General features: G+C 56.8%; 1 protein-coding gene across 3 annotated transcripts; it reads right to left on the minus strand.

Moving 5' to 3' along the window:
- Nucleotides 1-10,995: 10,995 nt before the first annotated feature.
- On the minus strand, nt 10,996-53,761 carry IGSF9B (immunoglobulin superfamily member 9B). 3 transcript variants are annotated; one of them, XR_014067938.1, is made up of 21 exons: nt 53,454-53,761; nt 44,389-44,586; nt 42,799-42,945; nt 37,570-37,721; nt 36,066-36,154; nt 35,672-35,817; nt 33,444-33,586; nt 33,022-33,162; nt 32,823-32,939; nt 31,928-32,078; nt 31,114-31,225; nt 28,902-29,077; nt 27,713-27,939; nt 26,984-27,068; nt 24,699-24,860; nt 24,397-24,442; nt 22,193-23,842; nt 21,450-21,539; nt 20,753-20,798; nt 15,128-15,249; nt 10,996-11,704 (listed from the first exon to the last, which is right to left on the minus strand). XR_014067938.1 is itself a non-coding variant. In XM_081537966.1 (20 exons), the coding sequence occupies exons 1-20, from the start codon at nt 53,515-53,517 to the stop codon at nt 11,496-11,498; spliced, it is 4,308 nt and encodes a 1,435-aa protein (XP_081394092.1). In that variant the 5' UTR covers nt 53,518-53,741; the 3' UTR covers nt 11,446-11,495. The 3 variants fall into 3 exon arrangements, 1 of the variants encoding a protein (XP_081394092.1); XR_014067936.1 differs by lacking the exon at nt 21,450-21,539 and adding an exon at nt 37,221-37,338 and having other exon boundaries at nt 10,996-11,663; nt 36,066-36,207; nt 53,454-53,741; XM_081537966.1 differs by lacking the exons at nt 20,753-20,798; nt 21,450-21,539 and adding an exon at nt 37,221-37,338 and having other exon boundaries at nt 11,446-11,704; nt 36,066-36,207; nt 53,454-53,741.
- Nucleotides 53,762-69,794: the final 16,033 nt, after the last annotated feature.

Raw genomic sequence — 69,794 nt, forward strand, 5'->3', positions numbered from 1 at the left:
ACTTCCTCCTCCCTCCATCTGCCCCTCGCCCTGCCTAAGTTTCTTCCCCAAACTCCTACCATCTTATTCTATTAGGTCGGTACAAAAGTAATTGCAATTTCAGAGCGTGAATTTTACATCATCATAACTAGGCTCAAAAACATCTTCATTAATCAAAATAGGAACCATTACAATCAATATATTTTTGCTGACAAGAAATAAGTTTGTTTACTCCTGTAGCAGAAAAATCTGTGCTTTGGGACTCAACGAACTCTTAGAAAGCATTTTCTGCATCCTGCTGGTTGTGGAAAAAGTTGTCAACATGCTTGAAGAAGAGGTAGTCAGTTGGTGAGAGGTCAGTGAATATGGTGGATGAGGCAAAACCTCATAGCCCAACTCATTCAACTTTTGAAGCGTGTTGTATGACATGTGATCAGGCATTGTTGTAGAAAAGAATTGAGCCTTTTCTGTTGGCCAATGCCGGCTGCAGGCACCACAGTTATGGGTGCATCTCATCAATTTGCTGAGTATACTCATCAGATATAATAGTTTTGTCAGGATTCAGAAAGCTATAGTGGATCAGACTGGCAACAGATCACCAAACAGTGACTATGACCTTTTTGTGGTACAAGTTTAGCTTTGGGAAGTGCTTTGGAGCTTCTTTCATACTACTGGTTGTCATATAAAACCTACTTTTCGTTGCATGTCAAAATCCCATTGAGAAATGGTTGTTGCGTAGAATAAGAGAAGAAAACACTTCAAAATGACTATTATTTTTTATTTCAGTCAGCTCATAAGGCACCCACTAATTGAGCTTTTTCACCTTTCCAATTTGCTTCAAATGCCGAACGTCTATAGAATGGTCGACGTTGAGTTTTTCAGCAACTTCTCATGTAGTTGTAAGAGGATCAGCTAAGTTGATGGCTCTCAGTTGGTTATTGTCAACTTCAGACTGCCGGCCACTACGCTCCTCATCTTTAAGGCTCTTGTCTCCTTTGAAAATGTCTTGAACCACCAATATATTTCATTAGCAGTTCCTAGGCCAAACGGGTTGTTGATGTAGCGAGTTGTCTCCAGTGCTTTAAGACCCATTGTGAACTCGAATAAGAAAATCGTTCAAATTTGCTTTTTGCCTAACATCATTTCCATAGTATAAAACATGTATAAAATATAAACAGCAAGAAATAAGTCATTAGCAAAAAAAATAAAGTGAGAAGTGTGCATTAAAATGATGTATAACATAACCACATTTAAGAATGTATTCCAATATCAAACTGCAAATTTCAATAATGCAAAACCGCAATTACTTTTGCACCAACCTAATACATCTTATTTTACAGGGTGTGATTTCCTTAGCACTATCATTGCTTGCTGTCTGTCCCCTGGAAGGGCAGAGGCCTTGCCTGCTCGCTCATGATAGATCCTGAGTGAGTGGAACGGTGATGCATGTGACTGGCCCTCAGCACACGTCTGCTCAGTGAATAAAGAGAACTTCCTTCATCTCTAGCCTTAAATCCTTCCACAATGTTGTTGAGCCATAAGTAAAATCTGGGGTTGATCAGGGAGACCAAAAGCCAGAGGTGAGAGTAGATACCACCAGAAATGACCTCCTAGGTATAAATAAAAGTTAGAAAATGAACTTTTTTAGCAAATGTTTATTTCTATCAAAATACAAAACATTTCTGAAGCAGAGTAATGTTACATGAGAAGCAGTTAAACCCTAAACTTGAATTTTCACTTGCAACACTCCCAGCATTCCTTCACTGGCTATACATCTCGTCTCCCTGTGCGCCCTCTCTTCTCCCTTTGCTCATTTGCCCATGTCTGTGTTTGCTTGTTTTGCTGTTTATAACTCACGATGTGAACATGCAGTGTTACTGGCGATGCGTTGGTTAGTATTTGGCAAGCCTGGAAATGCCAGCGAGGGGAGCCCAGCATGGCGACCCGAGCCAAGGCTGGCCACACGTCCTCTCCTAATTGAGTCTGGGGTGTCACTCAGCTTTCAACTGGCAGGAGCCTAAGGCCAAAGGTCACTGTCTGTGGTAGGCAGGGCAGGCTTTATTGCTTAGGCCACAGAGCAGGCATGGTCAAGGGGCACCTCCGGCTGGGTCTTTTGTGTGGATCGGGAAGAAGGGGTCGGGCAGCCTGAAGGGTGGCAGCTAGAACAGGCCAAGGCCCAGGACGGGTGGTCAGAGGACCCTGCAGGAGGAACCCCTTCTACAAGAAAGCAGCCAGAGCTGAGGGGAAGGAAGTTCCCTCCCCGTCCTGGCAGTCTGTGATTTGGTGGCTGGAGGTGCCTGCCTCTTGGACAGGACCTTTATAAATGCTTAGACTTTGGAGATCTTGAGGAAAAAGCACCTGGTTGAGAGTGTAGCTATTTCCATAAACCTCCACTCCCTGACAGAGGGGTAGGGAAGGAGACAGGAAATGGGAAGATGAGGTACCCTCCCCTCTCATTACAACCAGCCCACTCCAGAGCCAGCCTGGGTCTCCCCTTCAGGCTCCCAGTTGGTGCATTCGCTTTGGCATTGTGCACCTGTGGCACACCCACACACAAATGTACACACACACACACCAGTCCCCCCCAACACACAAACATGCACATACACACACACACAAATGCCTGGTGTCTTCCCAGAGTCTACTCAGGAAGCAGATGGTGTTCCATCTTCACCATTACCCTCTGCTCCAAGGGGTTTCCTTGGCCCACAGGTTCCCAAGACCCAGCCCCAGGCTTGGCACATGCTGGCATTCCCAGGCTTTTGAGAAGAGGGTGACAAAACAGGGCACTCACCAGAGACAGGTGGTACAGAGTGTAGGATTATGTTCATATAAGGCTTTGGTACAGCACCGGTTAAATGTTCTTATCGTTTGACTTCTAAGTTGTCTCTTAGAAGAAAAAAAAAGCTTACTGAAAAAATAGTGTTTTTATTTACTTTTGAGTTACATACCTGAAGTTCAAAAAGTAAGCCTCTAGTTGCCATTCAGATTCACACTCAAAGGTGTTCTGTGTGCAGCTGTACAATTTGTTGATTTGTCTTTAATAGTTAACCAAAGTCAGCCAACCAGTACCATGAAGTCAGCTGCCCATGATTACTGACTTTACCCAGTGCATACATACAGAAGAGAGAGAGAACACAAAAGCCACCCCTACGTCTCCCACCCCAAACCCCTAGGGGAAAAATAGAGGACAAAATACAGCAAGATTTAAGGAACCAGTGGGACGAAGGAGGTTCAGTCCAGCTGGCCTCATCAAGAACAGCACCATAAAGCACCCTAACGCAGTTACGTGGTAGTATCGACATTCAAGAAATGGAAACGAGGTTTGAAGGGTCTTCACGAGAAGACCTGGCATGGATGGGGGAAAACCCCCAAAGAAAGTTGAAGAAGGAAAAAGTGTGCCATGAGAGCAGGCACTCCCACCAGCACACTGAGTCGTACTCAGATTCCTAGGAGAAATGAGGCGAGAGGCCCCTGGACATCCAGAGGCGCAGAGCTGTTGGGGTCTCGGGAGGTGGCTGTGGGACCCCTCCCGGCCCACCCTCTGTGTGTCTACAGACCACTGGGTGAAATAGGGAAAAGAAATCCACACACATTGCTTCCAGGTGTGCTATGGAAGAGTCATACCCAGGGTGATAAAGTGTCTCCTGGTGGGAGAGAAAAAGTCAGGGACGAGAGGAACCGGGCGTCACTGACATGAAGCTGCTATAGTCCCTTCAGGTCAGCGGCTGTGGAAAGAAGGAGCAGCTGGTGGGAGCGTACCCCCCGCCTCATGCCCCTTCCTCTGGCCCCACAGATGGCAGTTCGGAAATGAAGTCTGAACGAGGCGTTAAGACCTTTGGAGATTGATGTATACAACTTGGCAAGGGGGGCTTTAAACTGCTGTTCTTCCCTAAACCAGCCGTTCAGTCTAAAGTCCCAGCGACCAAGACCACTGCACAGAGTGTCCCCCCAGGCCCTGGGCACAGAAGAGACCCCCACAGGCCAACATTGGGGCCAGACCCTTAGGGACAGGCAATGTGCTGTGTGGGTTTTCCTACTCTCCCACCTACTGCCTTCACGTTGCCCAAAGTGGCTCAGCACGAACACATGCATCAGAGAGGATACAGGGCCAGAGGGCAGTGGGAACCCCACTTCCCCAAGCTACCGCTTGATGCCCAAGGGGGAAGGATACACCCACGCTGACTTTGGATGAGGAACACCCAGTGACTCTGTCCACTCCAAACCCTGGTTCCATGAAGCAGACAGAGGTAGCAGAACTAAAACAACTCCACAGACACCCTCAGCACCCACCAAAGGGGAAGAGCACCAGCGTTCAGTGTGCCTCCCACCACGCGGGGACCAAGGCGCAGGCACAGCCTATGGGGTGGCCTCAAAGACCTAGTCAGCACACTCGTCCCACCAACCTGTCCTGTTAACTGAAAGGTTCAAAGGCAGATGCTGTCCCTCTGCATATAATCAGATCTCCATTATCCATTGGCCTCATGTGCCTTTGTGAAAGGATGGCTCCACAGAGAAACTGGAGGTCTTGGCTGGGCTGCCTACCCTTTCCCACCTCCCCGAGGCTCAGGGTAGAGATAAACTTCACGACCCCTCCAAGCTCTAACGTTTCAAGGTAGGGCTATGTCACTTATCTTCCCTTTTCTTCCCGTTACTGACTCCAGTTAAGAGGTAGAGGGGTGGGATGGGAAGGCTGAGGGCAGTGACTCCTTGGTGCGAAGGACCACACCTTGGGTTTCATGTCGAAAGAAGCAGTTTCGGAGTAACCCCAGACCTATTGCGGTACTGTGATGCAGGATACCAGAAGCGGGACAGGGTCTGTGGAGAAAGAGAGGATCGCTCCGAGAGCCAAAAGAACAGTAATGAAAGCCCTCTTGTCGTGGAGGTTCGGGCAGGCTGGACAGGACAGAGACTGTGTTGCCCTTCTGCCTGGCCTCCCTGAAAAGTCTTACAAAGAACATCTGGCTGGATCCTCCCCTGGTCTCCTGAGAAGACTGCAGGAACAACTGGTCACCTGCCAAGCATGGACACGGCCACTGGACCCCATGCTGGAGCTCCCCCAATGCAGACTGGACAGAGACCACTGTCCTCCAGCATCCTTGGGAAATGGGAAGCATCTTGAGCAGGTATGCCAGGGGCTAAAGGATGGGCCTGAGTGAATGCCAGGGCCCCTTAAAGCTATACTGAGGCACGAGAAGGGTCAGGGGTCAGACTCGAGCTACACCCTCACCCCCTCTTCCCATGGTACTCCAAAAAAAAGCAAAAAAGCCCTGCCCATGGCTGAGGCATGCGAGCTCCTCTAATGACCGAGCTCCATAAGACAAAACCTCTTGGCCTATGTGACGCCCTGCTTGGGGAGGAGGGGTCAGTACTGGCTCTTCAGTTGACGAGCGGGATGCAAGCAGAGACTGCACCCACGGTGTCTCCTGGCGGCCGGCACCAGGTGGCCCTGCACCAGCTTCAAACACATGACCCTTGGCAAGTCAGAGAAAGAGCTAGCACCCAGGGACAACTGTTGAGCCACAAGGTGTGAGATTCTTGCAGCATATGTGAGGTCTTGAGTTCTCAGAGAGGTATTCTTCAGGGCACACATTTTCCTGCTCAAATGCTAGTGAGTACCTGTTCCCCCAGAAGCTCCAGTTCTGAGTCAAGACTCTACGATACTCTGCTCTGTTCTGGAAGTCCCTGGCCAGGTGCCAGAAGGAGGCTTTGTCAAAATTAAATTTTCATATGTACACATTTCCATCAGAAAGACCCAAGCAACTCTGAACAGAGAATGTCTCAAAAGACAGATGAGGCATGGAGGAAGGATGGGTGGGGAGATAGGGCACCAAGGCATGAGCTAGAACCCAGGCCACCCCAGGTGGTCGTGCTCCAAACATGTCTAAGCACGAGTACAAAAATAAAGCAAACTATGACTGCATATAGATATATAGATATATAGACAAGCTAGCTAGCTAGACTTCATATATATGCGTGTGCCGAAGGCACAACCCCGCTCCTCTCCCCTGCTCTCCCATCTCCCACTCCCCAGAGGCCCCAGCTCCCAACCACGACTATTGCATTCAGTCCCTGCACCCACCCACCCCCTTACATAAGCTCCCCTCTCTCCTTAAAATAGAACAAATCATATATATTTATATAATTTTATATACAATCTCCATAAAAAATACACTAAGGATGGTATATTACTAATTTCACCCTCCTACCAAATTAGGAGTTGCCTCGCAAAGAAAAGAGTCAACCAAAAAGAGGGCCTGCTAGGCCTGAGTCTACTCAGGCAAATTAGTGTGTCCCTACAAATCTCTCATACACACATAGAGCACACTCAAATGCCTACCACAAACATACCACACACACACACCACACCACACACACACCACCCTCACAAATACACACCACATCCCACACACATAGGCACCATACATACAGAACATACCACACACACACACACACACACACACACACACACACATATACACTCTTACTTCCTGAGCCCAGGAAAGGAACATGGACAAGACAGCCACCTGGGGCTGGAGGCCACAGAGCTGACTGCAGAAGGCCGGGTAAGACAGCCCCACCTCTCTGCCCCAGCCAGGACACTGTCTGCTCACGACAGACCCTTCAGGTTCTCAGCAGTAATAGAAATTTCCGATGAGAGTGATGGACAGTTTCCCTTCAAAGGACTGCAAGATGGCTATGAGCACATCTGTCCCCATGTCAGAAACAAGATCTCTTAGATGCTGTAAGCCAAGAGGGGGCAAAAAGTCTCTCAGCCCTCATCACCGACAAGAGGAGTCGGCATTGGCCCCTTCCCTCTACACGTGTGGAAATCCCACACACCATCAGAAGCACACTCACAGGGCTTCTAAGGCGGAAAATGGAAACCACCCCCCCACGAGCCCAACCCTTCTCCCCTCTCAGCTTCCCTTCCCTACCCAACCACCTCCCCATCGCAAACCATGCACGAGGTCAGGATCCCTGGAGCCATGAAGAAGTGGGGTGGGAAGGAAACGAGGTAACTGGAGTGTATCTGGGGCAGATGAGAGAGTGTGGCCTGGTCCTAAAATAAACCCAGAGAATCCAGTGCCAGGGAGAGACTGGTGGGACTGGTGGAGCACATTTCTTCAAGATTCAAGAGGCCCGGCAGCTGTTTGTATCACCATCAAGGGGGCTGGGACAGACAGACGGCAACGGGCCAGGGCCGGGGGCTGAGGACTTGGAGCACTTCTCCCTACGACCCAGCCCAGCTCTCCCCGCCAGCGATCCGGAGTGGACACTGTTTCCTCAGGCTGCTTCAGACCCACCAAGGAACACTGGCCGAGAGATGTCATTAATGGCTGCTGTCCACCGAGGACTCAGCAGTCCAGATCCACCGGCTCGTCTGGAAGGGACGGCGCCAGCAGGGATGTCTGCACATCCGCCTCACTCTTCCTCATCCCCGGGGTATGGGACTGTCTAGGGATCAGACTCAACCTATTGATTCTTCCAGCTTAGGATGGGTGATGAAAACACTTCTACCCTTCTCAGTAACCCAACATGCAAAATAGTACATTTGCTCATGGAAGCACTGATGAGAGCCCCAGAAGTAAAGCACTGGACCAAGGTAGACTCACTGCCGGTCAGTGGGGTGGTGGTGGACACCCCAACCAAACACCCAGTTGCGAAAGCAACTCTTCTCAGAGCAGCAGTACAGCCCCAGGGGGCTCCAACCTCCAGCCTCCCTTTATCTGGAGAAGACAGAAAGAGCTGATCAAGGATGCCCACTTCCTTGAGGGAGCCGCCAGGCACCTGCCTACCTCTGCCTCCCTGCTGCTCCCCAACAGTCCCTGCCCCCCAAAGCTCCAGCACATGCAAGCAAAGCAAGCCCCAGATTAGCCACTAGCTTTTCTTTCCCTGTGTTTCTCTATATGGTAATAAAATGTACTTTATGTACAGTTCTTCCCCAGTCCACCCCCAATTCCCTAAAAGGCTTTTTCTAACAAAACTGGAAGTAACAGCTCCAGCTATGCACACTTGGGCCCTGAATTCTAATCCTGGAGAGTGACAAGGTCGCCCTGTTGCTCTCTGAAGTCTGCTTCCTCCCTGAAGCTATTTTGTCAACCTTAAAAAAAAAAAAGACTAGTCAGGAAATTTCACATCTGATCCTACCAGGTTTCCTCTGTATGAAAAGGGCACAGGAAAACAGCTGAAATCAGTTTAACCCCAAATATTTTAAATACCAAATCAAAAAGAGACAGCATTGAAAAATATTAATGGTGACTCCAGTCCACCCTACTTGAGACGCCCCCATGCGCAGGATCATGGGTCGTGGGCCTCCTCAAACTGGGGGCAGACTCTGCCCGCCCATCGTCCCTCTTTCAGACCCATGTCTCTGGGGAAAGTTGAGAGAGACAGGCTGAGGGCTTGCAGACAGAGAGCACCACTGAGTGCTGGGCTGCGTCCGTACTCAACCCCACTGACGCCGCCAACAAATCAAGAAAAGGCCCCACCTTCTCCTTATTGCTTGCTTTCCCCCAAACAGCTACAGCCTCAAGCTCCCTCTGGCAGCACTTCAGCCTTTCCCTGGTCTCCGAGTCACCTAACCTGAAACAGTGCAGCCTCCAGGAACGATGCAGGAGGAAGGGTAGGCTACTTCTAGGCAAGGTTACCGGATGGGCTGAGGGGCAGTCTGGAGGACACCCGATCTCCCGTGGACCGGAACCTAAAAGTCGGAGGAAGCTTCAGAGTTATCATTGCACTTGGTCACAGGCAGAGTGCAAAGGGCAACTGGTCCTTAGAAATGGCTGCACCCCCATGCACGTACATTCACACCTGCAAACGCCCAGCACTGGAGCGTGTACCTGTAACAGCCCTGTCTCCACCGCATGGACAGAGCGGGCTGTATTCTGCCGATTTCCATCACAGTCCTTACAGTTAGTGCTAAACTAGCTCCCCGGGGTGCAGGAAGGCCCACGTCCATGTACACTGTCACAAGAAGGAAGCCCTCTTGGGAGGAGTAATGAGTCCAAAGCTATTGAGAGATAGGTCGGCCTGGTGCCCTTCCCCAGTCCTGGGGATGCCCAGCACAGCTGACACCCAGCGGCCGGCAAAAAGCACAGCTCCAATCACTTGGTCTTCTGTGCTGAGGTACCGGGCCTGGCCGGGGGCAGGCAGGCAGGCAGGAGTCAGCACCGTTGTTACTGCTGGCGACGGCGCACGGCAGGGCCCTGAACGCCATCCCCTCTGTCTCCTCTCCTGTTGTAACCTCAGGGCCTACAGTCCTAGCACAGGACTCAGAGAGGGCGGCCTAGTTCACCCTGAAGACACACAGCCCTGACGCTGCACACACGGTCCACCAGGACCTGCTCCACTCAAGAAACAGCCATCATGAGAGTACAGACAAAGGCCACAACTGCCCCCAGGACCCAGTAGAGGTGCCCGTGAGCCCCCCGTCAGGCACCGCGGCAGAGGTAGTGCTGCCTCGGGGAGGAAGCAGAGTCACTGCTTCGCTGGAGCTGCCGCCCGGGTGGGGCTTGGACATGGTGCCCAGCGAAGTACATTGGCCAGAAGGGGCAGGTTCCACCGGGTGGAACAATGGACGAGTGGTGGGCAATGGACGAGGCACAGCCACGAACACTGCTCCTGCCACTTCTTTCTGCATGATGGTCACGTTTGGAGAGAAACTGTAGTTGTGTGACGTGTGAGACAGAGCCCCAAGGGTGAAATGGGTCCCCACTCACCGGGCGTGAGAAGGAAGCACTGGGCTGAGGATTTACCCCTAGGATGGACACTCCCAGGGGGGTGAAGCTCCCACACTCGGGTTAGCTTGCCAAGGTTCCCAGACTGAGAGCCAGAGAAGTATCCAGTGCTGTGACGGGGCCAATATCCAGGCAAGTAACTGGAGACAGAGGCTGTCCCCAAACCCACCGAGACAGCAGCACCAAGAAGGAGGTACTTGCAGGAACCTGATCCCCACCATGATTCTCGGGTGGCCAGAAGGGCAGGCTCTGGCAAAAGAGAAGGAGAAAGAGGCCAGACGCACCCCAGCCACACACAGGCCTTCTGCCCGCCGAGGGCAGCGCCACACTGTGCACGCGCGAAAGAGAGAGCCCTCTCCTGTCGCCGTCAGACCACCTCGCAGAGGCTTCTGGGTGCTGAGAGTCTAAGTTAGGAAGAGAACTCGACAAAGAAAGGATGGAGCCCGGCTCCCACCTCCCACCCCTTCTACCTTCAACCCCAGGCCTCGGCCAGTTCTATACAAACAGCCCTGGGGGAAGGGGGGAGCCCAGAGCACCCCCAGAACTGAGCATTCAGGCCCCCCGCTTTATCTGATCCCATCCTGTGGGAGTTCAGGTCTGCGGGGGGGCACATGGGGAGTGTGGAGTGTGGGCGGGCTCCCCACACGTGGCAATTAATCAATCTGGGGAATTAGCTCCCACAAAAGGAGAGGAGGAATCCAATCAGAGCTTTGGAACAGCGCTCCAGAGGGCATGGGATATAAATAGAGCTGCAGTGCCGGGTGCTCGGCACAGATGGCTCTGGAGTGGGAGGCCCCCGGCCACAGGGCTCCGGGCCCGGCTGGACCCGAGGGGCTAATGAGGAGCTCCAGTCTGGGCACAAGGCCACACCCGGCCCCGCTGCTAAGCAGCTTCACTTCCGAGCCAGACAATGAAAGCAAGGGAGATGCCTGCCTGGCCATCCACCAGCCACCCTTCTCCGCCCGGGACCGAGAAATGGAGGTGGTGTTTAGTTCCATGGTAACGGACTGCTGAGCCCCCAGAGCAGGCAGCGGTCACCGTGGCAAGCCCTCACTCTGCCCTGAATGCGATGAGGTCGAGACAAATGGGGAACGCAGATGAGAAGGCGTGAACCCCATTTCAGGGGGACTCATTCCCGAGATGGACACCAGGGCCCCCGCCAGCTCCCAGCCGGTCCTCCTTGCCCAGCCCACACGCCAGCTGCCCCCTCCCTCCTTCCTTCATGGACCACAGCAGTGAGCAGCATTTGCTCCCACGTACATATATATACATAGAGAAACCCACAAACTACACACATACACATTTGCATCTATAGCTATATATATGTGGAGTCTGGAAGACGGCGGAGTCCAGCCCTCTTTCAGGACTTGAAAAACAACAGAAGCAGAGCACAGTGCAAGCCACTGCTTCCTCTTTCCCTCCACTGATAGCTGAGGAGGTGGAGATATCCATCTAGTGAAGCAGGGAGAGGGGGGGAGGAGGCAGGTCTCTCCCTGTCCCCAGTTCACTTCCCAAACTCCACCCACAGCCACGGCGGCCAGCGTGCCCTCTGCCTTCTCTCCCGGACATGAGGCCAGTAGGCCAGGAGGTGGAGGAGATGCCCGCTCAGGCCAGCGGGAGAACAAGCGGAGCCAGGGTCTGAACAGCCCTGGAAGCCAACAGCCGGGACACCCCTCCCCCTGCAGGGGAGGACTGAAGCCCCGCACACCCATCGCCCCATGCCCACCCTTGCCCCTCAGCCAGCAGCCTCGCTCAGGGGACACTTAAGTGGCAGCATCACAGCAGAGTGGCGTGGCCGGGGTCGTCGTGCTCCACGCTACTGAGTATTGCCTTCTGGTCTTCTGGGAGCTGGCGGTGGCACAAGTCTGACAGGCGGGCGAAGGGGTCGGGCCGGGAATGTCTCTTCTTCCTCCGGAGGCAGACAGCTTCATCGGGCCACAGGACCTGAGAGTTTGGAAGGTGCTGAGCCTGGGAGGCAGAACCATCTGGCGGGGGAGCAGGTGCACACAAGACAGGAAAGGGGGAGAGTATGGTAAGAGTGAGAAGGCAGCGGTGCACCCCCGCTGTCCCTTGCAGGGCATGTTGCCTGGCCCTCAGGGCCACATGCTAGAGTCACCCACCTGCCCAGAGACCAGAGCAGAAAGTGCAACAGAGAAGACAGCGCCCCAGCCACTCCAAGTGCTGCTCTAGTAGGAGCCGGAAAGCAAGGTGGGCGTGGTTGCACTTCCTGCAGATTCAGATCTAGTCAAGCAACATCTCTCATCTTCAGCCCAGCCATTGTCTATGAGCTGGTCTCATATTTCTGAGTGTCTGCTGCCCATGCAGCTGGGTGTTCTGTCTCAAACAGTTATGGATGATCGTCCATGTCTGCTTCTCCACATCTCATCTTGTATTTAATACTGAATCTATTCAGTACCTTTTATCTAATTTTTTTTTCTATTTTTTTAAAGAAATATTCACCCATCTCGCTCAGTACCTCCTGGGTATCAGGCCATCATTCTAGGCACGGGGTTGGGACTCAGCACGCTTCTCCCCCACCCCCTCCCGCAAGCAGGGATGGATGTCTCACAAGATTTTACTCGTCCGCATCACAGTCAGGTCTGGCCCACCCTGGACTGCCGGGCCATCCCTCTGCTGCATGGTGCTTCTGGGGACACAGAAGTGAAGCCCTCTCGTTCTAGAAGGTTATACTTTAATGTGGGGATGGGGAGGAAGAGACAGTAGAGATTTAAAAACTGCAGCTGTAAACCTTTCAGATGCTGCAAGTGCTACCAAGAAAGGTACCACAGAACCTTGAGACAGAAAATCTGGAGCGCTGCTTCTGCCCTGAAGGAGCAACATCGAGGTGAGTCTCGCATTACGAACCTTCCACAGGCCTAGGGAAGAAGTGTTCCCACAGTGTGATGGCCCTGAGCGATGGGCAAACGCGACACAACCTGGAGACTGAAGGAGGGCCGCCACACTAATGCAGAGGGAGCAGAGGCAGTGAGGCAGGAGGGCAGGCAGAAGCCTGTTCTGGCTGCAGGGAGACCTTCCGGAGGTTTTAGCCAGAAGTGTGTGTGTACGTGTGCTGCATGTGTGTGTGCGCACACTCACGGGACTGACTCTCTAAAACCACCCTGGCCGCTGTGTGTTGAGCACACTGCAGGAGCCAGGACGGAGGCTGGAGGACCAGATAGGAGGCTGCTGCTCTGGTCCAGGGGAGAGATGGGAATGACTCAGAGCTTAGCTTTAGCATCTGAGACAGAGAAAAGTGGCCAGATATAGTGTATGTTTTAAAAATTGAGTCAACAGGGGAGTTAGTTCCCTGTTGCTAACACTTCACCTTTCAGTGCAGGGGGGTGCGGGTTCAATCCCTGGCTGGGGAGCTAAGATCCGACATGCCCAGTGGGCAAAAAAAAAAAAACCCAAAAAACATAAAAACAATGTCACAAATTCCATAAAGACTCGAAAAATGATCCATATCAAAAAAATCTTTAAAAACAAAGTGGAGTCAACAGACCTCACCAGTTGGACCAGATGTGAGAAGAGAAGGGGAATCAAGGAGCCTAAGCGACCAGGCAGGGAGGAAAGTCTTTTATGCGACTGGACAAGAACTGGGAGAAGCAGACATGGAAGATCATCCATAACTGTTTGAGACAGAACACCCAGCTGCACAGGCAGCAGACACCCAGAAATATGGGACCAGCTCATAGACAAGGGCTGGGCTAAAGACAGAGCATTGTGGAGCTGTGAACACATGACAGGGGGCAGGACCACTTAAACAAAAAAAGAGAACATAGGCATCTCATGGGACTTTTTACTTTTTGCCAAAAAGCAAAAACCAGATGATAGATAAATAATATATAGGTAGATAGATAGAATGGGTTTAAATGGGTTGAAAATTCAGCTTTGGACTCTTCTCTCCCAAAATCCCCCAAAAGTTGTCTTCTTTCTCGAAACTTCAGTATCCTCAGCTATAAATTAATAGGATAATAGTACCACCCAAAGGCCAAGTGAGAACTGAGAGCTCGCTGCATCCCAGAAATGCAAGGGCCTCAATGTCTCATTCTTCCTTATGGAAGGCTCTCTGTGGTAGATAAGAAAGACCAGCAAGGAAGCCATGCAGGGGTCTTCTCAGACAGCCTGTCACAGCACTCCAAACACCACTGGTAGGATAAGAGCATGTGATAAATAGTAAGGAGTTTTCTAAGTCTGAAATAAGGCCGAACTATTTTTGCAGTATCTTAGAAGCTATGTACAACAGCTGGGTAAACAGCAACCATTTCAGCAGAGATGTCCTTTCTATGAAATAAGGCAATTTCACTCTAACTCATGGAGAGAGGTCTGCCCTGCCCTCAGACACTGAGTCCATGCCACAGTGACCCCTTAACACTGAGTTCAGTTCAGTTGCTCAGTCATGTCCGACTCTTTGACCCCATGGACTGCAGCATGCCAGGCTTCCCTGTCCATCACCAACTCCCAGAGTTTACTCAAACTTATGTTCATTGAGTAGCTGATGCCATCTAACCATCTCATCCTCTGTTGTCCCCTTCTCTTCCCGCCTTCAATCTTTCCCAGCATCAGGGTCTTTTCAAATAAGTCTGTTCTTCGCATCAGGTGGCCAAAGTATTGGAGTTTCAGCTTCAGCATCAGTCCTTCCAATGAATATTCAGGACTGATTTCCTTTAAGATTAACACTGAGTAGGACCCCAGAATTCCCATGTCCAACCAGAGACCTGATAAAGAGGAAATACATAAGAAAACAGGGATATGTCCAAGGCATATGGCAGACTGAGGGGAAAAGTACTATTTATATCGTTAAAAAAATACACTAGGACTTCCCTGGTGGTCCCAAGTGGATAGGAATCCACTTGCCAGTGCAGGGAACACAGGTTCGATCTCTGGTCCAGGAAAATCCCACATGCCGTGGGGCAACTGCGCCCGTGTGCCACAACTACTAAAGCCGTGAGCCTAGGGCATGTGCTCCAAAACAAGAGAAGCCACCGCAACGAGAAGACTGTACACCACAACAGAGAGGAGCCCCTGATCACCACAACTAGAGAGCCCACGCAAAGCAACAAAGACCCACTGCAGCCAAAAATAAATATTTTTAAAAATACACTAAAACAATGCCACGTATTTTCTAAAGGTGCACGCACAAAAGGGTTCCAAACACACATGTCCCCAGGAAGGATGGTCCCTAGGTTGGATGAAACAAAATTGGGAGGACAATCAGAGATTTTAACCTTATTTTTCTCCTTTTTTGATATGAAAATTCTATCTGTATATCACTTGACAATTAGCATTAAAGAGAAGCAAAGAAGAAGACACACTAGAGGAGCTGACTCTGCAGAGAACCCAGAGCTGGGATTTGTAAAGGCAGGTCGGGGTGGGGAGGAAGGGATGGGGCGCCTCTCCACATTTACCGGATCGTTTCTTGGACTTCGAGGAGCCCTTGGATGACTTTTTGGGCTTCTTTATCCGTTGGTATTTCAGAGCCTCCAGCCTCTCAGGTACAGCAGCATTCCCAGGTGCTGGCAGATGTGTCCTAGAAGGGACAATTGGAGAGGCACAGGTCAGCTCGCAGACGAGGGAGCTTTGGAGGAGGAGCTGGAGAAAGCCAAGCAGCTGCCCCAGAGAAGACAGAGCACAGGTCCTGACACCTGCCTCCCTGCTGCTCCTGGAAAAGAGAGTCCCAGTGGACAGCTCCTGCAGCGGGAGGCCCATCTGCCGGGCGACCAGAGGACCTGGGAGAGGGAGAGAGACAGGCTTTAATGGTGAACCCGTCATGTGGCCCTCAAGCTGGGGAAGGCAGTTTGGAGAAGAAAGCAGCTTCCGTGTCTTAAGTTCTTGGACCATCACAGTCAAGACCTTTAAGTGAAAAGTACAAGGGCAGATTAAAGGAGTAAGGGGGAAGCAACTCCACCCCTGACTGTCCCCCGCCCAGGAAAGACAGGCCCGGCCAGATAGGGCCCTAGTACCCCATGAGATCAGCCACTCCATTGCCAAGAATCAGGCAGAACCCTGCAGCCAACAGCAGCAAATGGCTGTCCTCCACCCACATTTCAGCAGCAGACGGGGCTCAGACTTCATGGTCACGTGAGGAAACAGACGAGGGCAGAAGTGGATTACGATGGTCAGTGTCCAAATCGGGCAGTCTGGCAAAGCCCGGGACACCTGCAGCAAGTGTCTCCATGGCTTAAGATACAGAGAAACCAAGGTTGTTGGGAGAGGAGACCTGTGTCGGAGTCTCCTCCTGCCCCAGCTGTGGAGTGGAGGTAGCAGTTTGCGTAATGGAGTGCCTGTGCAATTAGGACAAAGGTGACACCCGAGTGCATGTCACCCAGATGACAGAGAGCTCAAAGAGAGATGAGAGGATGGGCTGTGATGACCTGCACTCACTGGAGAGAAGAGTTCAAGAGTCAGAAGAAAATCTAGAAGATCAATGCCATTTCTTCTCAGAGGAAGCCAAACTTGGAGCATGATGAGTAAAGGGGGAAAGAGAGACATGGGTCGCTCTTTCTTTCCGGCCCGTGATGCTGTCAGCATGCCATCAGGGAATCAGGGCCACCCCAAAACCTTGAGGGCTGGGGGTGAGTCACTCTCCCTGTCTCCCTCCCCACACCTCACTCTTCCATCTCCATTCCAATCAGTGCTGGGTAAATCCTGATTGAAGGAAGGAAGACAGCCAAACCTGTGAGGGGAAAAGAAGTCCCCAGCGGTGAGCAAGCAATTTAAGGTTAGACAAAAAAAAAAAGAGGGGTGGGAAGACCACAGCCGCATCTGCCCAAACTCAGGGATCTTTGCAGGGATGAGGAAGAAAACACACAGACTAATTGAGACGAGCCTCTGGTTGCTGGGGTTTCTTGCTCCAGCTGACAGTAAAGCAACCTGCATCTTCTCTGATGGATGCCATCCTTCCACGGCCGTTCGTTCCACAGATACAGTACGGGGAAGCTCCTCCCAAGTCCATGTCAGAGACAGCGTCTCAATTCTCATCAGCCCTCTCAAAACACAGAGCTAAGAGCCCCCTACATGCATACACGGCCTCAGAGAGAAGTAGGCCAGCTCACCATCAGAGGTCTGGTCTTCACCCAGAGACCCAACTGCCAGCTCCCACTTCCTTCCTCTTTCACAGACATCACAGTCTACCCCCGGAGGCCCTACACAACGGCAGCTGGAAGGAAATGGAAGCAGACCGAGAATGGAGACGGCCAGGCCACGAGGGAGCATGACTCCCCGGAGCTGATGCAGCAGCCTCACCCTGCTCATCCTGGACTAAGGCTTCCTGGTGCTGCCTGGAAGGAAAGAGATGTGAACGCACGGCTCGGGTCATCCACCTGCTGGTGCTGGGCGGCCTCTTCCAGGGGCAGACGAGTAAGCAGCACACCATCCGAGGAGGCATGTGACAAGCCAGCATGCCAGAGGCCAGTGTGCAAACAACACAATGCAGGGTGACCCACCGGGCATGAGAGAAACAGGTACAGGATGCCCCCCAAAACTGCAAGGGATTCTCCCAGGCAGCTAAGGCTTCCAGGGTCGGTATTATAATCACTGTCATCATTGCTCTCATCATACAGAATTTGTTCACCACTCACCATGCCAGGCACTGACCTATGTTCTCTGAAGTAATTCCCCTGAACCCTAACAGCATCCCTAAGGGGCAAACATGAGACGGATCCCGTTTTTCAGATGGAGAAACTGAAGTTAAAGAGCTTATGCCGTTTGTCTCATAATCCAGTTGTCAACGCAACACAGCCAAGACTCTCAACATCCAGTAAGCTGTGTGCGCAGCTTCTTCCTGATGGAAACAGCTACAAGCCCCACGGGAGGACGACACTGCTCTCACACCGCAGCCCCCTCCATGCCCCAAACAGTCAGCCTGCCCTGGACGCCCGCACTGCCACCATCTTGGACATTCCCCGCATCGGTGGCAGAGCCAGAGAAGACAGCCTGCGGAGGGAAGCTGGCTCAGGCATGCCCTCAGCAAGGATTCCCAAAAGGAAGAAATAAGCCACTGGGAGGTGGATGCGGGGGGAGCCAGTTTTCCTTGTGAAGCAACCAAGCTCCAGCCCTTCCAGGACACCTGCTGTCCACCTGTTCCTGCGTTTGGCTTGGTGTTCAGACTCTGACGCACAACAGGAGAAGCCCCGAGGCACTTGGCTGCTTGCCCGTACAGGAGGCAGAGATAAAAAGGCAGGGTCTGGAAGGACAGGGGTGCAGGGAGGGGGGCACAGTGGGCCTTCATATTCAGTTAATTAGGCAGAAAAGTCACATGAGGCATCCCAGCAGGCTGGAAGCCAACTGCCCGCTTCTCTGGAAAGAGGGACCCTGTCCCCTGTCCAGGCTAAGCCCCTGGGGTACTTCTGGGCAATACACTTTGATGCCTAGGAGCTCAGACAGGGAGGTGAGGCCGGAACTCCCTTTCCATTCAGCCCCAGTCCTTCCAGAACACACAGAGAGTCATCAAATTTGGACCCCTCCCTCAGAAATATGAGCATTACTGGAAGGTGAGGCCTCAAAGCCTGGCGTCCCCCATGAACTCCAGGTCTATGTCCCACAGTGCTTCTCTGTGGTTCAGACCTACCAAAGATGACCTGAAATATCGCTTAATGCTCTTTGACTCTTACTCATTATAAAATTCATGCAAAACCCAAATCAGTCACACAGTCCCAGAGACCCCTCAGCTGTTTTCGCTGTGCCCACCCGGAGCAGTGGAGGGAAGACACAGCCCAGCTCAGAAAGGCAAGCCGCAGCACGGGATGGCAGAGACCCCGGGCCTCTCCTGCCCAAGAATGGTCACCCGCTCGGCAAGGGCAAAGCAGAGGGGAAACAGTGCGGCCTTCCTCTCCTGAGTGCACACTCTTCCTGTCTGTCTATGGGACTGGGGAGGAGACCAAGCAAACCCACTCCCATCCACGGGGTGGCCAGGACATGGGTGAACCCGCTTTCCATCGTAGCACAGCCACCAGGACTCTGCAGAGGAGTGCCCTTCCGCTGCACCCACCGACGGCCCCTCCAGTGGGCCAAGCGTGTGGCCTCCCAACTCAGGACAGGCTTTTACCAACAGGGCCGCCTTCCCCGGGTTCACCCAGTACAAGGGTCCCCAACACACTCTGACATGCCTGCCTCATGGAGGCCACGGTCAGCATGAACAGGAAAGGGGACCTGAGAGGATGGGAGGCCTGGGCAGCTGCTGGCATTCAGACAGGGAGCTGAGAGCCCTGGCCACTAACAAGCTGAGTCCTCCCAGAAACCACTGCCCGTTCTGAGAAGGGAGCTGGAGGAGGAGGAAAAGGAGAGGAGGAGCGGCCCAGGACGGCTGTGGGCTGGGAACAGGGAGCAGGGACAGAGCGAGAACGCACGTAGACAAGACGAGTCACATCTTCTCCAACAGACCCAGGGGGACACATGCAAAGGGGGCAAGACGGCAGCGTCCGTGGGGGAGCCCGGCGCCTGCGGGGGCCCCCCGGCCTCTGCCCGAGCTCCTGACAGGTAGCGCGGTGAGGGCCTGACTCCCGAGGCTGAGGAGCCGGCCGGGCCAGGCAGAAACCCAGCTCCCACATCATGCCCCTAGATTCTGGGTTTGTCACAACAGTGAGGGGACACTCAGCCTGCAGGTCTAGGACAGCAGGGAGGGGTCACGGAGGAGAACAGAACCCGGGCACTTTTCAAGAATGAAGGGGGAGCGCTGGGCCCGGAGTCATCAGCTCCTCGGGGGGTCAGACTGGAGTCAGGGAGGAGAGAGGGAAGGTGGAGAGCCAGCCTGTCACGGTCACTCAGCTGGCCGCTCGAAACTGCTGTCCCTGAGCTCCCAGAGCATGGCACCAGCCAGCTGCACAGGACCCGGACCTCTGGCTGCAGACACCTTCCCAGCTGCAGATCACAAGGAGCTGGCAAACAGCCTCTGGTTTATGGGAGGCCACTCTCATGACTCGAGGAGACAGGCAGCCCCCCTGCCTCCCTCGCCCCCTGCTATCTCCAGGTGGGGAGGAGACAAGGCTTCCTCCTGGAAGCCAGAAGTACCCAGGGGAGGCTCCACTCCTGAGTGCCTGGTGCCCGCACTGGCTAGTCCCCAGAAGCATCCATGGCAAAAAGCTGCATCTTCTTAGCCACCATGAGAGTGATGGGGTTAAGGGGACCACAGAAGCCTCTTTAAGAGACTCGTTATCCTTCTGCTGTCAAGTTGCTGAGATCCCCACCTGGAAGAGGAGGCACCCACAGCGGAGCAGAGGGAGGAAAGTGGTGTTTGATCAGCCTCTTGCCAATCCCCTGCCCGGGACCGGTTCTCTCCTGTAGGGGCCTCCTCCCAGAAGCCCCCAGAGCTGTGGCCCAGAGAGGGCAGGAGTGGCTGCTGCAGGGGCCTTGAGAGCAGCGAACCTCCGGGCGAGGTCTGCGCCTCAGTCCTGCGACAGCCAAGAACAGGCTGCAGTGAGGGCTCAGGAGTGGTGGCCTTTGCTGCCCGGGGCCCTCACAGGACGACGAGGGGCCTGGACCAGAGAAAGACCCAGCTGGTGAGGAAAGGAGCAGGCCACAGCCCAGCCCCAAGCTACGGGGAGGACTGGTTATCAGTAGGATCCCCAGAGGACAGGGAGGGAACAGGGGGCCAGGGAGGAAGGGGGCCTCTGTGCTGGAGGCTGCTGGAAAAACCGGGCAGAAGAGAGCAGGTGCTCACAGATACCCTGGGGCCCAGACAGGTTTCCCAAGTGCAGAGATGCAAAGCGCTCTAGGCATTCTAGGCCCTCGGGTGCATGCAGGCGCCAGGGCTTCTGTGGGAAGCTCTGGACAGCAGGATGCAGGTGTCTGGATGCAGAAACCAGGGGGGGCTCTGGGTGGGGCTCGGAAGCTGCAGCTAGGCGGTGGCCCGGCGGGCTGTGGCAACAGCATGATGTAGGGAGCCCAGGAAGCCGCAGGGAATCGGAGCGGAGGCTGCCGCCCCACAGAGGACCAAGGGGCTATGGTTTGGATTCCCCCGTAGAGGAAGCGATGGCCCTGCCGAAGCCCGTCCGCCGGTCCGCCCCCCACCGCCCGCCCAGCCGGAGCTCCCTTACCTATTGAGCTGAAGAGAGGCTTGTCTCGACAACACTGCCCAGATAGCTGAGATCAATCAGAAACAAAGCGGTTATCAACAGGGGCGCCGGGACCACCCACGCACACCCAGAGGGGAGGGGAGGAGCACGGGGATCAGAGAACCAGACAAGCGAGGCCAGAGAATGGGGTGAGGGGCAGGAAGGAGAGAGACAGAGACCCAGACGGCACGATGGGACGAAGCAGATGAGGGCTGCACAAAGCACAGACGACAGGGCACGGCCCCCAGCATCTCCTCCAGACAGCTCACGACTCTCCTCCACCTCCCGAGCCTCCTCCCCCACCTGAGCCGAGGGGTGGGCGGTGAGGCTTGTGCTTCCAGGTACCAGAGAGGGGAGTGAAGGGGGCAGGGCGCCAGGCTTCCTCCTCTCGACCACCTCCTGTCTGCCTACCACCAGGCCAGCCTCTGCTCTGGACTCTGTTCCCCTGCACAGGCGGCCACGCCAAAGAAGAAGACCGAAGGACGGAACCAGAGGGGGCAGGGGCAGGAGATATGGGGTCTACAGATGGTGCAGGCTCTTCTCAGCAAGTCGGGCCAACCCAAAGAAGATGGAGAAAGAGAGACAGACAGAGAAGGACGGACTCGGGGAGGAGAAAGGAGGAGGGTGGGAGAAGGACCCGAGAGAAAGAGCACGGGCAGGCGTCCAGGCTCACTGGTACCTGGCACACCAGCTGCTACCATTTACAGTGGGTTCCCCCAGGCCGGCTGATCGCAGGGGCTTGTCTGTCTGTCTGTATGTCTGCAGCTTCCTGCGAGGCACACAGGTTGGGGTGGGGTGTGTGGCTCGGGCTCAGGGTTCACAGGCCTGAGATGTTGCTTTCAGTCTCCAGGAGGACACAGCCTCAAGAGATGCTGGGGTGGGTGGTAGTGGGTTGTGGGCGGGGGGGGGGAGTGATGCGGCGCTCACTAGGCGGCAGAGGGCAGGAAGTTGGGGACAAGAGCCTGGGGGCCCAGGGAAGCCAGGCCCCAGGGTCCTGCTTTCAAGGAGGAAGGGGTCAAGGAAGAAAAGGAGGCAGGACACAAGGTCTCTGGGCAAACCCTGGAACCACCCAAAGTCAGGCTCCCTGGGAAGCCCTGGGTGACCACTCAAGGGATGTACATACCCTCCCCCATCCATGTCCTCTCCCCTGGCCGCCCCCCCGGGTGGGGGTCTCCTGAGAGCTCTGGGCAGGGTGGAGAAGATCCCTCATGCTCCTGGCCAGGTACCTGGGCAGGTAAGCCGCACCCCCACCCCAGTGACCACACCCTGGCGATGCCAAGACCAGCACTCCTCTCCTGAAGGATCTGCAGCATGTCCAGACAAGCCCTGTCATTCGGTGGATGGAGGGGCGGGGGCAGGGGGTAGGGGGGAAGGGGCGGAAGATGACCAGGTGCAGTGGGCACGAGACCAGCTCACACTCACCCTGAACTCGGTAAGGGCGGAGGGGGGGCCTCCGGTCTGAGCAGCTCCTCCCCCAGCCTTCGAGGGGAAGGCGTCTGTCCAAACACATCCAAGCTGTCCGCAGGCCCCGTGGGGGCCGGCGGAGGGGAGGGGTAGGCTGTGGCCAGAGTGGTGAAGCCCACAGTAGGCCGGAAGCTGGGGCTGCCACTGCGGCTGCTCTGGGACGGGGAGCCCGTGGACGGCGTGGACTTTCGCGAGAAGCTGACGGCGGCCGGTGGCTGCAGCGTGATCTCTGACATCTCAGCCTGCTGCAGGAGGCCGGGGCGGGGCCGGGCCCGCGCAGCCAGCTCAGGGGAGCCGGTGCGGGAGCCGATTGGGCTTTGGGTCAGAGGCGAGAGCCGGGAGGGCTGTAGCACCACTTGATGTAAACTGGGCTCAGTGCGCCTGGCCTGCCGGGGGCTGGGCCGGGGCCGGGGCTGGGGCTCGTACCACCGGGTGTCCAGGCCCAGCGCGCTGGGGCCGCCGTGTGCCCCCGGCTCGGCCGGCTCGGGGTAAGGCAGCACGGGTATGCCCATGCCTTGGCTGGTGTGTCTCAGCTGCCCTTGGCTCACAAGAGGCTGCACAGGCCTGTCCTGCCACTTGGCGGTGGGGGGCACTGGGGCGGGGCCTCTGCCCGGCGATTTGCCGGCCCAGCCCTTGGGCGCCTCCAAAGACAGAATGCCTGGGTAGGCTGCGGGCACCTGCAGGGAGGCGGGCGGCAGTCCTCGGGGGAGGCTGGCCGCGGGCTGTAGGCTCTCGGCCACATCACAAGGGTGCAGCTGGTGAGGGAACATCATGGCCGGGGTCTCCAGACCCCCGAAGGGGAACTCCGGCCGGCCCCAGGGCTCCGGGGAGCGCCCACCCGTGGGCGTCTGAGTCAAGGGCAGTGTGCTGTTGGAAGCGTTCTCTCCATTCTCCTCAGGGATAGTAGGGTGGCCGAAAGGCCCCTCAGCGTGCAGGGGCGGCGAGGACATGACGGAGCTCAGGGGGCTGCCCACCTCCGGCATGTAGAAGGGAGGCGGCTCCACCTCCCCTGGGCTGCTGCTGCTGAGGTACCCATAATACTGGCCGTGCTGGAAGGGCCGGGGGGCGGGCGGGCGGGCTTGACCGGTGGCCTGTAGCCGGCTCTCCAGGCCACCGGGGCCCTCCAGGCCACGGGGCTGGAACCGAGGGCTGTATGCTGGTGGTGGCAGGTAGGACTCCTGGCTGGACGACAGAGGGGTCAGCTGGGACTTGAGGGCGGCCACAGACGCGGGCACCAGCGGGTCCTCGTTCTCCTCGTCCGACTGGCGGAACTCGGGGTACATGTCGGTCTCCTCGGCGAAGGGGAAGCCCTCGATGCGCCGGGCCTTGGCGGAGGGCTCCACCTCAGAGGGATCCATCACGAAGCGGCCATCCGGGCCCCTGCTGATGAGTTCAATGGGCGTGGTGGCCTCCGCCTCGGCCTCCGCCTTGGCCACACTGTACTTCTTGCTGCTGATGGCCCTCTTGGTCTTCTTGTACAAGGACAGCTCCTTCTCGCGCGAGGGGCTCAGCATCCTCTTGGCCGCCGGCTGGCCCTGGTCATCGGAGGACTCAGACGGGGCACGGAGTGTGCGGATGCTCTCAGGGCTGACCTTGCCGGAGGACAGGCTGGGGACAGGGAGAGAGCAGAAGGCATGAGGAGGGCTCGGAGGACATGACTTCTTTCTGTTTTTCCCACTAAGTACCTGAATCACCTGGGAAGATGACAGTGAGGAGGAACACAGGGGGGCCACCTGTTCTGGCATGAGATACTCTGCCTGGCTCTCAACTGTCTAGGTGGGCGCTGTCCGTTTTCCAAACGGACACCCTGTTCTTACGCTTATTCCGTCTGCTCCTACTGTTTGCCACTTCTCTCTAGTCACACCTGCAACTTGACTCCTAGATTGCTCAAGAAATGCAAGCTCCTTTTACTATTAACTTAACCAAAACATATTAAGAAGATACATCTGTTAGGATGGGGGGAAAAAAAATCAAAGAAATACATTCTAAAGCCAAAGAGAAACAGTTCATCTGCTCCCTTGAGTTGTCTGCACTACTGCTCCCTCTGTCAGTGTGGACAACTTGAAACTACCATGCAGATCAATTAAGGTGAAACGGCTGAGAGAGCCCTCCACCCTCCACCCTGGACAGCCGTGCCCTCTCCTCCTGGGGAGGCCACTTACGGAGACTCCAGGCTCTTCCTGCAGTGTGTGATGGAGAGTGGAGGGTCTGCAGGGAGAAAGGATGCAGCTGGCTGAGGCTGATGTCACAGAACCCACCCCAGCTGTCAGCAGGGCCCAGGGCAAAGCCCTGCAGGGAAGTGGCCCTCAGGCGTCAGGCACCGCTCCATCTAGGATCCTGTACCCCCACCAGGCCCACCTCCACCCTCATTCTGGTCCTGGCCATCTCTCCCACCATCAAGGCAAGTCCCACTAGCAGCTCTGCCCACGAGGTCCAGTTTTCCTGTTTTCAAGGCGACACCCACCTTTCTTGCGCTTGAGCTTCCGCTTGCGCTGCTTGTTGACGAAGCAGGCGGCCAGGGTGCTAAACAGGATGGCTGCGGCCAGGAAGCAGATCGTAGCCACAATGCCAGCCAGTACCGGTCGAGCCAGCCCCTCGTCAGTCAGGTCAGGCTGCGGGAAGATGTCTGGGGGGGTGGGGGGTGGGGGTGGAGCACAGGTGAGACTCTTTCCTCCCCGAGGGCCCCAGGTGCCTCTCCACCCGCATAGGATCCACATGTCTAAGGCTCTGCCCTAACACCGAAGAGGTGGCCTGGCGGGAAGAGGCGGAAGGGCATTTGGGGAGCCGAGGAGTCGCCACCTATATCTCCTCCCTGTGGGGCAGCCTCTCCAGGTGATGACCAGGCCATCACTCACCTGATGGCCTCACCAGGTGCCCTCACCAAGCAGCACGCTCCGCCTGGAAGCCATGCCCGGTTGACCAGACGCTGCAGGAGCCTAAGTATCACATGGCCACAGGGACTCCCGCCAGCCTCTCTACAGGACCAGGGCCCAAGAGGGTGACTGCAGCATTGCGGGGCTGTCACTCCAGAATGCAGGCTCCCGTTCTACTGTGACAGTGCAGGCGGGCAACCCCTGCAGGGGGTCAGCACGTCCTGGCCATCACGGGCACATGCTGGCGTGGACAGGGCCATCAGACAACACCCTGTCCTATTGGCAGAAGGGCCCAGATTCACAGAGCTTGTGAGAGACAGCGGAATTGGATGGGTCCCCAGGATCACACATTACCCAACAGCTCGTTAGGAAGTGCTGCCCCACAGGCTCATCAAAGGGAAGCCCACATATCTTTGATACATTTGGCCAGAACCCACTCCCATGTCGATGAGGACATGGATTAAAACAACCCAGATCGTACTGAGTGGAAAACGAGGGCTCAGCCTTTGCAAGCAGGAAGCTGAAAAACCGGGAATGCGGAGGCGGTTGGAGGACGTTCACCAGGGACTCTAGCAACTAACGTAAAGCCACTGAGCAGAACAGTTCACAAGAGGTGCCCCTAAACCCTCAAATCCTCCACCCCGGCCTGGGCTGCAGCTCTCTCCCCCAGATGGATGCCAAGACAAAAGTGTGCTGGGCTACAGCAGGCACCTCCAAGGAGAAAAAAAACAAGACCAGGCTTCCTAGGGGATCAGTAGTTATGAAGCCACCTGCCAGTGCAGGGCACACGAGTTCAATGCCTGGTCAGGGAAGATTCCACATGCTGCAGAGCAACTGAGCCCATGCACCACAACCACTGAGCCTGAGCTCTAGAGCCCAGGAGCCGCAACTACTGAGCCCAGGTGCTGCAACTACTGAAGTCTGCACGCCCTAGACCCCATGCTCCACAACAAGATGAGTTACAGCAGTGAGAAGCCCGCACACCACAGAGAGTAGCCCTGGCTTGCCACAAGCAGAAAAAGCCCGTGCGGCAACAAAGACCCAGCACAGCCAAAAACAAAAACAAATAAATTAAAAAAAAAAAAAAAACAGAAAAAAGAAACCAGCTCCACAGTGCCTAACACGTAAGACAGAAGTGTGTTAGGCTCACCGGAAGGCTCGCTTCCCCGCCCACCCCACCGCACCAGTATCTCCAGGAATCCCAAGCATGAGCTTCTTGGGCCCCCTCCTGCCCCCTGCCTCCAGGGTGCCCTGCGAGCACTGCCCAAGGATGTGTGCCCCAACTTGATCGCTAAGCAAAAGCCTCTTCCCAAACCGAGGGAACCACTTCTGGGGGAGGGATCTGCTACTTGGCAGGGACTATAACTGGAGAAGCATGCGTAGAATTGGGACCAGGGCCAAGAGAAAGGAAGATAAATGGAGACAGTGCTAGGGAGTTGGCTTTATTTAGCCTGAAAAAAATCTAGGGAGAGGAAGGAGCAGAGGAAAACAACACCAAACAGCAATTTTCCAAATGAAACACCCTAATTATGAAGCTGCCTTACCAAGAGGCAACGGTAAGCACCGCTGACCTGTTTCTGGCTCTTTGCTCCAATTTGCACCCCCCACGTCACCCCACAAGTGCATAACACCAGAGGAACAGAAATTTGATAGCAAAAGAACTGAAGTTCTTTTTCACTATTCTAACGAGAAGGTTAGCTGGATTTCCTTCTGTGGCTACCGCAGAGAAATGGTCATGGATTCGGCTCTTCAGGTGGAGAAACCCTACCCACCTGAAGGTCATGACACAAAGAGTCCCCTGGCGCCCCCTCCTCTATTCTGGCTCAGCCTCTCCCTGCACGAGCTGGTGCGCCGATGCTGCCCCGACCCCAAGTACCTGTGCTGGAGACGCCGGCAATGTTGCTGGGCTCGCTGATCAGATCCTGCATGACGGCCAGGACTCGGAACTCGTACCACGTGTCCTACAGCCCCAGGGGTGATACCCCGTCAGCCGCACAACCTGTGACAGCCACCAATACCCCTCCCAGCTGACCCCCCCACCATCTCTGCAACTTGGGGTATCTGCCAATTTCCATGGGATAAATACTCGGACTGTGATCGATTCCAAGCTATACATGTGAGGTCACTGAAAGCAGAGCTAGAAAGAGATGCAATGTGGGGTCTTGAGACCAATCCCAACTCTAGAGCATCCAGGGAAGGGAGAAGGGAAGACAGGAGAGATAGTAGGCACATGTGAGATAAGCGGCTGCCTCTCTCCAGCTAGAGAGATGCCAAGGTATTAAGGGGAATCAGCTGGGAAAAAATACCGTGTTCTCCAGGGGCTCAGAACTGTTGAAGGAGGGCTCCCACCCTGGGCTGCCCACGTCGGACTCCAGCCTGCCCCGTGCTCCCTGGCTCTTGGTGGCATGTGGAGACCCCTCAGGGCTGGCCCTGAACTTGCAGACCTCAGCTGCCATAACCCAAGGACCTCAAACCCTGGCAGCAGCCCTGGGAGAGCAGGAGTGTGGGTGTGGCAGCCACACCCAACGCAGCCAACCCAACACCTGAGCTCCCAGTGATTCTAGAAGCAGTCACGGTCACTTCCAGCCAAAGCCAGGTTCCGCACCTGTGACAGGTCCCTGGCAAAGAAGTCCCCTTCGGTGCCAGGAATGCCGTCGTCCAGCGTCTCCCAGCGCTCTCCGACGCGGAACTCCAGGACGTAGCGGTCGATGGGGAAGCTGTGGTTGGCAGGTGGGAGCCAGGACAGGAGCACGCCCTGCTGGGTCCGGTTGGCTGTGAGGCACCTCGGTGGGGTAACCAGCACCAGGGGTTCTGGAGTTGTGACAGGGAATGCTGCAGGGCAGGGGGGGAAGATGATGAGGGGGGTGTTGAGGCTGTTGCACCCCCTCTACCCACATGTTCCTGCGGCACAGGGACCCCAAGGTGGTGAGGGTCACATCCCCTGGGAGCAGGCGTCAATTTAAGGACCAGAGTCCCATGAAGAGCCCTCCTGATCCAAGAGAAGGAGGCCAGGCAGCAGGCCCAAGCTTCCTGATTCTGTCTCCAGAGCACGTCCAACATCTACCAAGGGACAAGGGACGGCATCACATCCCTCACAGGAAAAACATCAGGAACCACCAGGAAGTAAGGCAGTATCTTTAAAAAGATACTTTTGTTCCCTTCCAAAGAAGGAGGAACACCCTCCCTCAGTGCTGCCCTCATCCAGTGTCCTCTGGCCCAGGTGGAAAGCTGGCCCCCACAGCGGGGGCTCTGGGGTGGGATGAGCCCTCCTCCATAGCTGTCCTCTTGGTGGCAATAAAGGAACCCGGGCAATGCTGGCGTGGAGCTGTCCGGTCACAGCTGCCCTTGCTGGCCGCAGAGAGGGGACAAATGCAACAGCAGCCAGGAGGGCACGGCCCCTCCTGGGCCCCTGGGTCAGGAAGGAAGAGATGGGTCCATGCCTGCCACCAAATGAGGCTGGGGGCCAAAAGAAGGAACCAGCAGAGAACAGGAGGAGGAGAAAGGACTCTCAATCCCCCTACGAGGTCACAGGAAGAAGGAAACAGGTGGTCAACCATGAAGGATGAAACCAAAGCTCTTCCATCCACCCAAAGACACATCAGGCTGGCCCATGGCACCCAAAGTGCTCATCTGGGGCACCCTGGTCCAGACCAACCCCGAGGGATGGTGGGACAGACCCCTGCTGCGACATCAGTGACGGTCGTATAAGGCACTTAGCAAGGTGCCTGCATACAGCGGGCAAGAAACATCTGCTCCATCCCAGCTCCTCCAGGAGCGCCCCGGCCCGGCCTCACCTAAAGTGTTCACAGTGACCACCTCACTGAAGGCGCTGGTGCCCAGTTTGTTCTGGGCCAGGACACTGAACTGGTACGCTGTCTCGGGCTCCAGGGCTTCCACCAGCAGCCAGCTGGGTCCCGGAGGCACGGGCAGGGACAGCCAGTCATGGGGCCCAAACTGTGCCCGCTTCATCCTGCCCGAAAGGGAGAGAGGATTGGGGACAAGAAGACGGGGTGGGTTACACTGGAGACAGGAGAGGGCACACAGGTGCTGGAGGTGGGGGGCACCCCGGCCTCCCCAGGTTTGAGGTCAGGAACAGGCCACGACCACTCAGCTATGGCTGGCCCTGTCCCCATGAGGCCAGGTCCCTAGCCACTGCTGGTGCCTCGCCTATGAAAGGGGACCCTTGGCATTGTTGATGCTTAAGAAACTGGTCAAATTACCAGTTGCATTCTGAGAGAACCTCACCCTGGGCAGAGTCTTAAGAGTGGCCCTGCCCCGAGAGCGAGGACACTGGGAACAAGGCAGGTGCGGAAGTGGGAGAGTAGGGATGAGCAGCAGCGGGACCTGAGCGGAGGCCAGGTGCCCAGCTGCCTGGCTGCTCTGGGATGGTCAAAGTGGGCCTGCCTGTGTGACCCAGAGGGCTTGCTCTGTTCAAGCAGGCTGGTGTCACTGAGGAGGAGCTGGGCACAGGACAAAAACAAAGAGCGCTTCTGCACAACAGGGACAGGATTCTAAAGCCTTCCGGATTAGAAATCACCAAGGACGGCTGCACTGTGGGTGCAGAATGCTGGAATCCAGGGAGAGGGTCAACCCCTGCTCAGCGGCCCGCCGCACTCCCCACTGGCCATGAAACTGGTGCCCAGGCGCACTGTCCACTGCCACCACGGGGAGGGGATGGCTTCCCGTTGGACTGGCCGTGCAGATCGAGGACCCCTAAGGAGGCCAGGTCCCTACACACCGACGGCTCACGGTTGCCTCTGCCCAGGAATCAGAGCCAGGGCAGCGGAAAGCACAGCAAAGAGAAGCCAGCATCAAACGTCATGATGGGAGAGCTGGCGGCAGGCAGAGAAAAGGGGGGAAGGAGCCCCCCAGCCCAAGACTGCCCCTCCCACCCGGCACCCCAGCAGGCAAGCAGGGTGACACAGCGAAGCAGAGCCACAGGCTGCAAGGGGACCAGTCCATGCCCAGACCTTCTGCTCAGGCCTCACCGAAAGTGGCCACATGCCCTGCCCTGGCCACACAGCCCCCTGGCAGTACCTCGCCTGCCCCGTGGGGGTGGGAGGGGGTTCGCGTCAACCCTGAGCCCCTCCAAGCTCACCACCTAGGTCCGTTTTGCGTCCAGAACTCAGAAAGCCCAGGTATTCAGAGTCTAGGAAACAGGCCAGGTCCCTCTCAACCTCCCTTGTGCTGTAAGTCCACGGAGGGCTCTGCCTGAGTCTCTAAGAGGCCTCGACTATGTCTCCTCCTCTCCAGGCCTGGTGAGCCTGCGGCAACAAGCACCCTGAGGACACAGGTCTGGAGAGGAGGAGGTGAGGGCTCACCCTCCCTGATCAACAATGTCGCCCCTGATGCAGGTGGCCGGCTCCGGGCTCGGGAAAACCCGAGGTGAGTGTGGACCTCAACCGAGGGCTCTCCTCCCAGTTTTTCTACACCTCTTGTCCTCAGCCTGACTCCCATATCACTGAGATGCTGGTCGACCCCAGGGTTTCAGCAAAGATCTTCAATCACTGCATCTCACCAAATGAATGTACAGCCAGGTACAAAGGCAATGGACACAGAGTCCCAGAGAGAAAATGCACGCGTGCGGATGAGGGCAGGAAGGTAAGCGTCACTTCACACTGGTTTCTGGAACCATGGGGGAAGGGTCAGGATAAAGCTAATCCTAGGCTTGCAGCTGGGCTGTCTTAGGATGCCCAAAATCAGGAGTCTCTTCCAGACTCCAGAGGACAGAAGAACCTGGAGGAGCGAGCCAAGGACACAGAAGGGCTGCAAGATCAGCTAAGGACACTCAGCACAGGGTGGTGGGCCACTCAGGCCCCAGCATCATCCCAGACACCCCGCCCACAGAAGCCTCGTCACCAGACAGCACACACCCACTGTTCAGAGGAAGGTCAAGCAGGCGGAGACCCACACCCTCCTCATAACCTGCCCCCCAGCCCTGGGTACTGATGGGGAAGGGATAAGCAGAGAGCGAGGCGTGCAGGGGTGACTCACAGAGGTCCGTACCAAACAGAGAATGTCTGCTCAAATCCTCCGTCGTAGCCTGGCTCCCAGGACACATTGGCAGTTGTCATGGAGACCTGGACCCGGACACTGCCCGGGGCGTGGGGGCTGGTGCCTGGAGACCAAGCAGACACCTCAGGAAGGGGGGAAGTGAACTTGAGTGACTGGGGCTGTGACCCCAGGTGTCCTGCAAGCACGGTGGCCCCAGGGGAGCAGTGGGGGCCACGAAGCTCTGAGGAGCTGGGTCCAGCCTGGGGCCCTGGGGCTGGAGGAGGAAACCTGTCCTGCCAGGGAGGCTGGTTCTTCCAGCAGGGGATGGCCTGAACATCAGGGATACGGGCCGGGGGTGGGGAGTCAGCCCCTGGTCATCAGGACTGTGCTCGTCTGCAGAACACAGAAGTGCACCTGATGGCGGCCCGCAAAGCCAAAAGGCCCCGTCCCACATGACTCTGGCCTGCGACCCAAACACCATCGTGAAAGCAGCCCAGTCCAGCAGGCCGTCCACATCTCCAGCAGGAGTTTGAATCCAGGGTCCACCACTCAGTGCGGTGATGCCAGGCAAGGTGTCCCACCCAGGCTGGCCTTGGTCTCTGTGAGCGAGCCTGGGGGGAATACCAGCTTCCACCTTGCACCACTAGGTACCGAGCTTAAAGCCGGTGGTAAATGTTCAATGGCTGTTGGTATGACAGTGGCTGTCTGTCCCAGAGGAGCAGGCATAATGTCCAGGCTGGGGTCCTAGGGACAATGTCTCCGACAGCAGAAGAGCCCCAGGGAACGGGACACCTGTGCCAGGCCCCGCCCAACCCCGAGCCCGTACCAATGACGGTCAGGTGGGTGCTGGCAGTGATGCTGGTGACCACGTTGGTGGCGACGCACTCCCACTCCCCGTGGTCCTCCTTGCTCAGGGCACGGAACTGCAGGCTCCCGCTGGGCAGGGCGTTGTGCTTGCTTCTGCTGGGCTTCCCTACCTTGGCCAAACACGGGGGCGGGAGCGGGAAGCCAGGGCAGAAGAGAAGCCACCAACACTCAGGGCTCCAGAAGGGGGGCAGCACTGGGCTTCATCCCACAGCCCTCCACTGCCCCTTGGGAACAGAGCAGTCCCGGCCATACCCCCATGGTGCTCCCCGCAGCCCTCCACTGCCCCTGGGTCACCCTCGCTGCTGCCCCTTGGGAACAGAGCGGTCCCGGCCATACCCCCATGGCACTCCTGCAGCCCCAGAGCCCAGGGGTACCTTTTTGCAGGTGATGATGGGGAAGGGGCCCTCACTGTGCTCCCCACAAGCCCCGGAGCCCAGGGGTACCTTTCTACAGGTGATGACAGGGAAGGGGCTCGCACCCCACCCCCCACAAGACCTGGAGCCCAGGGGTACCTTTCTCTAGGTGATGACGGGGAAGGAGCCCCTGCCCAGCCCCCCACAGCCCCGGAACCCAGGGGTACCTTTCTACCAGTGATGACAGGGAAGGGGCTTCCACCCCGCCCCCTGCAAGACCCGGAGCCCAGGGGTAACTTTCTCTAGGTGATGACGGGGAAGGGGCCCCCACCACGCTCCCCACGAGCCCTGGAGCCCAGGGGTACCTTTCTCCAGGGGATGACAGGAAGGGGCCCCTGCCCAGCCCCCCACAGCCCCGGAGTCCAGGGGTATCTTTCTCTAGGTGATGACAGGAAAGGGCCCCTGCCTCCGCCCCCAGCGAACCCTGGAGCCCAGGGGTACCTTTCTCCAGGTGATGACGGGGAAGGGGTCCCCAGCCGCGGCACAGGGGATGAGCAGCTCCCGGCCGGCCTCCTGCCTGTACTCCCAGCCCGGTAGCACCGTGAAGTACGGGGGGTCCTAGGACAGCAGGCCAGGCTGTGACACCGGGCATTTCAGAGGTCCGCCTGCCCGCGCGGAGGCACCTGCAGCCCGGCCTCACCTTCAGGACAAGCCTCGCGGGGGCAGACTGGCCCATGGTCCCCAGGGTGTTGTAAGGCACACAGGTGTAAGTGCCAAGAGCCTCCTCTGTGGCCTCCTCGATCCGGATGGAGCCGTCTTCCATCAGCGTCCAGCCCAGGTTCTGCCGGGCACAGACAGCGGAGCGGAGCCATGGTCAGCGCTGACGTTCAGCCCGGCCCCACCAGCCAGACCCGAGCTGCCCCTCTGTGGGCAGGCATGTGGGGTGGGGCATTGCGGATCTGGGAGGACGGCCAGACCTGCTGGACTTGGCCCCGTGGGTAGCAGCTCTTTGCTCTCCCAGAACTCTGAGGGGAGTGGAGGGGTCCTGGCAGGAACCAGATCCCCGGAAGCAGCATCTCAGAGCCAGGGGCCTCCCGAGACCCACACATGGCCCTCCAGCACCTTCTCAACCTGCAGGGGGCGGCCGTCCTTGTTCCACTTGACCACGGTGGCCGGCGGCTCTGCGTCCACGGGGCAGCGGATGTAGCCGTGAATCCCCACGGGCACGTAGATCACAGGGGGCATGTTGAGGACTCGGGCTGGGTCTGCAGGAGCAGGAATGGGGGCAAGGAGGGGTGAGAAGGCACAGCGGGGACCGAGCCACCCCACAGCCCAGGGCCCAGCACTCTGTGCAGCACAAGGTGCCAGCCCAGCAGGGCCACGAGACAACACGGCCCACCCCCAGGGATGACCGCCCAGAGGTCAGCACGGCGGTCCCGTTTGTCCAGTCCTGCGTCCTTAAGAACCCCTGTCTGAATGCACCGAGGCACTGCCACTCCTGCCCACCTGCAGTTCCCCCCAAACACCTCTGTCCACAGACTTGACGGCTGGCAGGGACCCTCAGCACCCCAGCCCCTAGACTCCCAACCTCAAAGCCAGTGTCCGGCCACTCATAAGACGGGTAAGATGATAGCATCCCTCCCAAGTCGGCGGGACCCCAGGCCCTTCCTCTCCCCACGCCCTCAGGACAAGGCTGCTTCTGTGCGCTCCCTCCCGCCTCGGTCTCCCATCTGTGTAGCTGGGGTGCAGAGTCGGCCACGGAGCCTGTGGAAGGCTCTCGGGCAACAGGAGCAGCAGCCCTGCGACGTGGGTGAGTCATCACCCGGGGGCCACACAGGAGAACGATCCAGAACTCCCCAGGAGGCGGTGGGGATGAATGGGCGGCTCTGTCAGCGTCTGGAGCCCTTCGCAGAAGAGCATTACATAAATACCAGGCCGAGGTGTATATTTAGACATAGCTTCCTACTTTTGTATGGTGCAGGCTTTTTTTTTTCTCCCCCTCCGAGGTTTTCAAAGGGTTTATGAATGGGAAATACTCTGAACACTGCTTTTTAGTAGAAATAAAGATCCTTGTCTCACCCACCTGAAAATCTCATTCCTCCCCCCACCCCAGATTCTCTTTGAAGGCAGGAAGGAGGTAAGAAAGGACAAGTGGGAGTGGGTGATGCGCCAGAGGGAGACGGGAAACCACCCTTCCCTGGCAGGCACGGCCGCAGCTTGAAGATAGGAGTCCTCGTCCAGGCAGGTCAGGGTCCTCTGGGACTACTCCTACCAGCCCTGTCCCTCTGTCTCTGCCCCTCTGTGTCCCATGACACAGCAGATGGGATCTGCCCCACGAGGAGTCTGCAAAGGAGCCTCTTCCTCCTGCAGGTGTGGGTGGGACAGACCTGATGCCCAGGTCACACAGCCGTCCTGGGGCCTCACAGCTCTCAAGAACCTGGGAGTCACAGGACAGCAGCTGAGAGTCATCCTCTGCTGTGGAAACTGCAGAGGAGGCCTCTGACCCCAGCAGTAGCAGCACTGCATGAGGGCGTGAGGCCAGCACTCAGGCAGCCCCCCACCAGGCCCCTGCTCTGCCAGCCTCCTGGGTCACCAGCTGTTCTGCTCACATCCTCAGCTCAGACACCGCCTCCAGGCCCTCTCCAGACGGTCATACTCTCGCCTGCCTGCCCCTCCATGCTGTGGGGGAGCCTGGTTCTCCCACACGAGCCATCAAGTGATGGAGAGCCTGTCACCTACTACATCAAGAGGGGCCTGTGTTGTCTGAGTGACAGAACCATCGGCCAATCAAGAGGGAGGGGCAAGCCCTCATCACGCATCCTCTCCCCACCACGACCAGGAAGCTGAACAATGCTTCACAGAAGCGCTCGGCCGCTCTGGGTCTCGGGCAGCCCCGGGATCCGCGGAGGGAAGGCCCAGAGGGGCCTGGTACTGGCAGGAGTGGATGAGCCACTGGGAGAGGGCCTGTGCCCCTAGCTGATTCAGCGGGGGAGCAGAGAGCTGGCAGGACAGCTGCCCCAGCAGGTGTGAGCCACACGCCCTCAGACAGTGAGAAAAAGCATCTCATTCCAGGTGCAGACAGAAGAGCTGGCTGGCACTGGCACGAGGACGGTGTCCAGAAGGCCAGCCTGGCCCTGAGCCCAGCCAGAGTGAGGCTGGCAGGATGGATCAGTGGACAGGGACAACCGCATGGCCAGGAGAAGGACCCAGAGCGGGCTCCATTCACCTCCGCTAACCAGCCCCAGTTGGGCCTCCTCCCGGTCTGACCCCCTCCTCGCCTCGGCCCCTCCTCCGCCCACCTTCCCCGAGGCCGCCCTCCCACCCCCAGCATGGCCAGTGAGCCCACTCACACTGCACGGTGAGGTACGCCGAGGCCGAGGGCGAGCGCCCCAGGCTGTTGCTGGGCACACAGGTGTACTTCCCCGCGTCCTCCGGCTTCACCCGGAAGATGATCAGGGTCCCGTCGATGAGGATCCGCACCCGCAGCTTCAGGTCGCTGCAGGGACACAGGACACAATGGGGGGGCCGGGGAGGAGAGGGTCTTCCATGCGATGCAGGGCAGTGTGCCCATGAGTCCTCCCCACGGCTGATGCATGGGATAGGCGCCCCCCACACCAACACTGGCTCAGCAGGCCCCAGCCCACCCTCCAGTCCCAACCAGCTCCCAGAGCCCAAGGGCAGTCCCTGCTGGGAGGCCTCGCCCCCGGGGGGCCTGGCTGGGCCCAGAGCAGGGCGCGCACTCACTTCTGGAAGTAGACGTTCTCGTCCTGCCAGTACCAGGTGTAGGTGAGGTTGCCGGGGTAGGCCTCCGCCCGGCAGGTGAGCAGCGCGTCCTGGGAGATGTTGACAGTGATGTTCTCAGGAGGGGAGACGATGAAGGGAGGCCCTGGGGGACAGGGACAAACGTGACCTCTCCTGGGGGGGACCACAGTGCCGGTTCCCGGGGGCTCTGCCCCTCGGAAAGGGGCGCCCCGAGCCCTGGAGGGACCAGGCTGGCACTGATCCAGAAGCTGCCAGCACAACTGAGCAGTTGTCATGGAGACGCATCCAGCTGCTGCCTGTGCTCAGGTTCTTACTCTCCCTGCAGGTCCCAAGGATGCAAGGGGCCCAGAGGTGTGGCCGTGCACAGCCCATGGCAGACACCCACCCATGCACAGTCCCTCTGCCAACCTGGCACCCTGAACAACCAACTAACCCCTCCATAGACACACACACATGGGAAGAAGAAAGGCCACTCTCTCGACCCACAGCAGGAACCGGCCTGCCTCTAGAGGGGTAAGAGGCTGACCAGACACAGGTGGGGGGACGTCAGGGAGAGGAGGCAGGGGAGGCAGAGGACATGGCTGGAGTTCCCGCAGCCCTGGTGCTGACTTTCCAGACACCCTGTGCCTGCCACCAGCTCTCGCCCAAGTCAGGAGGCCGGGTGCAGCCACCCCCTGGGTCCCTCCAGCAGGGGTGGGGGAAGCGGAACAGGTGGACAGAGGCCACCACTTCTGGGGGGCTCGGGGCCCCAGGCAGGGCATCGCAGGTGCTGACCCCACAGACGCCAGCCCTGCCAAATGCTTTCTGTGTTATTTAAGCCTCTGGGGTTGGACTCAATTCAAATCTTTACTTATTAAGGCAGTCACCAGAGGATGGAGTCTGGCGGGGGAGGGGGCAGTCCTCCCCCGGGGAAGGTGGAGACACCGCAGGTCACCACCTGGACATTCAGAGAAACCAGAAACCCAGTCAGCATGGTGCCTCCTGCCACTCCATGGGAGGGCCACTACAGGCCACCAAGGGAGCCCACAATACAGGGATGAGACCCCACCCAGTTCCCCGCCACCCCCAGTTGAGCCACCCATACCCTGGGAAGACCCCCAGCCCAGGGGGGTCAGGACTCCCTGCAAGAGACCTCACCTTGGACGAGCAGGTGGGTAGTGTGCACCGCCTCCCCCTGGATGCTGTACGCGCGGCAGGTGTAGGCGCCTCTGTCCTCCCGACTGACCGACGTCACCGTCAGGCTGCCCTCACTCACCTGGAGCCAAGGAGACAGACTCAGCTCGCACCCTGGGCCCCACCAACGCTTCCTAGGTGGAGGGGGCCTCGGGGCCTGTACTCTGGGGAATCTCCAAGGTCACAGATACCGCCCGGTCCGCCTGCTGCCTCCAGCCCCACCTGTGCCTCCGCAAAGGTTAATTGGTGGCAGGACAGGAGGTGGGGGGCAGCGAGGAAGGAGTGCAGCAGCCTGCAACAGACCCACACTCACCTGGTACTTGTTGCTAGCACCTAGGAGTGTCCCCTCCTTCAGCCAGGTGACAATGGGCTTGGGATTCCCAAAAGCTGTGCAGGTCATAGTGACGCTACCGCCCTCCTTGGCCTCAATGTACTGGGGGGGTGTTTCTGTAAAGGTGGGAGGAGCTGCAAGAGACCCAAGGCACGGGGGGCTGGTCAGCTGGCCGTCCCGCACACGGCACCCTGCTCCGGGCCCCCCCCACAAGTCCAGGGCACTGCTGGAGGCAGGAGGTAAGCAGGAGACAGGCTCTGCCCGCCTGCCTTGCGGAAGGGAGACCTGGAACTCAAGAGTCTGGCTGAATCCCAATTCTAAACTTTCCCTGTTGTATCTGCCTAATTCCAGATAAAGGATTGTCTGTCCAGCAACCACAGGGAGGCCCCCATGTTCAGTACCAGGGACACAGGGATAAATGAGGCACCCATAGGCCTGCAGTCCTTCACACCTCGACCATCCAGATACCCGTCTTTCAATAACCCCAGCCCAGCCAGGCCCAGGGTTCCAGGCCATACACCATCTGAGCCCCATCAGGCCTAACGTGGATCACAAGCCAAGTGACGTGGGATCTCCCAGCCCAGCCATGGCCACTCCCTCCCAAATTGCTCCCCCAGTGCCTGCTTCGGAGTCCTGACTAAAATTCCACCCTGTTGGAACAATCAGCTTTTAACACACCCCATCTCATCTGTCAAAGCTGCTTTTAGAAGCCACCTGATCACCCCCAACCCTCTAGACGATCACCTGGGGTCTTCTGAAGTGGGGATACTGCTGGCACCAGCCAGAGGGTCCGCAATGCCGGGCTAGGCCAGGACCTTGTCTCAAGGCTCCAAGCTCAAGTCCAACTGCCACTCACCCTGTAGTCCAGGGCTAAGCCATTCTGGGCTCTACCTAAACCCCTGCCCTCCACACTGATGGGAGGAAAGCGCCAGGTAGAGTCTGTGAGAGGAGCTGGTAAAACACAAAGCTACTGAATGGTGGTCAACTTGCCAGTACTGTCATCACTGTTGGCTGCACAGGGCTTCTGAGGTCCCGAGTAGCTGTGAGAGGGGTCTCTTAGGAGGCAGCCTCGCCCCCGGCCCAAGTGATGCTGGGGATCACAGCTGTCCACCAGCCACCACACATCCCTCAAACTGACTCCAACACTCCAGCCTTTGTGTCTTCCTGCAAGTGCCAAGAAATTCCATCCCTGGGACTGCTGCACCTGCCATCCCCCCTTCCTGGGCCATATTCACGTCTCACCCTTCTGGTGCCTCTACATCTCTGCTAAAATGCCACCTCTGCCTCACCTGGTCAGCTGGTTGAGGAAGGCACTTGCTGCAGTTCTGTCCCCTGAGACAGTTTAAAGCACTTACGACCAAGTCTCCTGAGAGCAGAGATCTCCGTAAATTCCAGTATGTGCTCAGCTTTTAGCGCAGTTCAGGTATGGATAAGAGAATTGCATGATAAAGAAAGCTGAGCACCAAAGAATTGATGCTTTTGAACTGTGGTGTTGGAGAAGACTCTTGAGAGTCCCTTGGACTGCAAGGAGATCAAACCAGTCAATCCTAAAGGAAATCAGTCCTGAATATTCATTGGAAGGACAGATGCTGAAGCTGAAGCTCCAATACTTTGGCCACCTGATGTGAAGAACTGACTCAGAAAAGACCCTGATGCTGGGAAAGATTGAAGACAGGAGAAGAGGATGACAGAGGATAAGATCATTGGATGGCATCACCGACTTGATGGACATGAGCAAGCTCTGGGAGTTGGTGATGGACAGGGAGGCCTGGCGTGCTGCAGTCCATGGGGTCGCAAAGAATCGGACATGACTGAGTGACTGAGCAGAACTGAACTGGCAGGAAACAGAGTCTCAACAAACGGCTAAATGAACAGACAAATGCAGTGAAATAGGTGCATGCCTGCGAGCGGACGTGCACACACACAAACACCCCAACACAAATGCAAATATAAAACTGAAGACAAGGCGATGGTGAGACAACCTTCTTCAACAATCTCCCCAATGATCTGCTCGGTGTGGCCACAAAGGTGCCCACGAGTGAAAGCTAGGTGACTGGCGAAGCAGTCTTCATCACACACAACAAACATCTTTGAGAAAGTCAATTCTAACCCGACGTTCAACACAACAAAAGTGATGGTAAAACACAGTCTGTGTTAGTCGCACGGTCGTGTCCGACTCTTTGTCACCCCATGGACTATAGCTTGCCAGGCTCCTCTGTCCATGGAATTCTTCACAAGAATGATGGAGCGGGTAGTTATTCCCTTCCCCAGGGGATCTTCCCGACCCAGGAAACGAACCTGGGTCTCCTGCACTGCAGGCAGATTCTTTACCATCTGAGCCACCAGGGAAGCCCCAAAACACATTCCAAGCCCTTGCAAAGGGAACCTGGCTTTCGAACCCCAGACCGCCTCCTACCCTGGCCCACGAGCCCATCCTAGCAGAGTCCTGCTGCCAAACCTGCTCTTGAACTACAGCTCACACAGCCTCAGCCTCTATTACCTCTGTGTCACGCTTAAGGAAAAGATAATACTGTAAATTATGTCCTGAAGTGACAAATTAATTACTAATTACATAATTACTTTATTATTTAGGTGCTAATCAGGAAAGCACTTTGAACAATTTCAAGTTTTCAGGAAATAATGGTTTGACTCCCGATTATTTACTGGATTAGGTGTGAGCCTGCCAGCTGCATTTCCAGCTTAATTCTTCTTTTTTTACACATGCCCTATAATTAATCATGCAGGTTAGAAATAGGCTGGTCTTTCCTCCAAGCAGTTCACCAACAGAAAGCGAGGTCTGACTCAGGCTTTTCTAGTATTTCATATGCAATGAGGAAATAATTGGATTTGCTTCCTCCCAACTGGTCTTGAAGAAAACACAGAAGGAGAAGGAGACAACTTGTGATTCTAATTTTTCATTTTCCAAGGGTGATCCCGGTCAGAAACGCCTGACAAGAAACATTCTAGTTTGGAAGAAATGCAATGTTTGTGCTCCAGACTCTTTTCTTCAATAAGGGAAGTATTTACGCTAGAAGGAACCTCAGAATGCAGGAGGAGGGAGGAAGAGAGAGTGAGGTCGCTCACCTTGGGAGGGGGGCCCTGATAGGGAAAGTATTCCATGATAAGCTGAGCTCCGGTGCTAAAGCCTGACTCTTCATTCCAACAACCAGCCAGGCTCCTAAATGTGGTGGCTCTGCTTCCTCTGGGCCTCCGGGCATGCTGTTCCCTCTGCCCTGGAACACCCTGCCGGCCTGACCCCCTGACCCCCCTCTCCTGGCCAACTCCTCCTCCCCAAAGTGTCTCTGCCCAGGGCTCATTTCCTCAGAGAAGTCCCTGTCCCTCGTGCTCCCAAAGCTGTACTGCAATCGTCTGTGGACCTGATTATCCCCTGAGGATCCTTCAGAACTCAGTCTGCACACCTCCAGAGCCTGCCGAGTGGACATTCAGGAACGCATGTTGATTACGGGTTGATTCCCAAGGGCTCTTCGACCGCCCAGGCCGCCTCTGCCAGCCCAAGGCCCCTCCTGGGCTGCCCGACTTGGTCTTTCTCTCCCTTGAGGGGGAGGGTGACCAATATCCCACACAGAGCGACCCCCGCACAGCTGACGCGTCTTCATCCACAGCCCTTCATTTACTCTTCACTACAGCCCTGCACACAGGCATGGTTCTTGGAAACAGAATAGTGAAGCTCAGAGAGGGGAGGCGGGTGTCCTGGCTCAGACACTGAGCGAGGTGGACTCACGACACAAGCCGAGTCTCGTCGGGCTGTGTTCCCTGCTGGTCCACCCACCTCCACTCCCTGGACAGGACCCAGCGGTGACGTGCGGGAGGCAGGCAGGGCTGTGACGGCATCAGCCCACCTTGGGAGACAGCACAAGAAAGCAGGCAGCGTGGGGGCTCTTGGCTCAGCGCTCCATCAGTGGTGCCATCAGCAGTAGGTTTACCTTCCTAATTACATTTTGCTTGGACTAATATTAAGCTGAGTTTTCATTCCCGGCACACACAACAGCTGGCATTGAAAGGAAGTTGACTCAAAAGCTCACCAGTAGTGGGGACAGCCCACCCAAAGTTTAAAATAAGCCCACCATTGGTCTCTGGGGACTGACCGACAGGAGTCAGTTGCATGCAGTGGGTCAGCAGCCTGGACCACTGCCCCAAGGCCACCACTCCTAGGTCTGCTTGGTCCCAGAGGCCAGTCTCAGGCTAAAACACCATTTTCCCAGGGCCCTCGATGGGTTTTCCGGGCAGAAGGTACAGGACCTGACCCAACCTCATGAGACAAGGCCAGTGGAAATTCGGAGAAGCTCACAAGCCAGGACACTGCCGGTTCCTCTCTCCTGACCGTGGCATTCAGGGTTACAGACATCACACCCACAAGGACCTAAGCTGTGCCTGGGTGTCCAAAGCACGTGTGCCGTTGAAGCCTTGACAACCAGCTCAGTATGCACAGCACATGGTGGCTGAACACACTATGTCACAAACTGAATCAAGAGTAAAATAAAGCAAAGCAAAAACCCTGCTCCCCTCCACCATGGGGATCACTTCTTCCACTTTCTCTGGGTTCCAGTGTCCCCAGTTCCTTGGGAATTTCCTCTCCTAAGGGAGGGCTCCCAGGGGCACAGGGGACCCTCAGTCCCGGGAAAGACCCTGGCCCCATGAGAGACCCGTCACCCTTCACCCCAGGAAGTAAGTACCCAGTAGCATCAGAAGGGTTACCCTCCAGGCCGGGACCAGCAGGATCGCCACCCGGCCCTGGGTTTGCCCTGCTGCTGCCCATCAGTTGCAGCTCAATGGCTGGCTGACACTCAACAGTTACTCAGGCAAATGGACTAAAGGAAGGCTCTAACAGGGGATCCCTGAAGAGGGTCTTCCTGCAGCTGCCCTAGAATCCACCCTGCAGATGCTCAACCCTCCTGGATTCCAGAACCCGGTTCCCGCCCCCACCCATGGTAACTGCCCTCTGCCAGGAGCTGCCCGGCCTCTGGGACTCCAGGATGACTAAGGGGCCAGGGGTGTGGCTGGTATCTGACCAGTAGACCAGGCCAGGGTCTCCAGAAAGGCTGAGGAACTTGGGGCACAGCTGCACCAGGGTCTCCAGGGCAGGCTACGGTCAGGGGTTGAGTCCCAGGGGCGTGGGGTGGAGGCTCACACACATGCAGGACACACACCGCACATGCTCGCATGCAGGCACACGTCCCGCACACCACGCACCGTGGATGGTGAGATGCACCCAGCTGCCGTTGTGGAAGGTGTCGTACTGCTGGTCGAGCAGAAGTACCTTGCACTCGTACCAGCCCTGGTCTTCGGCACGCACCTGCTCCAGCCGCAGGGACGCCTTGTCGTGGAGGCTCGCACGGCCTGTGGAGAGGGACCAAGAGGGTCAGGGCAGGGTGCTGCCCCCTGCAGCCCCAGCCCCACAGGGACAGCCTCCCTCGACCCCAGCCCGGGCCAGGCAGGCCCAGGGCAGGGCGGCCCCAAAAGTTCTGCTCTCTCTGCCCACCAGCTGCACCGAGAAGGCTTCAGTTCCCTGCACCGTCCCATTCTCTAGGGGCAGAGGAGAGGAAGGAGCTCTGGTGAGGTGGGATAGGAAAGGATGAGTGGGCCTGGGGACCTCCAGCCAGGCTGAGCAACATCCTGTCCCAGGGGTCCCCGTGGCTGCCACGCCCAGCACCCTGTCTGTGTGGCTTCCCTACAGTGGCCAGGGGAGAAGCCACCAGGGACAGGGTGCTGACATCCCCTCCCAGTCCTGCCACTGGGGCCAGAGAGCAGAAAGCACTGGTCCAGACAGAGCCCAGCCCCCGAGCTTGGCTGGAGTGGGGTTGGGGGTGGGGGGTTGCACGTAGCCTGAGAATGCAGAGCGGCTGGCAGGCAGGGCACTGATCCATTCTGAGCCACTCTCCCTAACTCAGACCCCTTCCCCAGAGTATCCTCCGGGTCCTCCCTCCGCCCAGCCCACTCCTCGCCCCAACGGCACGACCTCCTCTGCTTTCCTCCTTGTGTTTTCGACACTGGCAATCTGCCTACAAACCAGACAGTCCCAACCAACCAGGGCCGGAGAGACACAGACACAGGAGGAGGGAGAGGGGCAGAGAGAGAGAGAGAAATAGAAGCTGACAAAAATGCAAGGCAGACCTCTGAGCCCAGAGGGAAAGATAAAACCCATGTCCTGCCAGGTTCCTCTCTTCCTTTAAACCCCAGCGCGTGCACACACCCACACACACACACCCGTGCACACACTCACACTGCCCTATGCCCTCCTCCCTAGTGGGCCGGCCCTGGCAGTGACTCAGTGAGGCCCCCGCTGGCAGCTGGCAGGAGTCGTTGCAGAACAAGACACAGGGGGCCAGGAGGAGGAGGCAGAGGGGGTGCCCAGACGCTCCCTCTACCCGGGACGAGGCCCCAACTTCAGAGCCAGAGGGAGGGAGTGGGCGAAGCCAGACAGAGCAAACCCCCTGGCTACTTGCCGAGGCTCTGACTCAGCTGCTTTTACTGAGCCGCCCTCCAGCCGGCCTCCTCTCCCACGTGGCGGGCTCTGGGCCTCTGGATCTGCAGGGGCCCCTGCGGATTGGTGAGGCTGTTCAGGAAGCCCTGTGTCTGCCCCACCTCCTTGTCCCTCTCCTCTCGCCACTTAATTAAAACCTACCAGAGTGCAAAGGATGGGAAGACAGAGGCAACAACTGGAAAACAGAGATAAGAAGCCCATCGGAAAAGGAGGAGAGGTTACAAGACACAGGCAGGAGCGACAGGGTGGGGGCCACCCCGGAGCCAGGCAGGAAGCCAGGGCAATGGGGCAGCCCTTACCTGCATATTCAGGGTCCACATGAGGTGGGTAGTAGCCGAACTTGATGAAGATGGGGATGGGCACCCCAAACTTGAACCACTCCACGACATAGGGCGGGGGCTGCCCCGTCACCGGGTGGACCACGTCGCATCGCAGGACCACGCTCTCGCCAGCCCTTGCGGTCACGAACTCAGGCTCCTCTCGCAGGCCGTGGGCACCTAGTGGGACAGCCACGTTGGGACGCAGGAAAGGAGGGGCCAGGAGATCCTGCCCGCTGTCCCAGAGACCACCTCTGCCCTCCCAACCCTGAAGAGCGCAGCCCGACCGTGCCTTTTCCCAGTGACACTCCTACCAGCTCTGAGGAGGGTGGCCACTGAGAAGGTGAAGGGGCCTCGGCCCCTCTGTGGACACCAGGGTCAGGCAGGCACTGCAGCCAAGGGTGAACGGGGACCTCTTCTTGCGCCCGGATGCTTCCTGCTAGAGCACAGCGGGGAGACTCGGAGCCTGCGTCCTCCCACGCCCCACCCCCAGCTCAGCCTGATGTTCACAGCACCAAACAAGAGCGTTCCACACAGGAGCGGGGAATCCCCAACAAGCTGAGCAGAGGCTGCTCCTGGCATCGCCAGAGGGAAAACCCCACCGGCCTGAGCTGGCCTCTCTGCCCCTCCTCCCTCTGCCCGCCTCGCCTGCTGCAGAGGAGGGAGTGGGAGGGGCCTCCAGCCCTCCAGTGTCCAAACCCCAAGTCTATCAGCCAGAGAAGCCCCAGATATCACCAATTGGACTGCAGGATGCTGGGGACATGAGAGGGGGACCCTGGGGCCACTAACCTCAGCCAGCTAAAGGGACCATCCCTACCTGGCAGAGGACAAAGTACATGGCTGGATAAGGCACAGACATCCTCCAGAAAGGGACTAGAAGGGACGGGAGGTGAGGCAGGGAGAGACCCACAACCCCCAGCCTCAGCCCCAGCCCCAGCCCCAGCGAGAACATGTTAACCCAGGCTCCGCCCCAGGCCTGCGGCCCCACCTCCAGCCTGACTCGGGCTGCCACATCAAAGTCACCTTGTCCACCTTCCTTCCCAGCGAAAGAGCCCACTGGGAGGCCCCTCCCCCTGCCTTCCCTCCCAGCACCCGCACAACCCACCAGACCCCGCCCCTCCCCTCCAGGGCCAGCTGGGCCCCTCCAGGCAGCACCACGGACAGCGGCTGCTCCACTGAGGCTCTGGCCTGACTCTGAGCACACTTCTGACCCCTGTGGACTCCTGCCAGGCACCTCTGTCTGGCTCTCCTGTGTGTCTCTGTGTATCTGGCTCTTTCTATGTGTCTTTCCATTTGGTTCTGTCTCTTTCTCTCTAGTGTCTGTCTCTCTCTGGCTCCTCCTCCATGTCTGTCTCTCTATATCTCTGTCCCTCTCTAGCTCCCGCCCACATGGGTGATGCTGTCTACCTGCTGCCCCCCACCCTTCGTATGACTCTATCAGCGTGTGTGTTGGGGGGGGTACATGTGGGGTTCCGTTCGCCTATGCTGGGGAAGGGGTTTTGCTTTTCTGCTGCCTGGCCCCTGTGTGCTTGTGTGCTCTGCCTCTCCAGGTCTGTGTCTCTGTCAGCCTCTCCTTCTCTCCCTCCCGCTCCAGCTCCCTCTCCTCCTCCCGCAAATTGCGGAAGAAGGAGGAGGCAATCCTTCCGGAAGCTGATTGGCTACTGGTGACATCACTGTTTTCTAGAGAAAGAGCTAAGATCACAGAGTATTTTTGGAGCAGAGCACAGTGTTGCCCTCACCTGCCTGAGGCCCCAGCAGGTTTCCCAACCCTCCCAGGCCTGCTTTAGGCGAAGGCTGAATTCCAGCCCCTCAGGGAAAGTATAGCAGGCTCCTCCCAGCCACCACCCCACCCCCTGGGGGCACCAGGCAGGGACCCTGGCACAAAGGCTGACCCTGGGCCCTGGAGGAGTGGGCAAAGAACAGACATGTGTGCACATGAGTCCATGTGTGTACATGTACATGTGAGCATGTAGACATTGGAGGAAAGAAGAGGAAATACAGGAGCCAGGGCAAGAGGAGGGGGTGCCTCCCAGGGGTGGCCACCTGGGAGGAGCTGGGGCAGGGGGCAGGGTTGCTTGCCCTCCTCTCATAGCAAAGGTTCTGGAGGCTCTGGGAGGCAAGACCTTGACTGCCTCATTCTCCACACAGCAACCGGGCAACGGGAGAGCCTCTTCCACACCCGCCCAGGCTCAGGCCTGTGCACCCCACCTGAGACCCAGCCAGACCTGGGCCCCACCCCACAGCTCTTCCCACGTCCCTCCGCCAGGGACAGCAGCTAGGAAGAAGACATGGTGAGACCAGCAGCACAGAGACAGTGAGCAGAGCCAAAACAGACGGGCTTCCAGGATGAAGGCAGTGGAGTGGGAGGCCCTGTCCCAGCCCCCGCACTCAGGCCTGTCCTCCTGGCTTTCAGAATCCTAAAATATTTATCAGCTTTCCTCATCTCAACACACACACACACACACACACACACATACACACACTCCATCACCAACGAGTACTTCCCCCTCAGCCTGAGCCTTTCTGAGCCAAAGCATATCTAATAAAACACTTTCTCCAGAAAAGCTTGCTGAGAAAAAAAAAAAAGTAAACAGGCTGGCAGGAGAGATGGAAGAGGGGTTTGATGGAGGAGAGAGAGATGCTTTCAAATCTAGAACACAACCCAAGTCAACAGCAAAAGAGATTCCAGAGGCAAGAATGGAGACAGACGGTCAGGGTGTAGACAGACGGTCAAGGTGTGAACAGACAGGCAGAGACAGAGAGAGAGAGGTCAAGGGCACCCAGGATTCTGCCAGGCACACAGAGACATGGGCCTTCAGAGGATGGAGAATCAGGAGAGTCAGGAGGGGACAGAGCCAGGCTCCAGGAGCAGCAGGGTGGAGGAAGGAGGGGGGAGGGGAAGGCAGGGGGAGGGCTGCAGGAGGGGAGGCCCCAGATCCCTCCCCACCACAGAGGCCTACAGCAGCCTCAAGGGGACTCTGGCACCTGCGGGGTGAGCACCGCAGGGAGCAGGAGATGTCCTGGATTCCATGCATCCTTTTCAGAGATGGCAGGACCCAGCTGTACCGGGAGGAGCAGAGCAAATCTGCACTTTGGGGTTCTGCCCGGCGCTCCCCGGTAGGGAGAGAGGACACAGGAGGAGGAGGTGCCCCGCAGTCTGGCTAACCTTTCCGAAAGCCCACAGGGTGCAGACCTCCTGCTCTTTGGACCAGGTGGTACCCGGCGGGTCACCAGGTCCAGGGCTGCCACTGGATCCCCTGTGAGCACAGGGCCACAAGCCCTCCACAGCCTGGCACGGCCCCCACCCCCACTCCCAAGCTGGAGCTCTTCCAGGGGTGGGGCTGGGGGAGGAGAGGCGGCAGGACTGCAAAATCTGGTGGCGGCAGCCAAGGTCTGGGAACCAGGCAGGGAGGGCCAGCCGCCAGGCAAACCAGCTTCCTCTAGATCACTACTACATACCAGGTCTTTGTAGGACCCCAACACCCATCCGACAGACGTACCACCATCTCTGCTTCACAGTTGAGCAGACTGGAGGGTCCCCTGGCTGGGCCAGTGGCCTGGAGGGGTGGGGGGCATTTAGGTAGGGACAGGTTCCAGCTGCCCTGTCTCTTCTTTGCCCTTACTTGCCCCCCGCCACAGGCTAGGTACCAAGGCACAAGGCCCCTCCCATACTGACCCAAGAAGCAGCCCCCTCCCCTCTGTTCACTGAGTCAGAGGCCAGCCCATCCACAGTGCACTCAGGACAGGTTCTCACAGCCAGATCCCTGCAGTCCTGAACCCGAGAAGGCCGGCGAGGCAGGCCTGGGTCAGAAGGCAGCTGCAGGTGCAGGGCTGAGCCCACTCTGCCTGGGACCCAGGAGCTCTGGCCCCATCTGGCTGTGGTACAGGGAGACCTCCCCCCTCGGTGAGTGAGTACACGTCCCCAGGGAGGCTCCCCCCTTCTCCCGCCCGCTCGGGCACCAGACTCCCAAACCACAGGCCTGTTGTCTAATAATACCAGCGACAGCCACCGCCACCTCCATCTGCCAGCCTAAAAATAATCCCTGCTGAGTCCAAAACAGGCACAGCCCCCAACAGTCCCCCAGTCACTCCTCCGTGACAAGCCAGGGGGTTCCAGGAGATCCCAGGAAGCTTGAATCGGGCTCCCCTAGGACACCCTTTTCCCCCACCCCCACCGGGGAGATGTAGACCCAGAGGCTTGCATGAGGAAAGCAGAGGAGAGACTCCATACACATATAGCCAAGTGTGAGATGGAGAAACAGCCGTGTCCACATGAGGCTGCACCCTGGATGTCCTTTGCAGAAGGTGGGTGGGCCAGAGGTCACTGGGACATTCTGTCTCCAGCCAGGACCCCCACACCCCACCTGGGAGGTCCCTGGAGAAGTCCCCACCTTTTAAGGTCTCCCTGTAGCTATCCTCATGGCCCTTCGGCCCCCACTCCACATCAACCTCTGAGAGTAGAAGTCAGAGATCAGGTGAGCCCAGACTGGCCCTCCCATCATCCAACAAGGCACTGGGGGAGGGACAGAACACCCCTCCTCTGTGGGTGCCTCTCCTCCCTAACTCTCCGGCCCAGGCGGCTCAGGAGGCAGCAGCTATTAGCCACCTTAATTTGCTCTCGGCTAGATTGTATTTCCAAGAGCCTGTTCCCCGGGAGCCACTGGCAGGAAGCAGTCAGTAATCCAACCTCCGCTCTGCTCCTGCAGCAGCTCCTCCGCAAAGAGGCCCAGCCACACCTACCCTGCCCACCGCTGGCCCGGGCCTGGTCTAAGTACCCCCGAGCTGAGCCGGGGAGGGCCTCGGCTGAGGCGCCAGGTGGATGCAAGTAAGCAGGGAATCGAAGCCCGAGTCTGCTCACAATGAAGCGTCAGCACTCCCTACTCGGAAGCCAGAAAACCAGGACAGCAGCTCCTGCATGTTACCTAGACAGTGTATTACCTGCCACGGCCCAGCTGGCCAGGGGCCTGGACCAGGAGGGAGCTGGGGGGTGAGGCTGGGCAGAGGGCACCACCCGGTCACCTCCCTTTCAGGACAGGCAGGCTGGCTGGGACCTCGCTCGTAGCCTGGGCCACAAGGAATTATTCTCCAAAACTCTTCTGGAGGCCCTGACTCTGCTCACCAGTCTCCTGCTTAATCACGCAAGAAACAGCAGAAAAGCAGGAAGATTCCTAAGAAAAATAGGTCAGATGCCTCAAGCAGGCTGAGCTGGCTCCCTTGGGCAGTGCCCCGGCAGGACCAGGCTACAAGCTGCCTCTGCACCCAGCTCCCAACCCCCAGGGACCAAGTCCCTTCTCCACTCGGGAGTCTGGGCTACTGGGTAGCCAAGACCAGAGCCAACCCTTACCAAGTCAGACCCGTCTTCTGTGCCCCCTGGCTCTGCCTGTGTGTGTCCCCCACTGAGGCTTTCTCTCAGAGCTCAGTCTCCCTTCAACCCAGCCCCAGGGCTGAGCCTCCAACTTTGGGAGCTTCTGGGCTTTCCATACTCATGTGTGGAGCAGAGGGTGGGAAAAGCCAGGCGTCTGCTCCAAGTCTAGCCTCACTGCCACCCACGGCCATCAGCAATCAGACAGGAAAGATGCCCCACTTCGCGCCTGGAGACTCTGGGTCTCCTGTCTGCTACATTCATGTGCATGCGCATACACACAGCTGCACACACACACAGGCACACACACACACACACACACAGATGTGTGCAGGCACATCCAGCAGCTGCAACCAATGATGGCTCTTTCTACAATTCACATTCACTCTCTCACACAAACTGTTTTACCCATCACTGGGCACAGACAAGAGAGAGCTGCCCTGGGACCCTGGCCTAGCCCAAGGAGGCACAGGACTGGAGGGGGTTGGGGGGGTGGGGAGGGAGTGCGGGTCTCCCTGTGGGCCGGGTCCACTCCCACCGCCTCTGCGCAGCAAGGCCCTGACAGCCAGGCCTGAGGCAGAGAGCTCTGAGGATGGAGAGCGCAGGGCTCAGAGCCAAAAGAGGCCGGCCAGAGAGAGGCTGGGGTTCAGCATCTCCCAGCCAGGCAGCCTCTGCTCCTTTGGGTAACCAGATCCGAGCTTTCTGTCTCAGAGCCTCAAACCTGAAACCACTGGCCCTGGGACCTGGCAGCTCTGGGTCCAGCACGTGAGACGAGCTTGGGGCCAGCAGCTGAAAGCTGACTCTTCCCACACATCCCCTCCTCAGCTTCTCCCAAACACGTGCTGCCAGACACACCCCTGCCTGCCTCCAGCCACGGGTGCTGGGGACACACACATGCACGCCACGTCCTGAGCCAAGTCTCGCTCAGCTGAGATGCTGCCTGTGGGGGTCTCTCTAGCAGATTCCAGGCCTAAATGCCCTCCCTCGTGTCTTCACCACCAAAGGGAGGGAGGGAGGGCCAGGCTGAGAGTAGAGGGCATTAGTCCAGCTACCAGCACGGTCCAGGTCAGAACTCGCTTTATCTGCAGACAGCGGTAAGCCAGGCACAGAATCTGTGGTCCACAAGAGGAGGCAGCCTTGGCGATAAAGGTCGGGGTCCTCCCCACAAGCTTGCTCAGCGAAGGCCTGGGATGCAGACTTCACTCGCCACCTTCCCGGCTCTCTGCATGCCCTCCCCAGCCTCCACACTGCCCCCCAGACACACAGGATTCAAGCCCACCCCTCCCTCTGTCCCAAGCCTTTCACTCCTCTGCTGGAGCAACCCCTGCTCATCCAGACCCTAAGTCCAGCACCTCAAAGTCCCTCCCATCAAGAATCTCCTGGAAGTCACCTCTGCCAGTTAGAGAACAGCTGAGCTCTCACAGCAGTATCTGAAACGCTGGCTCGTCAGTCCATCTCCCACTCCCGGAGGCCGTAGAGATGATGCCTCCTGGGTGTCCTGCAGCCTTTCCACCAGGTTCCAGCCACTGACACAACCCCAGTTCTGCAGATCTTTCAAAGGATTTCCGAGCAGCCCTCTACATCTCCCTGGGCAAGGTCAGCAGGGAAGGCAAACTTGGTCCTGGACGGAGGCAACTGTCTGAACTTCCCCCGGTGACATTCCCAGCTCCCAGTGCCCTGAACCGTTCAGGGGAAAGAAATGGAACCAAGATCATCATCATTTACTTACTCACGACTTAGAGACTAAACCACCACCACCACAGAACACTCAGCCAGCCCCTCATTTCTTCATGGCACTAATGTTCACAAACACCCCACAAGCTCATACTGTTAACCCCCAATGAGGCATGTGACAATCAGAGAAGCGAAGCAATGTGTCCAAGGTCACAGGCCAGCAAGTAGCAGAGCTGGAACTTGAGTCCAGGTCCTTTACCACCACACACAGAGCCCCTAGGCTAAAAAGACCCCCCCCCCACCAAGACCCACAGGGACGGCAGGCAGGGGTACATGTCCAGCCACCCCTGACAGAAGGACCTCTCCATTCCCGGAAAGAACGCAGAAGCTCCAGAACCAATAACCTTCAATGCTGGGAAGTCCTTCCTTCTGTCTGGCCCTTCTGTGTGCTGCTGTAATATAAGCACACATTTCCCTTGATTCTGTGCTTAAACTTGCAAAAAGTCCATCCTCCTCCCTGGACTTCTCAGGCCGGGGTCCTATTTCAGGGCCTCCCTTCCATGTCTCTCTTTTATTCAAAGATCCCAATACATTCTTTTGTGCGACAGTCCCATAGCAGGAACATACCACAAACTGAAGGGGAGGAGATAGATGCAGGCATCAGAAGATTACAAGGCAATAGGGAAGGGGCGGGCACTGAGGCTGGAGACAAGTTCTCAAGCGCAGCTCAAGCCACCTCACACCCCCACCCCACCCCACGAGCTTCTGCGGCCACTCTGGTCTGTCTCCCCACCGGACAAAGGAAGAGTTTTAAAACCACCCGGGGTCACACACCATATAACAAAATCACTCCTCTTCGCCTTCCTCTGCTTCTGTTTTCACACCCCCGCAAACACCAGCGAGTCCGATCCCATTCCAGAAACTTTCCCAAATCACTTCCCCTCCCCCTACACAGCCCCAGACAAGGTGAGCAAAGGGTCCTCCCGCGCGAGCGCGGCCGGGCGCTGGGTCTTCCGCTATGGGTCCTCCTACTGCTTGCTGTCCACCTGGAGGTTCTCCCGGAAGCTATCCCGGCCGGCGCTGGGGACCTGCCCGCAGCTGGGTCGTGTCTACGCGCTGAACATTGCGCGCTCAGAAGCCGGGCACCTCCAGCTTCCATAGCAGGGCGGACAGCCGAGGTGCCACACAGAGGCGTGCGGGCCGCTCTGCGGTCTCCAGAGCAAAAGCCCGCGTGCTCACGCGCGCATCACCCAGCTCACTGGCTTCCCTCTGCCCTCTTCCCAGCTCAGACCGGAAACACAGAAAGAGGAAAACCTCCCTCCGCTCCGAGACGCGGCAGTGGAGACCCCCTCCCGCTGCTCTCGCCCACAGCAGCTGTAGCCAGCTGTGGCCGGTTGCGGCGCGCTCCCGGGGAACTTTTGCCCGGCCAGGCCGGGCTCAGGTGCACCGGAGCCGGACGCGGGCAGAGCCAGCCGAAGTCGGCCGCTCCTCAGAGCAGGTGAGGGACCCCGCGCGGAGCCAGCTCTTCTCCTCTCGCGGCGCTCCGTGCGCCCCGCCCTGCGAGGGGATCCGATCTCCAGCTGCCACGACGTGTGGTCCGGAGGGACTCGAGCCCAAGCCGAGCCCGCACCGGCTCCCCTGCGGACCGGTGGCAGTGCGCGGGGTCCAGCGTGCCACAGCCAACCAAGGACCCAAAAACTCCCTGGCGGCAGAGTTGAGAAAGCCGCTGCCTCCCCAGCGCTCGAGGCGGCGGCTGCGCCCGCGAAGGGCACCGGGAGCGGCACCCGCTGCAAAGCCCTGGTGCCAAGGGTGGCGACGTGGACCCTAGCCCGAGGCGTTCTCTTCCGAGCGCCGGCAGCCCGGGTTCAGGCCCTTCCCGCCGACCGCGGATACGGCCCCCGCCCTCCCCGCGGTGCCCGGAGCGTGCCCGCCGGGAGGGCGCGGGCTCAGCAGGAGGACGGAGCCAAGAACGGCGGGAGGCGCAGGGGAGGGACGCTGCACTTCAACTCACCTTGAGCCGCAAGACCTCGGGCGCTGATCACACTTGCTATCAAAGTGGCCACATACCAAATCATAGTACTACCGCGCGCCAGCCAGGAGCCTCATCCTATCTCAAAGTGCCCCGCGCCGCCTACGCCCCGCGCCGGTGCTCTCGCGGCTTCTGCGGCTCCTGCAGCCCGGGCGGCCCGCTCCCCATCCCTTCGCGGATCCGCTCGGCTCGGCGCGCAGCCTCCCGCCCGGCGCAGCGGCACCTGCACTGGAGCCCGGGCGGAGCGCAGCCAGAGCCGCGGAGAAGCCCGGCCGCCCCGCCCCTGGCCCGCCCCCGCCACCCGCCCATTGGGCGCGGCCAGAGAGTCCGGGGCTCGATTGGCCGGGATGCCTGCCTGTCGCGTCGAGGGGGGCGAGCCCATTCAAGGTGCGTTGACGTGTGGCAAGCCCAGAGCCGCAGAATCATGCGCATTGCCGGGGAGAAGGCGCTGCCGCGTCTTCGCGCGGCTCTGCTCCCTGCTCCCACTGCATGGCAAGTTTCTGCGGGAAGGAATGTGGCCGCCGGGCCGGCCAACGGGACCCTGGAGTCTCTGCTACACTGTAGGTCTGAGGGCTCGGTGCGCCCGCTCATCCAGGGAACCCAGCATCCGGTTTCCATCCAGCAAAGAGGCGTCCCGGGAGGACGGTGCTGATTCAGTGATGGGAAAACCCGGGAACAGCAGCCTGGGGAAGCTGAGAACGTCCTTCACTGGAGATCTTTTCAAAGGGGTCACGCGCTACCGCCACCTCCCCTCCTCCCTTCCACACTAGGCCACTCTTTCCTCCCCAGCGCACTCCCTGCCACCCAAACATGAGATTACGTTAAGCTCCATCCAGCCTGAAGGCAGGAGGATGACTAAAATGACCTCTAAAAGTGGCTAAGATTTGGGGTGAGTCATTGGCTCAGCTGCAGGAGTGTCACGGGCCCCCCCTCAGGAACACACGTGTGCACACTGCCCCCCCAATGCGGGTCATAGTTGCTCATCGCCAGGAAGTCTCCACTTTGAGCAATGAAAGTGTTCCTTCTTCTTCTAAAAAGACTGCCTCCTCAAGCACAAGATTCCTCCCCCGTCCCCACCTGCCTGGGAGCCTGGCCCCATCTCAGCAGGAAGAAGCCAAGATGGATTCCGGGAGCAGTGTAGGGATCTGGGACAAGGGACCCAGGGAAGGGGAAGGTGGTCTTCTTATCCTTATAGAAGAGGATAAGGAGGAACCTAGAAAGTGTTCATATTTCTCAACCTCACCCCTCCCCCATTATAGTTGTATTTGCAGAAGAAATAAACCAGTGTCATGGAAACATCTACAAACAGTCCCCTCACACCAGGGATCTGAGGCTGCAGTGAAGATGTCTGATCTTTCACAGAGCGAGAGCAGAGGTGAGAGGGGCTCAGTTCCCCAGGATGGGCAGCAAAGGGGGCTCAGGAAGGTCACCCTCATCACCATCGCAAAGCGCTTGTCAGCCACAAAGTACTGGCTCTAGCATATGAAACTTAAAGGAAAAAAAAAAAAACGAGGGAAACTTGCCCGTAAGAAACGCACACACACACACACACACACACACACACAGACCATGCATGGAAAGTGGCCTGAACATGGGAGGAACAGCCTTCCCTGAAAAGTGAAGCCTCTTACCTCACCACCAGCCAGGACATGGAAAGCTGGAATGCCCCTTCCTGGCACACCAGCAAATACACTGGGCAATCTAGCACCTGGATGTAACCTGGAGAACCAGAACGCTTGAATGACCTCCTGCCCTGTCCAGCCACTCTAGTTATGAGATGTAACTCTGCTCGTGCAGAGATGCCTCTCCCTGAGCCCTCTCTTTAGGGTCTCTTTCTCTGTTAAGATGCCTTTCTTGGTGATGTGAAGTGAGTTGGAAGCTAATTCCCAGCCAGCATACCCAAGAACTAGAGCTCCACCCTTAACATATACATGAACCCACAGTTCTAGGGCTTTGAGCCTCGCTAGTATCCACTTGGAGAACTGGCAATAACAGGATTCTCTTTCCAGAACCTCTAAGCATCTATCTGGCCTGAAGAGAAATGCTGGACTCCCAGGGCTGCCCATGTCCCTAGCCCTTTATAGGTAGAAGCATGGCCGAGTGGGAAATGTTCTTCTAGGGACTTGAAAGGTAGGGAAGGGGGCAAAGCCACTATCACCATCATCTTGATTGTTTTTTCTTAACCATTGACTTCTTCCCACTTTGCATGGGTAGTTTCTACTAGGGAACTAAAATTGTCAAACTGAAAGGAAAAAGTAACACAAAGAGGTTAAGAGCATGAATTGAGTTGGGAAGGGATTCAAAAGAGCTATCTGAAAAGAAGACTAATGTCTTCCAGATAAATCTATTGGAAATACAGTGGAACAAGGGGGTGAAGGCAGAGAGGAAAGGGAGGAGAGTTGAGATTCAAAAGGAAAAAGTTAGCGTCATCATCATATGTGTCTCAGATTTGGTTTCAGATCACCTCAAAAGGGATACAGAGTATCAGGTCACAGTGAGGAATGAGACCAAAGAAGTCTTTCCCTCTTGCCACATAGCTGATCTCCAGACCCAGGAAGGATGGGACACATCCAGTGATAGTCTCAAGGTGAGTGTGGACCCCAGCATCCAAGAGGGACGTGAGGGAGGGTGTGAGCCACTCCCAGGATGTACACCACTCTCAGCGTACCTGGTTAGTTATCAGCATCTCTGATAATACAGATGTGTGATAATACCTTACATCAAGTTAGGGAATAGATGTCATCTCTCCCACATTTTGGAAATGCAATATGCTAGTCTTATGGGTTTCTCCATGTAAAACTGGCTAGCCACCTATCCACACATTCACCTGGGCCCCTGGAGGAGAGTGTCTGCAAAAGCTTCAAGTCTAGGAGAAGAGGAGGCAGGGACTCCTTCTTCACATCCGCTGAGCCGTAGGACTCAAAACCAGGAATTCACTCACCCTGCTTGCTCAGTGGTTCCAGAACCCTTTATGGAATCCTAATGAGGATGTTCATCGGACCAGGTGCACAGTTAAGTACCTGACAGGGTGTTCATGTCTCTATAGTCAGGGAACCATATCAATTTTCTTGCTGTATGAAAAACCACCCCAGGGCTTCCCTGGTGGTCCAGTAGTTAAGAATCCACCTGCCAGTGCAAGGGACACAGGTTCAATACCTGCTCTGGGAAGATCTCACATGCCACCGGGCAACTAAGCCCTGCCACATGACTACTGAGCCCAGGCTCTACAACCTGAGAAGCCACTGCAATGAGAAGCCCATGCACCGCAACTTGAGAATAGCCCCCACTCGCTGCAACTGAAAAAAGTCTGTGCAAAAGCAACGAAGACCCAACACAGCCAAAAATAAATAAAGAAGTATTTTTTAAAAATCCCAAAATGTAATGACTTATGATAGTTCAGTTGGTAAAGAATCCACCTGCAATTCAGGAAACCCTGGTTCAATTCCTGGTTCGGGAAGATCTGCTAGAGAAGGGATAGGCTACCCTCTCCAGTATTCCTGGGCTTTCCTTGTGTCTCGCTGGTAAAGAATCGGCCCACAATGCGGGAGACCTGGGTTCAATCCCTGGGTTGGGAAGATCCCCTGGAGAAGGGAAACTCTAGCCACTCCAGTATCCTGGCCTGGAGAATTCCATGGACTGTATAGTCCATGGGGTCACAAAGAGTCGGACATGACTGAGCAACTTACACTCACTCACTAAAAACAAGAGTCATATATCTGCTCATACATCTGCAGTTAGGGCGTGGTGGGGACAGCTCATACAACATCTGACCAATCAGGGGAGGGAAACTGTGCTTTGCAGATGCTCACTCACATGATCAGCAAGTGATGCTGGCTGGTAGCCAGGGCTGCAGGCAAAGAAGTGCAGTTCCCCTCCAGATGGGCTTCCCCATGGGTGCTTGGGCTTCCTCAGAGCATGGTGGCTGGGTTCCCAGAGCTGACATTCCAGTAGAACCAGGCAGAAGATGCACTTCCCTTATGTCCTTGCCCTGGAAGAAGCATTGCATCTCTTCCACCAGCATCAAAACTACGCTTTGATTCCAGGGCAGAGAATGTAGATCTACCTCTCAACAGGAGCGGTGTCCATGGCTTCTGGGCTGGGAGGTCGTGCTGTATCCTCTGAGGGATGTTACAATTTGCTGTGAAAATGGTCTCCAAAGTGTAGCCAAAATTACTCTAGAGGGAATCCCTAGAACGAAAGGGTTTGTAGACAGACAGTATCTAGATCTAGAATTTTCTCACTTGAATTCAAGCTGCCACACCAGTTCCAGGCACACAGGGACATGAGGGTGACTGTTATAGAAGCCCAGACCATTTGTGAAGCAAAGTCTTTCACCGTGTTTTCTCTCAATATGCCAGAGACCAGTCAGCATGTTTAAAAGAACTTGGAAGGAGAGAAGAAAATAAACAAAGGAAATTGGATTTCCGAAGTATAAATATCTCATCTTAAGATCTGATGCAGGAGAAGTGGAGGGGGAGCTTTGCAAGATTCTAAACGTTCTCATCATAAGAATTTTCCATCTCTGTTCAAAATGCTCACAGTTGCTCGTAGGCACCTGCAGCCTCCGGCCACACGTTGTTTTTCTGGACTTGAATAGCTACTCTAGCAGTCCACTTTGTCCTCTCCAAAAATAAATTCCTGGAGACTTTCCTTATTAAAACTCAAACTTCATTATGATTCAAATTTCCCAGAATAGCCAGTGTTCCCCTACTCAGTTACAATTTCCCTGAAGGCCATGTCTTGGTTAGATGCAGGAGCTCACTGGCCCAGAGTCAGATCCAGTCCTTCCTGGCTTAAGACAGCTCTTCCAGCCACATGGGATCATGTTATGATGTCTTGTCCAGATGGGTCCCCAAGCATGGGAGAGGGTCTACCAGGACCCCACCCGTTACAGAGTGTGACACTGCTGTACTGTGTACGTGGTGGAATCTAGCGGATGGGGAATAACACCCTCCAGACCTGCCATGTATCTGCAGAGCAGACTTCTCACACGCTAAGCCTTAAGTCTGAGTCCTTAAAGATGTGTTTATAGCAGCTTTCATAGAAATTACATGACAAATCAGTTCTTAGAATTTTAGCCAAACTGTATTCTTTTCTTCTCTGCTGAAAAGCGATGAAGTTCTTGCCTTCGGAAGAAAGCAGATCCATAATTTAGGACGATTTTATCTGAAAATTAGATGATGATCCTCTCAGCCTTAACAACTCCACTCCACTTCCTTATGGTTTCCAGGCCACCTCTGTGAACAGTCTCAAGGAAGACATGTTTCATGTTCTTGTGGCTTAATCTAAGAATGCAAAACAGAGGCTCTCTCCTTTGCATCAGATCTGTCTTACAGAGGTCAGGAACCCTAATGACAGCCCTCCCTGTGAAGTGTCCACGGAAATACACAGCTGTCACTTTTCAGAAACCCCTCACCCTGCTAAGGGCTGCATCACAGAAAATGTGATTCGCAGGACTCCACCTGAGTCTGCCCTCACCTGCCCAGAGCTGAAGGTAGATAACTGTGGCCCCCACTTACTGCTCTGGCTTCCAGGCATCTAAAAGTGTCATCCAGCTCTGGCCTGGGCAAGCTGGAGTTCTGAATGATCATCTCTCCCTCTATAGAGGGGCCAGTTGAAGGTATTAAGTAGTGGGGATGAGGGTCTGCAGGAGAGGAATCTGAGAGTTGCATGTGCTATCTCTCTGTCTCTGGTTCTGTGCCCCAGCCGCCTTACAGCATAGGGATACTGCGCATGGCCTCATCCCATGACTGTTGGGACCAGGGTTTCTAGTGTAGTGTCGGGGCTTCTGTAGAGGCACGTGGAGTCGTGGAGGGGAGCTCCAGGCATCGCTGGGACTGGCAAAAGGCTGATGTCAGCAGAGGATCAGGAACTTACGGGAATCCAGCAAAGAACAAGTCACAAGAGCATGCAGAAGATGGACGGATCCAGGGGCTGGGCTCCAGAGCATCGGAAGAAGGAATTCTGCAATGGACAGGCAGCCTCACAGCTGGCTTGTAGTCAGCACTGTGCCAGGCACCCAGGAGAAGGGCAGGGGAGTCACAAGCACCATCCCTGTCTCTCGGGAGTGTGGCATCTAGTCAAAAGGATGAGGCCGAGCACTCGAGCAACACTGAATACTCTGTCAGCAGTAGCCTGGGGAGAGGCTGTGGCCCAGGCTCGAACCCCCAGGAGGTGGGGATGGTGGAGACTGTGAGGGCTAAGTAGAGGGCGTGAGGAAAGAGTTTAACCTTCAGTGAAGGAGCTGAGGAGGCAGGATGGGGAACGGGCACTGCTGCCAGGGAGCTCTGGCCTGGGAGCCCTGAGGGCAGAGCAGGTCTGCCTCACTCCCTGCTCTGCATGCCATGATGCCTGCCAGGCAGCAGCATTCAGTGGGCACACATGAGGATGAACGTACGGAGGAATGAAGGAAGGGGGGACACAGGGACAGCAGAGACCCCATGGGGGAACTGAGGGACCGGTAGGCCAGGACAGGTGAAAAGGCAGAGGCAGGTAGAAGAGAGGAAAGGAAGGTGGTGGTGAGAAGCAGGCTGAAGAGAAGCATCTCAGTAGGTTTCCGAGGGGCAAACGGGCATTGTGGGATGGGGGAGGGGGGTGTGCTTCTACTTTGGACCCACAGATGGATGGCCGGGGGTGGGTGAGCAGCCACAGCTGGAGGGCTCCAGTGGGTCTATTTCTGGCACACATTCGACCCCCAGACCTCTCTCTTGGGCCCCTCCACGCTGGGTTCTCAGCCCCCACACAAAAGGGCCTTGTGCAGGAGAGCGAGGGCTGCCCAGCACATCTTCATTCCACACCCCCACCCTTTCCCAGAGCCTTGGCAGGAGTGTGGCTCTGCAGGTGCAGGAAGCAGGAAGAGAGGCTGCGGACCAGATGGAGCCAGAGGTCAGGGTGCAAACGGCAGCCCCGCCTCCCGATCCTGGGGCTCCCCTGCTCCTGGTGCCTCCTCCCTGAGTCTGCCCTCAGGGCCCCCAGCCTCACCCCTGCCCCTTTCTCCCTGCACCCTCCTCCTTTCACAAGCCCTCACTTCCCAGTTTTCTCTCCTTCTCTCCCTCTCTGCTCCTCCCCTGGTTGGGTTTCCGAGTCATATGGGGAGCCTGGAGACAGACCCGGATTTATTCTTGGAAAAAGCATCCATGACAGAGGGTACCACAGCAACAAGTTGCCATGGTGCTTGGACACAAGGTAAATTCAGTGTAAAGAAAGAGTTGCTGGACTCAGAGTCAGGAGACCTGAGTCCCCTCCCTGTTTGTCTCACCAACCAGGCATCCTTTAGAAAGTTGTATGGCTTCCCTCAGCCTCACTGGGGATTCCATGAATGTCCAACCATGTAATTGGCAGCTGGCATTCACAGATGTGTACTGAGCACCTATTGTGAGCCAAACACCCTTCGAGGTGCAGGAAGAGCAAGGCATATCCTTGCTGTCACAGAAAGTAGAGCTAACAGCCCGTAGGACTGTTCAGAGCATCAAGAGAGCTAAAGGGTCAGTGCAGTGGCCTGCCTGTGCATAGGAGGTGTACTGGGAGCCCCAGTGGGAGGCAGTTTGCTCTGGTGCCAGTTAAAATGAGAAGCTAGAGCTGAACCTGTGACCTTGCTTGCAGCCCAGTGTCTGTTTCTAGGTGGTTAGAAATAAGGAGACAGTGTCACACACTGAAGATTTATCTGCACAGTGATAGGATTGCTGACCCAAGAAGGCCCAGCTCTAGGGAGATTCTGGTGCGTGTGCCCAGAAGGGTGTGTTCCTGGGGGTGGGGAAGGAGAAAGACATAGACAGTGATGAGCACTGTTGGGGAAAAGAGGAGAATTCATCCAGAGCTCCCACTTCTGGGGCTTCAAAGGCTAAGCTCCCTCCCCACTCCCTTTCTAGGAAACCCACTTGGAAGAGCCCATGGCCTCAATGGTGGTAGTGGGGGGTCACAGGCTGCCAGGGACGCCCAGGGCTGGAGGGCTTGTGGGAAGAGACCAGTTGAGGCACTACAAGAGCCCCGGGGGCCCCAAGACAATGAGCCCATAGAAGGAGGGATGTGCAGAGGGGGGCGCAGGGGCAGGCTGCATGCCGACTGCTCTCCTGGCAGCGTCCCAAGGTTAATTGAGGAGCACCAAGAAGGCTCTGCTCCATTCCAGCACGAGGGAGGCTGGTCTGAAAAGAGCATTTGCTGCGGGGAGAAAGGGCCTTTCTGTGCCCTGGGCTGCTGTCCTTTGTGGAGGTTCTTTGAGGCATGAGCCCTGCCAAAAGGCATGAGGCGGGGGCCAAGTGCATGGGCTGCCATCTCAGCAGCAAATGGCTGGCCCTGGGTGGACGAGAAGGGGGTCAGTGGCTGGTTCCACTGCCTTCAGACCCCTGAGATGCTAGGCTAGGAGATCTCTTCCCGTGGAATTCCAGCATCTGACTGTCCCCCATGGATGACAGGTATTTACAGTGGGGCATGGAGGGGTGGGGTGGGGAAGGAAGCAACTGGAATTCAGGCAGCACCTTCAGAGGGTGGGGACAGGGTTCACCGCCCAGGAGGAATGTGGACGTGTCCCAGGGCCTTGACGAGGTGGAAGGCATGGGAACACCAAAGCTGTAAGCTGTACCATGTGGCATGTTCCTGTCACTGGAGCCACATCTCTCCACAAACACACACAGTACACATACCTTCCAGGAACTCACACACGAAAAAAATCACACACATGATGCAGAACACGCCTGTGCCCTCGTCCACAGACAGGATCTCTTCGACAACCACACATGCACTATGTCCATCTGTGTCCATGCCTGCAGAGTTCACATCATCCTGAGCTGCCACATGGCAGGTGGTGCCACAGCCTCTCACCCCCGCAAGGGTCCCAGGTACACCGACCTTCCCAGCCAGGAACTCCAGCACCACATCCGGTCTTCTTACCCAAGTCAGACCCCAGGAAGCCTTGTCCAGAGACATCCACCTTCCTCAGGCTCACCCCAAACACCTTGTCCACACAGCCCTGGGCTTCACCCCAATGCTTGTCTCAGGGACGGGCCCAGCTCTGCACCCTAACCTGTGCAGACACTGGGTAGTGGCCACCAGCAGGTGGCACCAGCAGGAGCCTCCTGGAACCCGGCTGCTGTTGAGGAGAGCAGGTCCCAGTTTTTGAAGGAAAAACCACGTTGCAGGTGCGCAATCCTCCTCTTGGTGTCGCTGAGCTGGTGAGCAGAGCTGGTGTGAACACCCGGCCAAGAAGCACACTGCCCAGGGGCAGGAGGGGGGAGAAGAGCAGGAGCCCCAAGAAGAGGAGCTGAAGGCCAGGATGGGGAGGCGCAGGGTGGCAGCGTGTGCTTACCTCTGTGTGTGCGTGTGCCCTGCACGGCTGCTGTGCGATCTGTGTCCGTGGATGTGGAAGACACAGGTGTGGACAGGCCCGGGATGCAGGTGCCTGTGTGTGAGCTCAGGGAGCAGCAGAGACGAAGCCTAGCTCGCGGGGCTCCACACCGTGCCATGCACCGCATTTGTTCACCCCCCCACCCACACACTCCACACCACACACTCTGGGGACACACGCTCTCACCGCCCACGTGGACAGGTGCTGGGCCTCCACGTACGGACCTGCCCGCCCATGTGCTTTCACACATTTTTGCGGCCCCGCACAGAGCCAGGGGGGATACATATAGATGCCAAGACGCTTGCTGGCGCCCAGCGCCCTGTCACATGTGTGCACACTTGCATGTTCTGGGCCCCTACCCCCAGGAGAGATAGCTCTCCCAGCCCCATTACCTCCCAGTTTCTGAGCCACTGGAGGCCCTGGTCTGAGGACTCCAGGAGGGCAGAGTCAACACTGTGGCAGATAGGCCTCCACCTGTGGGGCCCCTGACCTGCACCAAGGACAGTGGTGGAGTCAGAGATGTTCAAGCCCCAATCCGTGGACTTTGGGGTCTTATAAACGGGGGCTGTTGTGAGGACTAGGTGAGCTGAAGACCACAGGCCCCCAAGCACCGTGCCTGGCTCAGCCCAAAGGATAGCGTCCCTAGGTTCTGCCCCATGAACCCACAGCCCAGAGCTGACTGGTCCATGCAGAGAACATTGATTTTACTGGTAATAGGGACTATGATGGAGAAGGCAATGGCAGTCCACTCCAGTATTTTTGTCTGGAGAATCCCATGGACAGAGGAGCCTGGCAGGCTATAGTCCATGGGATTGCAAAGAGGTGGGCACGACTGAGCAACTGAGCACCAGGGACTATGAGCCAGTGATCTGGGTTTGAGCTCCAGCCTTGACAAAGTTTCGCTCTGAAACCAGGCAGCTCACTCACCCCACCAAATCCTGGGTTCTCCTTTTATCACCTGGAGCAGCTCACACTAGCTGAGCCTCCTACTCCCCTGACCCTCTTCCCAGCACTTTACAAAGAGCCGATCGCTGAATTCTCCTGACACCAGGTGGAACGATCTGTTATGATTCCCACTTTTATAGAAGAAGAAATGAAAGCACCTCCTAAGAACCCAGCAGCAGTAGGAGCCAAGACAATCCGAACCCAGGCAACTGCCCCTGGAACCTGATCTGGGGCTGCGGCCTTCACAGTGTCATGTGTACCAGCAACATCATGGGTGTAAAAGTAGTTTGTGGATGGCGCTTCGAGAACGTGAGGGCAGGTTGTTATACCTCCTGGCTGTTTCTCAGAGTAACCCCTCGGGAGCCGGAACCTGGATGGGGCAAGCAACAGTGCCCCCTGGGCCTGGCACGTCGCTCCAGAAGAGAGAGGGCCTCAGCCATGGTCGTCCTTCAGTGGGGCTACACTCCACTCAGGTCACTACAAGCCTGGCCTCAAATGACTTTATGGAGCATTAAGATCATTTTCAAGTCTCTCTGAAATGCGCCTCTTAGCTCAACCTGCAGCCTCACCAGCTCCTTTCCTGTCTGCAGCCTCAACTACTCAGGCTCCCAGGGTAGACCGTGTCGCCTGCTGTAACATGTTTGTGAGTTGCTGTGATGGGATAGCCACTGTCATAGGTCAGAGCATCCCAGGAGGAGCTCAGAGCAGAGCCAACTCGAGTGTGGATTAGAGCAGACCCCTGCTGTCTCAGAGAGCAGGAACTCCGTGTGCAATTCACTTTGGCAAAAGGAGACCCCTGGACACTCCTTGGGGGCTTCCCAGGTGACACAGTAGTAAAGAGTCCGCCTGCCCATGCAGGAGACACAGGGGACAAGGGTTCAATTCCTGGGTGTGGAAGGTCCCCTGGAGAAGGAAATGGCAGCCCACTCCAGTGTTCTTGCCTGCGAAATCCCACAGACAGAGGAGCCTACAGTCCATGGGATCACAAAAAGTCAGGCACAACTGAGCAACTGAGCACGCACATGGACACTCCTTGATCCCCAGCCTGACTCACGGTAGAGAAAAGGCTCTGATTCTCAGAAAAGAATCACCCACAGAAGCCCCCGGCTCCCTTTCCTCGTTTGGCTCCACATAAGACAGACCCGTCACTGGCCAGGGCTGGAGGGGCTCTCAAACCCCTCACACAACCCCCACTACTACTTTTCTCAACCCTCCTTTCCACAGTGTTTCCCAGCCTGGCCCTTCCCACCTTTATCTCCTGCTGATGACCTATCAGGACAGAGTTCTTTTCTTCCACCCCTCAAGCTGGCGGCATGAACCGAGACACTCTCTGGGAATGGCTGTGAGCCTGACGCCGTTAGCAGAGCCTTGAAGGCACACAGGGTTTTACCCACCCCTGTCTCCTATTGTGTCCCCCTCAACTCAACCTGGATCCCACTCCCACATAAGAAAGACACAATACCTTCTCCTCAAAATGCCAAAGAACGAGGTTCTTCAAGAGTTCCCAAAAGACTGGGGAGGCTGGAAACACCATGAAGGGTTAGCAGCAAACCCCAGACATCCTGGGCTCTAAAGGACTGTTGTCCCACCCCCTCTATGTGGCTGGGACCCTCCCCAACACCTTCCCTTCTCTTTCCACCTACCACGGGCACACAGGGTGCCCACCACTCATGCCTCCTGCCAGCTGTCCTCACCCTGAGCTGGAACACACTTTTCCTGCTCTCCTCCTTCTCCTCCTCTCAGCCCCTAACCCTGAGTTTCTACACACAGGACTCCTAGTCCTCATGAGTTAGGGTCACCTGCAGCATTGTGAAAAGCTCAGATCTGGGCCCAGCCCTCCTGAGATGCAGGAAGGGCATGAGGACTCACCCTGCAGAGTCCCGTGTGGCTCCGGCCCACACTCTGAAGACCTGCTGCCCTAACACGCAAGAGCCAGCCTCCAAAGCCACCCTAACTCACGAGCCTCCCCCCCCAGACAGTCTGTGCAGTCTGTGCCCCATTGGAGTATTGCCCCTGCAGCACTGTGCCAGGCTGGGGTGCCGCCAACTCCACCCCGACTGTCCCCGAGCACATGCCCTCTGCCTCCTCCTCTGTAGGGTGGGGGCAAAGCTTGTTCTCTCACCCTGTAACTATGCTCTAAGTTTCAGACGAGGAAAGGAAAACCTTGCTGAGGAGCCAGAAGCCTTGACTAATTACACGTGTTTTATTATTATGAAAGCAGTGCGTGGGAGGGGGCAACAGAGCATCTGTCAAGGGACCCTGCTCTGGTGCCACCAGCAGCCAGGCCAAGGCCAGGAAGCGTGGCCCCAGTCCTAACCTGAAGCCCATTCCAAGACTAGCAAGGAAGGAAGGCACATTGACACGAGGACTTGAGGGAGAACCACTGGGACCCCCATTAATGACTCTCCTTTCCCTGGAGCCCCCAGCTGCCCCCAGATGCCCAGCCCATCAAGGGCAGGGACCAGCCCTCTGCATCAGCTCCCCATCTCTAATTACTCCGCACGCACTCTGGCGCCAGCCCTGCAACCAAGTTACGATTGATCCTTCACTCCTCCTGAATCAATGCCATCGACTTGAAACAGGGGGATCAATCCAAACTCCCCTCCAGGAAATGGAGGACTGCAGCAAAGCCCAGCACAGGCCTACCCACCCAAATCGTGCACGTGCACACACGCACACACACTCATGTACACTCCTGCACACACATGCACTCCTGCCTATTCAAACTGTGCGTGTCCCCCAACACACACACACATGCACCCCTGCACACACAAATGTGCACACACACATGCCCAGGAAGACACATGGATGAGTATGTGCACACTGGCCACAAGTAGGTTTTCGCATGGAGACACAGGAATAGTCTGACCCCCATTCCTAGATGCCTTCGTGCACATCTGAACAAGTGTTCACAAACACACTCACACATGAGGCTTCACACATGCTGCTGGCTAGAAGAGGCACTTCAGCACCATAAGCACACTCTGGCCAAGTGGAGAGCAGACGTCCAGTTCCTCTGCAGGCCTGCACACCCCCACCCCGAGCTACAAACTCGGAGCCTGACTCACACTCACAGTGTGGGAGCCCCATGTGCTCTGACACACCCCAGGCAGAAACCCTTGCTGTTGTGTGGGACGCAGCACCCACACCTCTGGGATGTGCCCTTCGTGACTTCTTCACCTGGCAGAGCCCGTTCCAGCCCTTCCAGGTGCTCTCCACACCTCCACCCACAGGGTCACGTGGTCTGCGTCTGCACCTGCACCCCAAATGATGGGAAATGGGAGCCAAAACATCCAGAAGCCAAAGCACAGTGACAGCCAGAAGGCCACTTCCACCCGGCTCAGGTATGGGGATGAAGAGAGGTCAAGTGTGGAGCAGAGAGAAGGCAAAATGGGACCCCCACTCAATATGGCCCATGCAGAAGTCCCCTGCCCTCGAGGTCAAGCCCCAATATGGCCTCAGAGTGCAGGCCCCCTGCCCTTGAGGTCAAGTTCATCCACTCACCCTCACACACACACACTCAGGTCACCAGCCTCACACCAGACCTCCTCTGGGTCAAATCACAGAAGCACAGAATGTCAGAAGTAGAAAAGGCACAGGTATTATCAGGGACCCTGTCCCATCCTCTGAACACCCACCTTTCCTTGAGGACTTTCTGGATAAGTGATCTTCCATCCTGCCAACTTAGGCACTGAACACTTGGAGAATGCAGAACCCTCATCAAGGCCTGGGATGAACGGCTCTCATTCTCTCCAAATAGAGTAAAAACCTTCCTGCCCACAACTTCCACCACTTGGCATGAAACAGAAGGAAAGCCGTTTTAATCATAACTGGCCAGCCCTGCTACCATTTCACAGCATTTCTGCTCACGGCTCCCACTGGCAGCGCTATGCAGAGGTGGACGACCGGGACTGGAGGGTGGTCTGCCCCTCCAAAGGATGTGCAGGTGGCTCCGACCTCCCTCCTGCAAGAGTCGCCTTCTTCCCCAGTCAGCTGAGAAGAGCAGGTGGAGAAGATTCCCACCAAGATGGTCACAGCAATGACTTGGTTGTGCCTGCAGGTGTTTGGGGATTAATTAGGCCTCATAAAACTGCAGGCTGTGGCTTTTATTACCAGCCACAAGCAGATCAGTTGTTTGGGTGGCAGTAAACCATGAAAGTCGCTCAGTCGTATCCGACTCTGCCACCCCATGGACTGTAGCCCGCCAGGCCCCTCCTCCATCCATGGGATTTTCCTGGCAAGAATACTAGAATGGGTTGCCATTTCCTTCTCCAGGGGATCTTCCCCCAACTCAGGGATTGAACCTGGGTCTCCTGCACTGCAGGTAGATTCTTTACCATCTGAGCCACCCAGGGAGCCCCATGAAAACTATGAAAGGGCTCCCCGGGTGGCTCAGGTGGTAAAGAATCTACCTGCAGTGCAGGAGACCCAGGTTCAATCCCTGGGTTGGGAAGATCCCCTGGAGAAGGAAATGGCAACCCACTCTAGTATTCTTGCCTGGAGAATCCCATGGACAGAGGAGCCTGGTGGGCTACAGTCCATGGAGTGGCAAAGAGTTGGACATGACTGAGCAACTAATACTTTCACTCTTCAAACTCTGAACAGCGCAGTGACCCGTGGCCATGAAAGGGAACAGCAGGTGGAAGAGGTCTCATTTTCCAAGGCCACCTATCTTAGAATCTTCCCAGGAGGCAAGAGGGTATCAGGCACCTCTTCTTTCTGACCAGCCTGTAGAGAGGTCTGTTCCATCCAGAAGCCGGGGATGGACAGGAAAACAGTACTGGGAATGCACTGACTGCCCTGTTAAGACACAGCAAAAAGGGACCATGTGGCCTGCGTCCGTCCTTAGTGTCCTCTTAGCCCAGAAAGAGGAAGAGAAGAGCTGGCCTTTCCCAGAGAGAAGATACAGCTATAGCCCAGGAGCCCACAGGGTGGCCTGAGCCCTTGGACTTCAGGCTGGGAGGGACAGGGCCAGAGCAACCTGATGTCTGGGCTTCCCCTCCAGAGGATGGACATCAAAGCCATGTGCTGCTTGCCTTGAGGAAGCTGCAAACTTGGCTTGATTGATTTTTCACCTCTAAGCCAGGAATCATGAGTTCTACACCCTCTCCAACAAGCTTCCGGTGAGACCAGAGTGACCAGACCAGGAAAAATCGGGCCCTAGGGACCTCTGCCTCTGCCCTCAGCACCCCCCACCTTCCCCTCTCCCTCCCCCCTCAGCCTTTTTCATCCCAAAAGAAGCAGGTGGTGATTCCTCTCCAAGTGGAGCTGACCCCAAGGATTGTCTCTCTGGCCAAGAAGAGAAGATGAGGGCAGCTGGTCCCAGAGAATGTCTGGAGACTAGATGTTGAAGCAATGATGCCCACACGAGCCTGACCAGCCCCGGTCCCTGGCAGGCACCTGCTATAGTCCCCAAGGAGATGAGATGCACGGTGGCTCCCTGCTCCCAGGGCCACATGGCACGGGCAACAACCAGGTTGGCTCTGGCTTATATGGCAGTATGGAGCCGAGCACTGTAGACGGGGTCGCATTTTACAATAAGTTAGGATCCTTCACCACCCACTGGAGAAAGAAATGGCATGCCAGGCACTCCAGTATTCTTGCCTGGGAAATTGCAAGGACCAAGGAGCCTGGCGGGCTACAGTCCATGGGGTTACAAAGAGTCAGAAGCGACTAAACCACCACCACCACCACAAGGTAGGAAACTGCTGGAAATGCAGGTTTGGCCAAGAAGATGGGACTCAGGCTCCAGGGTGTTTGGGGAGGCAGGCAATGTGGGTGGGGAGGGCCATCGGAGGTCTGCCTGGTCAGCATGGCCCTGGTCACTCTTCAGACTGGACTCTGCCCTCATTCCCTTCTGCGTCCCCCCTGCCCTTCAGCAAGCACCCACCACTCACCTCTTCAACCTTGGATGCCGCTTCTGGGGGAAACACTACACTGGCTCTGCTCTGGAAGTGTCCCTTCTCACCCGATCCCTTGTCTTAAGCAGCAGTCAGAGCTGGAAATTTGGAAGCCTCGGGTGTCAGGCGCAGGGGGAG

Source organism: Giraffa tippelskirchi, chromosome 10 (assembly GCF_054371585.1).
Source record: "Giraffa tippelskirchi isolate mGirTip1 chromosome 10, T2T-mGirTip1v1.2.pri, whole genome shotgun sequence".
Taxonomy (NCBI): Eukaryota; Metazoa; Chordata; class Mammalia; order Artiodactyla; family Giraffidae; genus Giraffa; species Giraffa tippelskirchi.

Excerpts from the sequence above, each read along its gene's own strand:
- IGSF9B (XM_081537966.1), bottom strand. The coding sequence starts at position 53,517 with ATGATTTGGTATGTGGCCACTTTGATAGCAAGTGTGATCAGCGCCCGA. Across the intron at positions 44,587-53,453 it reads CCGAGGTCTTGCGGCTCAAG|GTGCCCACGGCCTGCGAGAG; the intron begins GTGAGTTGAAGT and ends CTGTCCCACTAG. Across the intron at positions 37,339-37,569 it reads GTGCTAGCAACAAGTACCAG|GTGAGTGAGGGCAGCCTGAC; the intron begins GTGAGTGTGGGT and ends CCTTGGCTCCAG.